The following is a 72,089-nucleotide window of genomic DNA, read 5'->3' on the forward strand; positions in this document are numbered from 1 at the left end:
TTGATGAGCGTTCAGTATGCTTTATGGTTGATTTTACAGCTACTATAGTGCCATTACAGCAAGTAGTTTGTGCTGAAAATGAGACACTTATTGGCCTAGATGACATAGCTGTGCATAGCAATTAGGGTCACGATGTTGGTGATCAGTTGCTAGACCCCTTGCAAGCTCATGAGAGCCATTTTCTTGTAGTTTTGTAGGCTACATAGCTAGCCATATGTCGGCCTTCCACTTCACTGAGGCCACATGTAGTCTTGAGACCCCATTGGACGAATGTCCGGGATGTTGGCTCTCTTTCAGTGATTGACTCTGGAGAGTTTCCACTGTCTTGTTGTTACCATGTTTTCGCAATGTTACCGTGTTTCCACAGCACAGAGGAGCAAAAAATGAAAAAATAGAAATAGCAAAAAAGACGCAGGATAAAAGCAGAAAAAGGCGCCTTGACTGGTAACCAATCCCTGAAAAATTCAAATGTTCGGGCACGACCCTCAAAAAGCTTCGGTGTCGGCCCGAGACAACAAAAGAGAAAAAGGGCGCACCATTAAAATGCGGGAGCGCCCCCGAATCTTTGTAAAAGAGTGCCAGGCTCGCTCCTGTGCAAAGTGTATGCATTAGTTGGGAATAGGATAAATTAGAATGGTGGAAAATGGGAAAAAGGGCCTAGGCTACGGCCGGCCATGTAAAAGAGGGAAAAGGGGATGACTACCCAAAAAGGATTTAGGGCTTTGTATATAAAGTTGAAAAGTGAATGAGAAGCTCATTCTTGTGTGTGGCAAAAAGAGTCTTCTTCTTCCTCTCTTCTTCTCTCCCTCTTGCTTGTGTGTGCTCTTGAGAGAGGGAGTGTGAGAGTGTGAGGGAGTGAGTGTGTGTGAGAGTGAGGGACCAAGAGGATGAAGCTCTTCACCATCTCCTTCTCTTCTCTTCTCTTCTCTTCTCTTCTCTCGCACGCGTGGCTATGGAGGATGGAGCTTGGAGATGGAGGAGGCTTGAGGATGCTTGAGCTAGCATCAAGGATCGTGGAGCTACCAGAGTGCAAGAGAGAGGAGGGTACTCGATCAAGCATCAAGGTAAGCTCACTGCACTCGTAGGATCGACGGCGCGTCGACTAGGTGAGAGATAGCCATTAGAGCTCGCTTGGAACGCTTGAAACAATAAGCAGTCCCTGGGTCTTGGCGATTGAGTGAAAGCTCCCACATTTTGGTTCCGTTTGCCGGGACCAACAGATTCAAGCTTGAGCACTTGCGCGCCTCATATCGAGCACCGAAGTAGGGTACTCATCCCCGAACGGAGCTTGAGATAGGTAGGAAGTTGTGTGTTTTTAATCTTCAAAACAAGTAAGTATTTTGGGATATTTTGGTTGTTTGATGATCGGAAAGCATGGAGGATCTATTTCAGTTTTTTGCCTTCGATCTTCGTTGCATTTAGCGCAGGTTAGAGTTAGGAAATCGAACCGAAAAAGGGTAGGTTTTACTGTTTCAAAACAGGACAAAACAGGGAAAAAATCGAGCAAAATGTGCAAAATGCTCGCTAATGAGGCCTAAGATCAGCAAGAGAGTGATTGGAAGCGTCAGTGCTACATTTGGGAAGGCATATAAGAGCCAGGAGGCCAAAAGAGAGCTCATTTGTGCCATTTTAGTGAGAGAGAGAGAGAAAGAGAGAGAGCTAGAGAGCCCCAGCCCGTGTGATTGACGCATTTACTGGCCCGTTCAGGTATACAAACCTCTCCCTCTACTTCCCTAGATAGGATCTGGAAGTGCATGACCATGGCGCCGGCCTACATTGGGTGAAACGATTGAAATCGCATTCGTGCGGGTTACGTGCACCGCGTTCGGCCCGTCCGAGTGGCCTCTCCTGGGCCGAGTCCGAGAATCGGCCCTCGGCCCACTTGGCCTAGTCGACCCTCGGATGACCGTCCGAGGTAACTGTCCAAGTCAACCCACTCGGTCGTCCGAGTCAACGCTCCTTACCACGTGGCACATCCGGCCTCCCGTCCGAGCAACCCGTCCGAGTCTCAAATTTGGCACTCGGCCACACCTGGGATTCGGCCCTCGGCCAAGCGCCATTCGGCCCGTCCGAATTACCCTATTCGAACCCGCCATTCGGCCTGTCCGAATAAAAATCGTCCGAGTCAAATCTGAAAAATTCGGCCCTCGACCCCGTGCCTCGGCCCGTCTGAGTGACCTATTCGGACCCTGCAATTCGGCCCAGTTGGTCCGAGTGTAACTTTTGTCAGATCTGTCAAAAATTTGACCCGACCTGGCAAATACACATTAGTGCAACTTGTCGAAACTCTTTGGGTGCTCAGAACTTGATTCTAGCACACGTGATAAGAGAAATTGTAGTACACAGCCGCTTAGCGGCTAGCAGTGGACAATTGAGGGACCCAAGGACTTGGACGCAAGCTGCTGAACCGTAAAACCTGATCGACCTGAAGTGAACAAGGCAACACACAAGGAAACCCTAAACCCTGACTAAATGGCCGAAAAATGGACCTACAAGCCTATCAGGCCCGAAACGAGCGAGAGTGAGTAAGACGTTGAGGAATTGCTTGCGGCACTCACATTGAATTTCACACTTGAAGTACACTTAAGAAAGCTGAAAGCCTGGTTGGGCACAAGTGCACGAGAAACGACACACTCACCAAGTGACCATAAATTGAGGTTTGTATTCAATAATCAAAGGAACTCACTCAAATAAATCGCTCAAGGAACCCACCAATAGGAGAGGGCCCAAGACATAGACGAACAATTGAAGCGCAAGGTAGGACCAAGCAAGGAGCACCAACAACGAGGATCTGTCAAGACTATTCAGCTTGATCGACAGCGCAGCGGGGCGCAAAGAATTCAACCATGACGGAAGAAATCTCAGACCATCGGTCTAATGAGAGCTCGATTTGAGTGTATTCCCAGATGCTATACAGCAGATGGTGAGCAGTTACGACACGCACGCCCGGTACGAGCACCGCGGCAGGACAATAGACGCAATCATTGCAGACCTAGAGGAGGAGAGAAGACTAGCCCGCAAGGCATTGCAGGGCATAGCTGATTATAATAAGGATCAACAGGTTAGGAGCCAAAGGCAAAGCATGGAATTGCATGAGGTGTAGCGAGTGCTGAACTTAGCCGGCCGAAACCGAGCAGACCATGAAAGAGCACTAGAAGGAGACCTGACATTGAGTGAGCTCCTCATGAAATGGCTGCTCGATAACACCGTAGTGGAGCAGAGTGCCAATGTACTAGCGACGTCTCTGCTCGCATGATTAGGGGCAAACCAAGGCTCAAAGAGCCAGACCAAAATACCCATTGTTGCCAAGCAGCTCGATAAGTACCAAACGCATGACGATCCATACAGCTTTGTTGAGCAGTTTGAGCAAGTCTACGAAGCCAACAGCCTCAATGACTAGACTCAACGTTCGCAAGCATTCGGGCTTTGCTTAGGCGACAAGGGTAAGACGTGGTATACAAGCCTGGATGTCATGGAACGAGCCAACTTCAATAATCTCAAGGATCTCTTCGTCAAGAGGTTCGCTGAGCCCGAATACTCCAATAACCTGCTAGTACGCTTGATGAACGTCAAGTAGAAAGAGAATGAGGACATCCGCGACTACGTAACCCATGTGGGGAATCTCTTTAAGAGAATCCCTCTAGGCGAGCGACCGACTGACAGAGCAATTTCGACTGTATTCATCAGCGGAATTAGAGACGAGGAGTTATATAAGGCATTGGCAGGCAATTCAAGCTTGCAGCAGGACGTGGTGGCTAGAGTTTTTGAGGAGGCCATCAGAGTCGATGATGACCAACTGAAAGAGCGGAGCTCTAGGAGCTCAAATCTAGAAGAGACCAACCTACAAAACTCAGAGAGAATGTCAGCCTCTGGTGTGAGCGGTCAATCCCATCATCTCAAGATAAGGGGAAGGCTGCCGAGACAGGCTGAGGTCAAGATGGAATTAGCCAAGATACAAGACATGTTGAGATGACCAACGTGCCCGCACATCCAATGTGTGTACTGTGGCGGAAACCACTTGCCGGTCGAGTGTCAAGACCCTAAGTCAAGACCTTGCGCTAACTGCGGTAAGTTCGGCCATGATATCGCACATTGCAAACTACCAAGAAGACTTCCATACTCGCAACCCTACGGCCAGCCTTATCTAGCTAACAGGCCGCAGCCATTCTTCGGAAGGGGAACCCCATTGGCTCTACCCACGCCTAACGATATGAAACCAACCGTCCTTAGAATGGATATAAATCCTACAGGCATTCCTAGACCGCCTGGTCCTTATGTGACCCACCCACCGAGCGATGCTCCAGTACACTACGTGGAGGAGCCGAATGACGAGGAAACCTACATATACCCTTACGTCTCACACGACGATGAGGGCAACGCGGTCCTCATGGATTATTGACCTGTGCCGATGATGGCGTTAGGACAAGGACGGGGTAGAGGCCTAGGAGGGCAACCACAGGATCCAGTCACTTCTTAGACTTGCGGACACCCCGGTCATGTCTCATCATGCTGCCCTGAAAGAGAGCAGCAAAACAGGGACAAGGCTGACCAAAGGTGTGCAGAGTGCGGAATCACCCATCTTTTCATAGACTGCCCAAAGCGGAAGTCGTCCTCTAGCTCAGCTAATTTACCATCCGTCCCATTGGGGCTATTTGGTGTCGAAAACTTCGATGGGGAGGCCACACCTATTCCCTTGCGAGTTATGACCCGAGCCCAAACGAAGCAGGCCGGCATCTCTCTGCCAGGACCTAGCAAACTTGACGCAACCTCAATAGGAAAGAAAAGCCGTAGGCGGAAAAAGAAGAGATCGGAAGCTAAGGTTGCATTAAAGACTGAGAGTGCTACGACTCTACCTACTACTGAGAAGAAAGTCTCAGATGCGGAGGCAGAGACTTCAGCCCCTAAGACAACCGAAAAGGGAAGCGCTAAGATAGGGGAATACCTGCATCCAAAGCAACAATTAGAGGCCATAGAAAAGGTGAAGGAATGGGTGAGGGAGGCTCAACAGCATCTCAAAGACGCTGAGCCCATCATCAAGGATGAGATCGATGATCTCTCCAGCATAAGCACGCCAATGTCACCGCCTCAATCTAAGTCAGCCGAAGCAATGGTATCACAAGCACTGCCGCTGAGACCAAGCCTAGATGCGACAGAGCCGCAACCACGGCCATTGGCCCGGACAATCTAGGCCGAGGGAAGGGCGAGTATCTCATGATCTCCTGACTACGCTAGTGACTACCCCTGTAACACTTAGCCTGGGAGATCTGCTTAAGCAGCACCCTACCCTATGGCAAGACCTTAAGCAGTGGGTTGAGGGATCACAAGAGCAGGTCACGGCAGACCCTCAAGACCAAGTTGCAGAAACGCAATTGCCCAGTTTGACGCTACACTCCGTGCCTAAGTCCTTACACGTCAATGCCTTTTGGGAAGGCTCTGATATGCACGCGGTCCTGCCAGTCCTAGCCATGGGTAACACAACAAGGAAGGGCATTGTAGACACAGGAGTTGGGGTTAGTGTGCTTAGCCACGCAGTGCTACAGACTTGGGGAAACCTGCCTGTCGAAGCTGCTAGGTTTAATGTCACGCTAGCAAACGGTATGAGAGTGGAGCCATTCGGGGTACTGAAGAATTGGCGAGTGAAGATCGCAGGTGTCTAGTTCTCTGTCGACTTTATAATAATGAAGGGAGTGGACTATGATGTCCTATTAGGCCAACCCTGGATGCGCAACGCTAGAGTCATCGAAGATTGGGGTAACGGCTTGATCTTCCTTGGCAATAGAACTGGCACCATAAGAATAGATATGGACACTTGGAAGACCTCACCAGTCGACCTAGGCGCCATCTCTGCTATGCTCAAAGGGAACACTCAGGTCAAGAAGCCCTGTGGGTCCTTGACCAAGTATATCCCGTGCCTAGAGGATGAGCAGGTTTGGATGCACGTCCTCACTGCAATTGACTTGCCGTTCTCAGACCATGAGGCATATGAGCAGGCCATCAAAACGATCGGCAAGACCAACAAAGCACTCTCTACACCAGTCTACATGATGGCAGCAAGCCTCCATGGAAAGCCTAAGCCTATTACCTTCCAAGTGCCATCCAGCAAAAGGGAACTCCAGGGGGTAATGGAATACCTAACGGACTAGCTAGCTGGCAACCCAGCTGCCAACTTCAAACCACTCCAGGACCTCTTAGAGGATTCCAAGTGGCAATGGACCAGGGTGCACGAGTTGAACCTCATGTATAATTGGGCCCTGGTTCCTGACCAGCGACACGAGGCATACCAAGCCCTAGGAGACGACGAGCAGTCGAATGACAAGGATTCCTGCGATGAATACGAAGACAACCAATCCTTCAGTAATGAGAGCGAGCGTGAAGTGGATACCATAGAATACAACACTGAAGGACGAGAAATTGAGCAGATACGAGCAGACGCCAAGCCGCAGAAAAGACAGGCCCTTAGACTGGAGCAAGGAGTCATGCGCAAGAAATGTGATCGTGCGTGGTTGGAATGTATAGGAGCCATAGACCTTGAGCAAGCAGGCCTAGCCCAATCAGGAACGACATCAATACTTAGAACCAAATCGCCATCCGAACTGCGGCCACCAAGGGAGACACCTCTTCTAGCGAAGATGGAGGGTTTGATTCTGAATCGGAAGTTACTTCGGATAGCGACCCAGAGATCCCTAGGCCGACGCACCAAAGGGGACTTACCCGTCCACCTGAGGCGCAAACGGTTAAGGCAGGATAAGGCAAAGCACCCCAGGGATGCACGATCAGAAGAACAACAAAAGCCGCAGGACCTCCCTAAACGCTTCACTAAATTCAAAAAAGGGGATAGGATAGTGGTTCTGCTAGGTGCCAAGCGTCAAGGGCAGACGAGCGAACCAATCGAAGGACCAGCCAAGGTCAAGGAGGTAAACCTAGCCCTGGAAGGGGAGATACCCCAACAAGTGTTCATTGCCGATGACTTGACTGGTAAAGAAGAGTTGAGTCTTGTCGCTCTCTTGCAGGAGTACATAGACGTATTTGCCTGGTCCTTAGAAGAGCTACGGGGGGTAGATCCAAGTGTTGTGACTCACAACATACCCATGACGTCGGATACAACGCCGGTCAAGCAGCGATCGTACCCATGAATCCAAAACACGCTCATGCTGTCAAAGAGGAAATTGACAAGCTTATGAGAGCTGGATTCATTTATGAAATTGAGCACACATACTGGGTATCACCCATAGTCATTGTGATGAAGAAGAACAGCAAAATTCGAGTGTGCGTCAATTACAAGAAGGTGAATGTTGCTACGAAAAGAGATAACTATCCCCTGTCGTACACCGAGCACATGCTTGAGAGGGTGGCAGGCAAGGAAGCCTACAATTTTCTGGATGGCTTCTCAGGGTACAACCAGGTGCAAGTGCATCCTGCAGACAAGCACAAGACCGCCTTCACCACTGAGTGGGGCGTCTTTGCATACATAGTCATGCCCTTCGGGTTGACCAATGCCCCTGCCACTTTCCAACGCCTCATGTGCACCATCTTTAAAGACATGCTTCGCAAGGAGTTAGAGGTCTTTGTCGACGATCTATGTGTCCATTCGACCTGGATCAAACACTTAGACAAACTCCGCGCAGTCTTTGAACGGTGCTGCTTATATCGTCTCTCCTTGAACCCCTTGAAGTGTCAGTTTTGGGTGAAGCACGGATGCATCTTAGGACACGTGGTGTCGAAGAACAGCATTGCCACTAACTTCTCGAAGGTCAGGGTTATTGTGGACCTGCCACCCCCAATTAATTACAAGGGAGTTCAATGCTTCTTAGGTCACACAGGATACTATCGGCAGTTTGTGCTGAACTACGCGGTGTTGATCGCCAGGCCATTGTACAAGTTGTTGATTGTCTTTGAGTGGACCGAGACATGCCAACGGGCATACAAAGAATTGAAAAGGGCTCTAACAACAGCGCCAATTCTACGAGCCCCAGATTGGACCATTACCTTCCACATGCACATCGATACTTCTAAGTTTGCCATGGGGGCAGTGTTGTGCCAACCTGGTGAGCATAACTTAGATTACCCAATGAGCTTTGCTAGCAGATAACTCACTGAGACAGAGATGAATTATTCGACAACAGAAAGGGAGGGACTAGCCATGGTGTTCGCCGTGAAGAAATTCTAGGATTATCTATTGGGCACACCTTTCATCTTCTTCGTGGACCATCAAGCCCTGCTCTATTTAGTGAACAAACCTTGTGCTATAGGACACATAGCTCGATGGCTCCTCCTGCTCCTGGAGTTCGATTTCTCCGTGGTGGTACAAAAGGTAAAACAGCATTACATGGCTGATCACATGTCCCGTATACCCATAAGAGAAGCTGTTGGACAAGGCATCATTAACGAGTTACCTGACACCCACTTATTCCACCTGTCCAACGAAAGAGATCTATTTAAGGCTGATCCAATGCCATACTGGGCAGACGACATAGTCCAAGTGCTCGAGCACGGACTACCTGAGCGACCAATAGAAAAGGCACGACTTAGGCGCTTGATCCTGAAGATCCAGCCCTACCAGCTAATCGCAGGCCAACTCTATAGGCTGGGGCAAGACGGATTGTTGCATAGGTGTGTGAGTGAGCATGAGATGCATGATGTGCTCTCAGAAGCGCACAGCGGCATTGCAGGAGGACACTTTAGCGGAGACACGACAACATGAAAGGTGCTGCAGTCCCAACTATGGTGGCCTGCACTTTTTCGCGACGCCAAGCGATTTGTCAAGCATTGCGACGAGTGCCAGAGGACAAAAGTCCCGACTCGTAAGGATCAAATGGAGTTAACCCCAATTATTGCTCACCAACCCTTCGAAAAATGGGGAATTGACTTCATAGGACTAATCAGCCCCGCGGCGCAGTACTCACAAGCCAAGTACATCGTGGTGGCCACGGATTACCTCATGAAATGGGCAGAGGCAAGAGCCACACGAAAAAATGATGCTAGGACGACTGCCAAGTTCTTATGGGAGCAAGTGATCTTGCGCTTCGGTTGCCCCATCGAACTAGTTAGCGACCAAGGCACACACTTCATCAACAAAGTGATAGCACATCTCCTATCCACCTTTCTTATCATCCATCGCAAATCCTCACCATACTACCCTCAGGCTAATGGCCAAGCAGAATCAACTAACAAAATTCTTATCAACGTCCTAACTAAAGTAGTCTTAGCCTCACGAAGCAACTGGGACAACAAGTTGATGGCAATGCACAGCTTATAAGACGGCCGTTGGCCAAACCCCCTTTAGGCTGACCTATGGGACTGAAGCAATTCTACCATTAGAATTCTTCGTTCCTAGCCTGAGAAGGCACTCCAAGAATGATGGGAAGGGAAGGAAGCATGGACGCAATGCCTGGTCGAGCTAGAACGCCTATCAGAGACTCGTCTTCTAGCCACCCACGCGCTTATCTGCGAGAAAGCCCGACGCAAGAGCTGGTTTGACAAGCATGTCAAGCAACGCGAGTTTGAACAGGGTGACTTAGTGCTCCTCTACTCAGTTAAAGGACATAAGCAAAAGATGAAATTCAGAGGTCTCGGACCCTTCAAGGTTTTAGCAATCAGCCGAACCGGTAATGTCGGGCTTGAGACCCTGGACAGTGAAGGAATAGGCTTCTTCAATGGCAGCCGTGTCAAGAAGTACTACCCTCCCGCTCATCCTTTGCATGAGCCACCAATGTTAGAACCGCCGGTCAAAATACGAGCAACCACAATCATTGAAATCAATGAGGATGATGAGGAACCTGTAGAACCCACCTACCTCCATGTCACAGTCACTGCTAAGCAAACATGCGCCTTCAACGCCTTGATTGATGAGGGAGTAGATTTCAATGTCTTAATGCACAAGCATTGGATCCAACTTGGCAAACCACTACTTCAACCCATAACTGCCAAATTAAGCCCATATGGGACTCAATCTTACGCACTTCTCGGCAAGTGCAGAGTCGCCGTTTCTATCGAGTCTGAGACTGTTCCAATGCTGTTTTATGTGTTGTCGAGTGCTACAGACACAGGCATGGAGTCATTGCTCGGGTGAACCTTCAAAAAATAGACTCACTGCAATGTAAGGCTTTGGGATTGGTACCAAGGACAGAAAGGAGACAAAAAAGGGATGTTTATGCCTTGCTGAAAATGAAGTAGGAAGAGGTGCTCACGAATGACGGCATAAGCATCCAGGACATCCCTGATACAGAAGCCAAGCTGCAGGCCAAGTTGGTGCATGTGCTCTTCTCCAGCCAGCGTTACAATTCCTTAATGCATCGAATTAGCGTGCCAGTGCTGAAGAATGTAGCAGCCCACACCCTAGACGAAGTAGATTGGAATGGGTACGTGCGGAAAACGATTGATCAAGCGGCCAAAGTGCTAGCCCTAGGAAGTGCACCAACAGGAGGAGAATCTTCGACTTCTAAAGTTATGGAAAGGAAGAAAGCCTCCTCCAAGGCCTCCTTCATCGAGTACGGAGGAGTCTTGACTGCACTCATCCAGGAGGGAGAAGGAGAAACGCCGAAGAGGTCGCCTCCTCGCCAGGACAAAGATAGGTCCACTGACAGAATGGAAACAAAAGAAGAAGGGGAGGGACAGACTAGTAAAAAGACAATCAGGACAACGAAGAAGAAGGCAACGCAAAGGAAGAAGAAGAATGACAAAGGTAGGAAGAAGGAAAGGGAAGACTTGGAAATCGCAAAGAAGGAATCCCTGAAAGAAGTAAAGGAGAGAGAGAGAGAACAAAGAGACAGGAGGAGGAGAGGGAAAAAGAGGAGTTACAGAAAGCAAAGGAGGCGTCAAAACAAGAAGCAGAAGAGGAGAAAAGGAGGGAAAAAGAAGAAAGAGCAGAAAAAAGCAGAGGAGGAAAGGAAGAGAAAAGCGGATGAGGAAGAGGAGGAGCTACGAAGAAAGGAGGAAGAGGACCTGGCGGAGGCCACCCCGCCGGTCCATTGAACAACAGTGCCGAGCAGATGAATTGAGGAACCTGAGCCCGCGCAGAGAAAAAGGGCCAGGGTCTAGCACACAGGTGCCAGAGTTTGTGCCACCTCCGGTCCCTGAAGGCAAGGGCAAGGCCCCGCTCCATCCAATCCCTACCCTCCTGGTGCCTTCCACAGAACTCCCCACCATCACCCCCAGCATCCCGACTAGTGCAGATGTGTCAAACTTCGTGGTGTGGATGCAGTATTTCATCAACAAGGAGATGGGCCAAGGACAGAACACAAAGACTACGGTCACAGGATAGAAGAGGCCAGCCATAGATGCGGAGTCCAGGCAAGAGCCCAAAAAGCAAAAATTCGAAGCCTCAACCTCACCCATTCACACAACGATGACGCCATCGGCTAATTACGACAAATACGTTGCCGAGCTACTCTCCCAATTGGAGAAAGCGAAGGAGGAATGCAAGATAGCCAAGGCTGAGTTGGCAGCCGAGAAGGAATCAGTGGCCGCCTTCCAACTGGATAAAACAAGAATGATAGCCTTGCAGTAGCGGGAGATTGCAGATCTCAGACAAGAACTAAAGGCTAGGGATGAGAGGGAGGAACACTGGATGCAGCTGCTCAAAAACGAGACACAGGAGTTAGTAAAAATGCAAAGAGAGCACAAGCTCCTAATAGTGCAATACTAGGAGCTTGCTGCGAAATCTGCTCAGATTGATGCACTCGTGGTGGAGCTGAATGCCAGGGATGAAGAAATAAAACGAGGCATGGAGGAGCAACATGAGGAACTCAAGCGCCTGACAGACTAGTTGACCTCTGAAAGAGGAGAACAAGAGAGGCTAATCAGGGAATTGGAAGATTATGAGCAGAAACTCATGATGCTAACCCTAAGATAGGGAGAGAGCTTGGAAGTAATGAACAAAAGGGTAGAGGAGTGGGCTGCGCACAACGAAAAGAGGGTGAAGACACTGGCGCGGCGCCTTGCTCTGACAGAAAATGAGAAAATCATCACAGAGAGCAAGGCGGAGGCAGCCCAAGTGGCCTTTAGCACTCAACAGAAGGCCTTCCTCGACACCATCCTGGACACCACCCACGCAGCGCAAGGAGAGCCACTGGAGGCAATGCAAAGAAAGCTCGGCATGGCAAGAAGAGCCCTACACGCTGGACTACAGATGCCACCATTACATGTGGAGGTTAGGCTGAGCTTGGATGAATAGCGAAAATATCTAATGCTGGCCGGCCTAAACCCCCCAGGAGATAGACGCCCTCGGATTCGAGGAAGAAGCAGCACACATGCAGAACGGCAGGGGGAAGAAGTAGAGCTAGAAATTGATGTGAATCGATTCAGGGAGGGTGTAGTCCCACAACCCCCCTCCGCGCAGTCTCAAGAGCCACCACAAGAGGACCCAACTGCGGAAAGAAAAGCCGTCTCTAAAGAAAGACGCAAAAAGCTGGTGGAGGAAGCTAGAAAAAAACTGAGAGCCAAGCCAGTCGTGCTACCATCCGCACCTCTCCCTCCGTGCCCTAATGATCTTCCCGCAGGATTCCACACGGAACTGGTGGTGTGGGAGGTACAGGAACTAGGAAAGGATCCATTCCCCTTCAGTTTCCTCCTATCCAACAGTCTGCGGAGGGTCCTGCCGCTCAAAGTGATGGACGAGGTAATCGCGGTCAGTGGCCGGTTAGGGCAAAAATGGCTGGAAGAGTGGGAAAAGACCCAAACCTCTTGGGTCACAGAAGTGGCCAACTACTGGCAAGATAAGGTTTTTGAAATCCCCCACACTGTACAAAACTACAAGAGCCAACCCTTGTGGAGGAGGCGAGTATGCGACATCAGCATGCTCGCCTGGATGGCGTTTTGTAATACCATGCCATTCGGCGGAACGACCCTACCTACATGGCGTACCCTCGAAGGGTAGGGATAGATTTTGATGCCACCCTCCACAGGCAGTATGACTTTCCCATTATTTATAACTCCACTGTAGTATCCTTTGAGCACGCCCTTCTTTTTACCGCAGAAAGCCTAGACGAGTCTATGATGCGCTTTCTTGCGGACTTCTCCTCATGTCCTGACCCCGCTTTTATAACAACTTGTAATTATCTTAGGTTACTTAGGCTACTTCTTAAGCAGGACCCGACTCCACAAGAGCGCGACCTGCCTCCCCTATTCTTTGACCCTAGCACTATAGACAACTGCGCCATGGCTCGTCTCATGATGAGGGCTAGTCTCCTTCCCTCTTTTTGCCTAGCCCTCCTAGAAGACATGAACGACAGCCAATTCACTAGATGCAACCACCCCTTCCTCTCCACCACTTCCCTTCATGTCCGTATGAATCTGAAAGATTACATGCAAAGTCGCCAGTTTTTGAGCAAGTCTATCCGACCCCCTTCTCCTCCTCATTCCGATCAAGACAATTAGGCCTATCTATCATTTTCCAAAATTAAAAATTTAAAAAAAAAAGAGAAAAACCAACAAAAGAAGCACCACAGTCCTACACCTAGGGTTCTCCCTAGCCCCCTCCCCCACTTCACACTTAGGGCACATCAAGGGCATGACTTTCAGACCCGTCACCCTAAGACTCGCACTGCACCTCCAACGAAGCACGAACTGGGTCCTCAAGTGTGGGATGTTACCAAGGGCTTACCCAAGGTTAGACCCATCTCCCAATTCCACTGCCACGAGCACCACACACTACACGGCCAGCCTGCTGATGGCCACCATGATTGAACCAAGTCAAGGTAGAACTGCCATTGGCATAGATCTTGGAACCTCATCATCCAAAGATCCATGCCCAACGCCGCAAGATCCACGGATCACTTATTGATTCCACAAGCATGAAGACCTTCAACTCAAAATTGAAGACCTTCAACTCAAAGACAAGGATCTTCAATCAAAGCCACGGGTTTTCAAGGCAAACAACGTTCGGGGGGTTTCTCCAAAATAAATCCCTCCAATACCATCCTCTTAAGGGATTGCTTATTGCTTCAAGCGTTTCTGATACTCAAATGACAATCGGCTACATAAGGAGCGCCACAACAGTGTGAAAGATGTCGAGTGTCTTCATGGAGCCTAAAGCACGCCAGAATCTTTCCTGGTCATCGTCCCCAACCTGCATCACCTATCATTCACCCAACTACCCACCTACCTGTTCCGCCTAGCAGCTGACCTAACTAGCCACTACGTCCCACCGCAGTGCCATGGGACTGGCACTTGGCTAGGAGGGGGTAATGTTACCATGTTTCCGCAATGTTACCGTGTTTCCGCACCACAGAGGAGCGGAAAATGGAAAAAATGAATATAGCAAAAAAGGCACAGGATAAAAGCAAAAAAAGGCGCCTTGACCGGTAACCAGTTCCTGAAAAATTCAAATGTTCAGGCACGACCCTCAGAAAGCTTCCCGAGACAACAAAAGAGAAAAAGGGCGCACCATTAAAATGCGGGAGCGCCCCCGAATCTTTGTAAAAGAGTACCAGGCTCTCTCCTGTGCAAAGTGTACGCATTAGTTGGGAATAGGATAAATTAGAATGGTGAGAAATGGGAAAAATGGCCTAGGCTACGGCCGGCCATGTAAAAGAGGGAAAAGGGGATGACTGCCCAAAAAGGATTTAGGGCTTTGTATATAAAGTTGAAAAGTGAATGAGAAGCTCATTCTTGTGTGTGGCAAAAAGAGTCTTCTTCTTCCTCTCTTCTTCTCTCCCTCTTGCTTGTGTGTCCTCTTGAGAGAGGGAGTGTGAGAGTGTAAGGGACCAAGAGGGTGAAGCTCTTCACCATCTCCTCTTCTCTCCTTCTCTTCTCTTCTCTTCTCTTCTCTTCTCTTCTCTCGCACGCACGGCTATGGAGGATGGGGCTTGAAGATGGAGGAGGCTTGAGGATGCTTGAGCTAGCATCAAGGATCGTGGAGCTACTGGAGTGCAAGAGAGAGGAGGGTACTCGATCGAGCATCAAGGTAAGCTCACTACACTCGTAGGATCGACGATGCGTTGGCTAGGTGAGAGATAGCCATTAGAGCTCGCTTGGAATGCTTGAAACAGTAAGCGGTCCGTGGGTCTTGGCAGTTGAGCGAAAGCTCCCACACTTGTATGCTCCATGGTGATGCTATGCACGACTCTAATGCTTTATAGCCTTGCATTGATGAGTTGTGCTTGCTTCATGAGAAGCATTCTTGGATTGCTCCATTGTATGGACCTGCGGGATCACTTATCTCCTGGATGTCATGGACTCAGGGATGCTTGACTCTTCTTCTGCAGAGGCTCTCAACACTTCTTGCACAACTCGCTTTTCAATTGGGCATTGGGTGAGATGTCATGATTCCTCACCTTGTCTTTTTCTTTTCTTTTCTTTGTTTTCACTCCCCAGCTACATTAGCCTTTTAGTGGGAGGTTGTTGGGGTAAAAGGCCTCTGGGCTTGCCCACGTACACTGTGACTGCCCATTCTTTATTCATATATAATATGATAGTGCAATAAAGCTATTAGTTTAGTTGGATAGCACCTACATTGTGTGTGCTCTTCTCTCCCACATCTTTCTCTTCTCCTTCTCCACTGCCATTGCATCCCCTTCACTCGTGTAGGTCCCTACATTAAAAAATCATATTAACATATGTATGATAAAGATCCAAATCCCACACTAAGCACCCAAGGCCAATAACAAGCATAGGGTAATCATCTTGACTACAAGGGAGAATATCTCATCAAAGTCAGCTCTCTTTTCCTTCTGAAAACCCTTAGCAACCAATTTGGCCTTATATTCTGGCTTAAGGCAATTAAGGATACTCTTCAACTTGTACATCCACTTGCATAGTAATGCATGTCTTCCATCGAGTAAGGAAAGTAAGTCCCATGTATGATTTTTCTACAATGAAGCAAACTCAAATTACATGGCTCTCTTTCAAGAATGAGAATCACCTCTAGGCATAGTCCCCTTATAGATAAGAGGATTTTAGCAAAGTTTGTCACCATGACATAGTCCATAGAGAGCTCATAACGATCAAGAGAACTTAGAGATCAGGGAGAATGAATGAAGTGATGAATGATGCACAATGATGATACAATGGGGGCCTCAAGCTTCTGCGTTTTTGAGTCTAGGGCTAAGCTGTGAATGATGCACAATGATGATACAATGGGGGCCTCAAACTTCTGTGTTTTTGAGACTGGGGCTAAGATGTGAACTTCAGAGTCTGGAGTTGATGGAGTGGCTTAGGATGGCTGCTTGCTGATCAAGCCAAGACATGGAAACCCTAAGATGCTTTCGAAGTAGAGAGTGTAAAGAATGCATTGGAAAACCTTAAGACCACTTTGAGAGAACATGAGGAAGCAATAAGATTTGTAGTAGAGAAGCAAAATCTATGGCATAGTTGTACAAAGAAAAACTTTAAAGTTGTAGATTTGGTTAACTTAACATCCTTACAAATTTGTATACATACACACTCAATAAAAGATGTAGACCCTATATCACTTCCCCCAAAGAACGACCATAGAACCTAATTAAGGGAGCACATGAAATGAGGAGTTCTAATGCTTGTGGATGCAATATGAACATCATCAAAGAATCTTGAGGAGCTAAACCACATAGATATGAAAGATCAATGTAGACAAAATGATCATAAAGAAGAATTAAATGAGATGAACCCTCAAAGAGATGAATGCCATAAAAATGAAAATGTCTCATATATTTTGAAGGTCATGTGCAAGAAAGTCAAAAGACCCTAAAGTGTGCATCTAAAGAATAGTAAACTACTATAATCATCATAGCACAATACTTCAATATAACTTAAACATTGAACATATTCTTTTGCATGCAATATGTCGAGAGGATGTAGATCCTAAAGTATTATTTGACTACAAACTATAAAATAATACTCACTGTAGCATAAGACATTTTACTTTTGAATCTAAGAACCATGAACTAGTAATTGTCATAGCACAATACCTTAAATGGATATAAACTCAAGAAGAAAAAGTTAATAATCACACGAGAGAATTAAGGTAGAGTTAATAATTGCATAAGACATATAAGATAGAATAGAACAATGCATAAGACATTATACAACACATGTAGAAACCTCCAAGGAGGATTCTATAAAACTAATATTCCCAAAACATAACACAAACAAAGGAATGACTCTTTAAGGAGTATAAATCAATGGTAAATAGCTGAACCTTATTACAAAGCTTTAATATCAATGAAGGTATAACTATTCATACAAAAAATGATGAACCATATAACAACACTTTAGAAGAATGAATGAAGGCAAAGTCAATGATAATGTAAAGAAACCCAAAAAAGATGAACCATCTAAGAAGGTAATATTAATGAAGACAAGGTTGCAATCAGGTCTTATGTACTTGCAATCAGGTCTTATGTACTTGAATGTAAAGTACATCCACTTTGAAAATGTCTAAACATAAACCATGTAGCAACGAAGATTAATCATGTTTTACAATAGGGACTTCTAATGTTTTGGATGAACAATTACTCGTATATCCTCTCGACTTTTTAAATCACTAAAAACTATTATGAATGCCGTTAAGGAAGGCCATGTCTCATGGCTTAATTAGAACCCCACATTGCATGCATGCACCAAAACAATAGATCATAAATTATTATTCTTTGCATGCTTATTTTGAAAGGATTACTCATTACATGCATATTTTGGTATGATTAAGCATTACATGGAAATTTCGAAGGGACTAATAATTGAACACACAGTTTGAAATGATCGATTGTGGCATGCATGCGTAAAATAATAGATCGTAAATGGTTAATCATTGCGTGCTATTTTGAAACTATAAAACTTTGCATGCATATTTAGATATGATTTATTATTGCATGAATGATTCAAAGTCACTAACAACTAAATGCATATTTTTAAATGATTGATTGTGGTCTTTCATGAAAAATCAAATTTGTAAGTTTGAGATGGGCATGCACCTAAGGTGAAGGGTGTGGAACAATGAGGCCACCTATGCAATGCCCCATTCACTATCCAAGAAAATCCTACCATTATAGGGCATCAACCAATGAAGCAGAGATATGAAACTACGAAACAAAAGCATCAATTCATGCATGCAAAACCATGACATAGAAAAATTAAGTCCTTCATGTATGTTAATTTGATACAACAAGAACTTCAGTTAACTTTGTGATAAATTCAAGACCATGATCGAGACATGGCCAAGCAACAACAATGGTATGCATCATGGAATCACAGAGGAAATTATAGAGCCAGAAAATTTGAGACATGACCAAGTGGTAGCAAAGGCATGCATCATACATTGAAATCGATAATTCTTTATAATTTATATCATAAATCAAAATTAAAAAGGCAACATGGTATCAAAATATGAATGAGAGAGAGAGAGAGAGAGAGAGAGAGAGAGAGAGAGAGAGAGAGAGAGAGAGAGAGAGAGAGAGAGAGAGAGAGAGAGAGCAATCACAAGCAATTTCAAAATTTGGACATCAATAGAGAGGACATATACCTTGAAGATTGCGGCAGGTGTAGCTACGACAATAGCTTGCAAGGACAAAAATAAGAGGTGGTGACAATATTTCAATCAGTTGGACGTCGGAGGAGATTACAGAAAAGCTACTAGTAGTAGGTGGTGAGCGACATTAGGGTGAACGAAATCAAACCCATTTTGTGGGTCTAGTTTAAAAGGATGGCATTGTTAGTGGATTCCACAGCTTGACATAACTGGGCAATGTGTGAACGTGTGCCGTATTGCCACTAAGCGAAGCCTTGTGCAAAGTAGCTCTTATTCCTTGGAGGCTGGAGGAGGCTGTGGAGCCCTAATGTGTTGCAAGGGAAAGTTCTCCCCACAAGCAAGTGGACCTTGCTCTTCTTACAAGTTATGAAGGCTTATGGATGGTCCAAGAACCCGGGCCACGTGCATTGTGTTGACAAGGTTGTGCTGACGAAGGGGTTCTGCAACGGAGACACGCCCTTGTGACTCCTTTCTATCTTCTTTTGCACTGTGCTGTCAAAGATAGTCAGTCACTGTGACGCTGTTCCTTCACTTCATGTGTGTTTCTGTGCGACGTGCGTGGAGAGCCGAGACGGTGGTGTAGACAGCAATACGTCTGCATACAGACATCCATATAAAGTGCGTGTGTTTTCGAGAGAGTATCTTGAGAAAGAGAGAGAGGCGTGCTTCGAACCGCGTAGCCGTACCAGTCGCCTTCATAGAAGCTCAATCCCCTAAACACACCTCCATTCGCCCCCGCCCAAATGATCACCATAGATGGGTAGGCTTGTGAGCTGATCTCATTTCTACTGCACTAGGTTCCTGCTGCTCTTCTGGGTTGTGAGGCGAAACACTAGCTTTATTTTCTCTCTCTCTCTCGATCTCTCGATGGCGCTCAGCAATATCATCACAGGGGTCGTTAACCTGATCACCTTCCTGCTGTCCATCCCTCTCATCGGAGCCGGCATCTGGCTGGCCACAAAGCTCAACACACAGTGTGTCAAGTTCCTAGAATGGCCTATCATCCTCATTGGAGTCATTATGTTGGTCGTCTCTTTGGCTGGCTTCATAGGGGCATGCTGGCGGATCTCATGGTTGCTCTATGTCTACCTCGTGGTCATGTTCCTCGTCATCTTGGTGCTGCTCGTGTTCATCATCTTTGCCTTTGTGGTCACAAAGGACGGCCCCCCTGCAGACTCTCAAAGACGTGACTACAAGCTACAGGATTACTCTGCCTGGTTGCAGAACCAAGTGAAGAGCTCCAGTAATTGGGGGAAAATTAAGAGCTGCATTGAAGATGCCAAAGTTTGCAGCTCCCTGTCCACTGACTATCAGACATACGCAGCTTTTGTGAATGCCGCTTTGTCACCCTTGCAGGTAAGCCTTACAGCAGTAGATTTTCTTTTTAGCTCACACAGTAGGTTGGACTAACTGTTACAAGACTTTGGTAGATGGTATGTCCTTTTGCAATAGACAGTAATCTTCTGTTTTACCGTTGATTTTGTTTGTTTTATAAGTAGCCATAAGCCAGACGTTTAAGTAAGTAATATAAAAGGTGAAACAGTTTCTGCTCAATAGTTATAAGGTCACTTACTCTCTCTCATCATATGCGTTTAAGCTGTAAATTTTTTATGAACATGTCCTATTGAGAACTGAGAGCTTCCTAGAGACAAAGCCCTGACCATTTAAGCCTTAATTATTTTTATTGTACTGCTGTCCAGTTTGAGCACATGAAGGTTTTTAAATACAAACATGTGCTATCTAGTTAACATCCCTGAAGGGAGTAAGATATACCTTCTCCTAATGTGTTTCTAGTCATCTATGGTTTAACCGACTCCTGGCTCTTTCTTGTTGAAATACTGTTCCCTTGGAGACAATTTCTCTCAAGTTTGTGCAGAGAGTTTGATTCTTGGCTGATTTTGGGGTTTGTTAGCTTGGTATTTCTTCCTCTTGGATCAAGACTGTTTGCTTGGCCGATTCTGCATTCTGGGATCTTGTGGCTGCCAGATATCTTGTTTGAAAAAGACTTCAGGGCAAGTTTCTTTCCATGATGAGGGTGGGCCATGCATACACCCCTGTGTCTACACGAATTAAGATATTTTCCTTTCAGTTTTTTCCTGGTTGAAATTGATAGTCTGAGCAAAGAATAAAATACCTATCATGCAACCAAGTCCAGGTGCATGGCACCAAAGCCTAGGCATTTGTCATTTCTGAGAAAACGATTACAGGGGTAATTAACGATCTGAATGTGAAGTTTCATTTCATAAAACCAGGGGAACATTTCTAGTCTATAGAGATTCCCTTCCAGCTTGTGAGAAGACGACTGTTGATCCTGAAATCAGTCAAAGAAAACCAAGCTTCTAATGGAGTGTATTGCATAGCTCCCTCTCAAGAGTAAGGAGACTATTAAAACGGAAAACGATCCAACCAAGATTTGTTTGTCGTTTGCAGCATAATAATGAGTCACTGACTTGGTCAGGTTAAGAGGGATATCTCTTTCCCGTATGACTAGGATTCAACCTTCTGATGTTTCTATATAGGTAGAGGTTGAGGATGACAAGAAATGTGTAATAATTTTTAAATTCTCATACTGAACTTTCATTTTGGGAATTGTTTTCTTGTTTGATCTAATGAACTCCATTAAACTAGATGGATTAAGGAGATATTGGTAACTCTTGAGCAATGAAAGCCCCTCATTCATCTATTTCCATGAAGCAAAAGTTTAGGATGAATTTGCCACTCTTCTACCGCAATGCTTTGATATAATGAATGGGTGAGTTATATGTGGATATTGCAAATGTATATGTATAAAAAGCAAGTACATGCGGAAGGAGGGTTAGGATTCAACTGAAAGAGAAGCATGGGGTGTGAGATGAAATGCCCCCTACAATTAGACTTGGTTCATCAAATAAGGGGTCTCCTTATGCAGAAATAAACTAGGAGTAAACACCTCTCATGACCTTAAGAGAGGTGTTTGCTTTGGTCACAAACCAAAGGCATCTCCTTACGTGGAAATAAACTAGGAGTAAACACCTCTCTTAACAATCAAAGTGCCATAAATTATTTAGGGATTGTCCATCCATAATTTATTCCATTTGTTACATATGGATGAGAGATTATTTTCTTTTTGTGAAAATTATATTAGAGCTAGGCTCATTGTCATGCAAGTTGTAATATCTCATGGAGTTGAATTAGAAGACTCGTGACAGATGTGAGGGTTGTGGATAATCTCTATTTTCTTTTTATCTAGACTAGGTTTAATTAAGCTAAGTTGCATGCTTAAATTAAGAAGAGGACTTACCAAAAGCCACAAAATAGTGTAGGGTATGCAACTTAAAGGGGGGAAATTTTAACGTGAACTCTAATATTAAAGATGAAAAATTAAATAGAGAGCTCATCCTTATGTGTACAACTTTGTAAGTTCAAGCTTTCTTATCCATTCTCACTAGATTCACTATATATATATATATATATATATATATATATATATATATATATAGAGAGAGAGAGAGAGAGAGAGAGAGAGAGAGAGAGAGAGAGAGAGAGAGAGAGAGAGAGAGAATGGGATAAGAGAGTATGAGAGACTTGGAGAGTGAAACTTTTTTTGTATTTCAATCTTCTTATTTTCTCATTCTTATTCTCTATGTATTGTGTGTATCTTGAGGCATCTATATTTGTTTCAGAGAGTGAGATAATGAGAGAGGGAAAAAGTAAGGGACTGTGAATGAGAAGCTTTTACTTTTCTTTTACTTTTTAATGTTTTCTTGAAGGCTTATAGGAAAGTACGACGATGATGAATCAAAGGCCTAGCTTGTGAGAAGTGCTTACTTGGATCCTGTTGTCATCTATTTCTCTTTCTTGTTGGCAGACTATGAGGAGACAAGGCGAGCTACTAAAACTTTGATTCTTCATTTTTAAAAATTTTCTTTCAGGGATTGGATATATATATATATATATATATATATATGAAAAATATTGGGTTGGAGCTAGAGTATGATTCTACTAGATGAGAGATAGTTGAGCCATGGCAAAGTTGAGTTCTTGAAAGAATAAGAGTGCCATCTAATGTTGTATAGTTGAGCACTTGCTAATGAGGCTAATATTTTGGTTTCATTGTCGAGACCAAGGATGGAGTCAACTCACCAAGATGCTTGTATTCCTACTGTGTAGCAGAATCGGAGACTTGTGTGCTTGCTCACTCTTGGTTTTCTGCTAGCATGGTTGTGCTTAAAAATTCATTGGTTACTCACATCAAAGTCGTTGTGCCTCATGAAGCATCTATCAAAGAAACTTTTGTATGTAACTGAGAAGAGGATTGATAAAAAGTTTGTCTTTGTTACTTGTGACTAAAATTGCTTGCTTTTATCAAGGCAACCCTAGTTATCCTTCTCAAGAAATGTAACTCGTATCTACTGGCTCGAGTATCCTAAAGGTATAAGCATATGGAATACCTTGAGACTTATGGAGTATATCAATGTTATATAGTAGTAATTTCGAATGGTGATATAACTATGAGAGTGCGCAATCGAAAGAGGAAAGTGAACACGGAGAGAAAAAGAAGACAAAGAGAGAATGCAAGAGAGAGAAGGAACAATGTGAGACTGGAAAGACAAGCTGCTTATATATAGGCAAAAAGTGGCAAAAAACCCTAAAAATGGTAAAATACCTAAAAATAGCCAAAAGCGCAAAAAAAAGCACTAATGTGCCCTCCATCTAAAGTGCCTAAAACACAAAATGATAGACAAATACAATGTTAGAGCTCCTAATGTCCTCGTTTGACTTAGATTGAGGCTCATAAGGAGGAGATGACCACACAAGACACACGACTGCTAACACTCCCTCTTAGATCTTGGATGTGGTGGAAGGCCAAAGGAGATGCAGATCTGAGGGTGGTAGGAAGAGTGCCAATGTCAATGAAGTCCTTTTATGAAGTAAGCCATCCAAGGAGCAAGACTCTAGTCGAGGATGGGTGAGCCAAACCTCTAACCCAACTATGAGACAGTAGTGAGGAACTATTGAAGGTGCCTTAACTTGCACAAAAACAATAGGGACCAAGGGCCAAGTAGCAGGGAATGGTGGCTCAATGATGAAGAAAAGAGGTTGCCACATAAGGGAAAGGCCCAAAGTAGAGTGAAAACCTTGAAGAAACTCCTCATGATCTTGGGAACCCCCTTTGAAACACAAAGGGCTAGGAAATTCACAACGCATTACCAATATCATCCCCCTTTGAAAGGGATGGAAGGTATAAGGGGACCACCAGAGGAGATGTTTGGGGATGGGATGGAATTTGTGAGATAAATGGTGCACAATTGGAAACGGGTGCGACAATAGAAAGTTGTCTCGGAGGGCCCGGCACAATGGAAGGGGAATGGAGCATAGATAGCTTCCTCTTGCCAACTTGTTTCAAAAGTGGCTCCTGTAGAAGAATCCTCAATAAAGATACACGGCTCGATGAAGACAACGTGGGTCCCGAGTCTAGGAAGGCCATAAATTAATAGGCGAGGGAATCCTAGGTCAAGAATATATAAAGTCTAAAAAATGGAGCTCAATGGATGGTTAGACAATAGAGGCAAGGTGCCACTACTAATAGGCACCGAAGAAATGTCACGAGCAATGACAATACCCTCTGATGGATAGAGATCCTACAACAAGTCACCTCGGGGAGTCGTAGGACTTGATGCACCATTATCAATGAGCCAAGGTTGCTCAGAAGATGAGACAATTGAAGAAGGCTCCTCCACTTGATAAATGTGTAGAAACATGGACTTGGCGGTAATAGCGGATGATGAAGAAGAGGTAGACAAAGGCTCTGATGTAGATCCACTCTTCGCTCTTGGACGAAGGTGAGGGAGGGTACTTCCTCCAACACTTCTCCTTGGGGTGTGAGGTTTGCCCACATTGAGAACATACGAGCTATCTTGTATGCTTCCTCACAAAAGCTGTATCAGAGTCGGAAGATGACTCTAACTTTTTCCTCTTCCCTTTCTTCTACTTGGCATGTCTTGTACTTGAAGATGTAGCCGCATAAGCATGGCCTTGTGCACGGGCTCCACAAGAATTTGGCTCAGTGTGACACACATCTCGCTCAAGCACCAATGGGACTAGCTCCTCCCAAGTTAGAGTCTCTCAACTATGAGAAGTAAGAAGATTGGTATAGAACACAACATAGGTCCGTGACGAAAGATGTGAGAGAAGTGTCATAGCTAGGGCCTGTTGAGCTAAAATATGCATTACTTGCTGATTAGCCTCTTAAACAGCCCCAAAACACACTAAAAATGCTTTTTTAGAGTAAAACCCTAAAACAGGGAGCCGTTCGAGAGAGTTCAATGGAAACCCTAAAACGGGGAGCGGTTCGAGAAAGTTTAGTGAAAATCCTAATTTTTGGGGCACCCTTCCACGTCTATAAATGGACAGGCTGCCCCCATTCAACGATCATCCTTGTTTGCAGGTTACACCAGCCCACACACCCTTTGCTGCTGTTGGCGCCCAGTTTCCAGCCTGCAGCCTGCCTCCATCTGTTGTCCAGCCATCATCAAGTGCAGCCACATTATCTTCAGCCTGTCCATTGCTGTAGGTGACAACTCTCAGCTGTTGGCGGTTGCTCCAGACTGTCCCAGACTGCTGTTCAACCTGCTGTCCATTATCTCCAGGGTCAGCCAGCCTGCGTTTTCAGCATTGCAGGCCCTGACACTCTCAGACATTGTTTCAGCCTGCTGTTTACAGCAGACTGTGCAGAGTTTCCAGCCTTCGATCGGTGGTACACTGTTGCATTTTGGTGACCAGCCTGCTGCCATTCACTATTCAGCACTCCTACACTCCGATTGGTGGTCACAGACTCGGGATTCGTCTTCGATGGATGTCACACTTCGACATTGCTCTGCCCTTGAGCACACTGTACACTCTTACATTCATTTATAGCATTCATTCACTTCAGAGTTGTGTTCTCTCTCTCCCTTCTTCTGTTTGTGTTTGAGTTTTTGTGTTTAAGTTTTGAGTTTTGCGTGTAGGGTTTGAGTTTTTGTCTTTGTGTTTCTGTCGTGGTCGTACACTCTGTGTGTCCTCAGTGCAAATCCTAGCAGTCTTCTTAACATGGTATCAGAGCCGGTGCTCTTGTAAAGAGTATCCTGCGGATATTGTTGAGAACTAGTCTTTGTGCAAGGCACACAATACGACTTGTAACCGAATCACAATGTCCTAGACACCTTCTTCTCCAGTTCCTATGATGTCTTATCAGGCTTCTCCATCATTGGAGGCCTTGAGATGGCATTATGGACTCGGTGAGGAGGACGACACTCCACCTTCACCAGATTTCACTGACATGACAGAGGAGGACTTTGAGGAGTACTATCGCAACAAGTATGGTGATGTTTATATCCCTTCTACCAGTTTGCTACCACATTCTGACCGGTTGGTGAGGCTGGCCACCTCTCCGATCATGGAGGACATACAACATTCGGAACGTCTGGCGATCCATCTTCATCATCTCCGCCAAACATCACGGAATAGGTACCTTTCATCATCTCCACCACCTGCAATCTCATATAAATACTTATATATATATATATATATATTGCCAGGCCGGCGTCGCGGCGGCGGCGGCGGCGGCGGCGGCGGCGCGGTAGACAAAATTCAGGTACATCTACAGCTTCTGTTTTATTTGAGCATATTACACACACTTCTCACTTCCCTCCCATCCCACCCTCTTTTATATCACACCTTGATCATCTCTCATCATCTTTCCAAAATCTTGGATTATACTCCATATCTGCATTACACACCCTAGGGGTTGAATCTACCATGTCTTCTCCTAGCACCTTTTCCTTCTCCACCTCATTCTCTACCTCTTTGCACCATGGTACTTCGTTAGGGGGAATGCCACCCTTTAACACAGTGCCTCACCTTTCAACAAATGAGCACACCCATAACTCCTGGGTCGACTGTGATGGGCATCCCCCTCACTATCCCCAGTTTCACATCTCCCATGACCACTCATACGCAGGGGTTTCCATCCTTAGCTTATGATGCGTCTTCACACTCTCCTTGGGTTACACCTACGCAGGGATTCCCATCTTTTGCTCCCAGTGTTCCCATCCCACCTCCTTGGGTTCCTCATGTGGCTACCATGTCCATGCTTAGTCAGCCCATCCCTACCTATGGATCCACCTTGCACACTACAAAGGGTGACTCCTCTTCCTCAGATGGAACCAAAGAATCAAGACCTCTCTGGTAGCAACTCCCTAAGAAAAACTGGTTTTGCACACATTGCCAGAGAACAGGCCATGTGGACGAGGAGTGTCGCTCCAAGGCCCAAGGTCTTCCACCTAAAAAGCCTTAGCAGACCGTTGCGACTTCACAGTCCAGTGAGGCTATGCCTTTCGCTCCTGCTTCATTTGCTCCTTCAGCACCTGTTGTTGTTGCTGGACATGTGGCTCGAGTACAGCTTCAGCAGCCCATCTCTTTCACTACCCTTGAGGCACTAGTTGATTGGTCTGCAGGTTCCGATCCCGTTGCACTTCATGCATCTATCTCACCTTCCTCTCCACCTCGTCAGGCGTTCCCTTGGTAGAGCCTTGCTACTGGGCATACGCGATGGTGGCCATCTTCTTAGACTAGCATGTCTCTAGGTCCTTTCGGATACCCTAGGTCAGTCTAGCATTCATTTTTCACTCTCTCAGAGTCGGGCCCATAGGATTTTTGTCTCTACATTTCAAGTCTTCCGCTGCAGTTACTCACACACACATACCCATTTGCATCTTTGTACTTGTTTCTTTAGTTAGCCTTTCATTTTAGTTTTGTTTTGTTTTTGGAGCATCTCACTATTGACCTCTGTGATTGCAGACTTTGATCTCCTTTGCAGGTTTTGTTTTCAGTGTAGGGCTAATATGCAGGTTTGCCCAGTCCTACCTGGGCTGGAGACTTGGGATGTGCGCCGTTCCTTCATGGTTTTATCATCCTTGGAGTTTTGCTATTCTATCAGCATGGAGGCTTCCCCTCCTGAGGCGGATCGTGCAACATCTCTCTTGATGCTATCATGGCGGTGACTTCTATCTAGCTTTTCCAGCTGGGATGCTTCCTCCTCCTCTTCATTCCTTATGGTTCTCGGCACCACATGAGGATCGACATCAGGCTTCTCTTCCTTCTTCGGCATCTACATCCAGGTTGAGAGGGGGTTCCTACCCTTCTTGGTATTCTACAGGCTTTAGCACTTTGTCTTCGACATCGGTTTCTTTTCCCTGTTGTACCTTACCCTTTGCATTGCATGATTTCATCATCTTTGTACTAGGGCGCTTGGGCAAGTGAACAATTTTTCCATGAGGGACACTGTCCAAGTGGCACCTGCTGCATGAGCATTCTTCAGTATGTAGCATACTTTGCATCTCATTGTGCAGAGCACCACTTGAGTGGATCCTAAGCTGTTTCCACCAACGGCTGTTGTTACCACACCGCCATCCTTCTTCATCACATGGATATCTCATTATCTACTTTTCCTCGTCATCGACACCCTGAGTGGATGGGTTAGCTTGTATTGTTTTGTGATGTGTTGCGTGTACCCTCCCTACTCTCGTCTTCTGGGTCACTTTTACTCAATCGGCCGCATCCCATAAAATTTACTACCCTCTCTATCTTCTCTTCCATCTCCTATCTCTACTTTCTTCTACTTCTGATCCCCGATGGATTCAACCTTTCGACAAAAACCCCTCCGACATTGGTGAACCCGACGTGAAAGTCGACGGAAGGCGGGTAGACATGGGTGACTTATCACGAGGCATAGTTCTAGCTGTGAGTTCTATGGCGGATTTGAAGCAGTTTATCGACAGGTGTTTTTGGATAATTGAATTTGGAGATGCAGATATTGGTTTCAAAAAGTTTTTATTGGACACATGTAGACAGTTGTATGAGCAACAGAAGCAGATAGAAGAGGAAGGACAAAGCATGCTGGAAGAGGTGAAGACTGAAAAAGAGGATTTGATTAGGGATTATTTTTAGTGGATGACACAAGAATTGGGTTTCTTTGATGGGTCATATGCAGCAACATATCTCAATTATTTTGACATAGCGATGCAAAGGCGCGATGTGCCGAGGTACAAAGAGTTGTCTATTTTCTCCAGCTGGTGCAGTAAAATCTTAAGGACTGAATTGAGGGTATACAACGAAGGCATGGTGCAACTTGGAAAGGGTTCAAGGATGCCTTGAAAGAAGAATTCCCTGAGTCTGACAATGTTGATACACATGTGCATGATAGCAGTGATGGAGATGTCTTGCCTACTGCAGTTTCTGTTGATGTAGATGATACTGGGAGTTTATCCAGTGATATTTCTTTACAGGTGAATGACCATGTGCATGAGACACATTTCTTACTTGAGGCTCTGGTTGATGAGTGTTTGCAAGAAGATGTTACCCTGTGGAAGGCTTCTGATGAAGGTATAGTCGAGGTTGTCTATTCAAAGTTGGTGGTTGAATTGTTTGCTCTAGAAGTGAAAGTGAATGCAGCTTGTGATTCTATGACAGGTTTACAAGAGACTACTGAAGATATAGAGATTCACAAGGAAGAGACAGAAGTGTTAGACCAAAGGACTATGCAATAAACATCAGACTCTCTGGCTACTTGTTTGCATGCAGATGACAAAGAGCATGTTGGCAACATTGAGGTATTTTATGAAGAGGCAAAGGGATCCCTGTGTGGTTCATGTGAGACTCACTTGATTTCTAATGCAGGTGATGACTTTGATACTGTTGCTATAGATGAGGCTTGTGCTCAAGAGGTTCCACAATATTTGGAGCAGGATAGTCAACAAGATGAGAAGGATGCACTAGATGATTGGACAAATGCATTGGAGGATGCCGTGGTAAGGGATGATGAGGACGCACAAGAAATTATGAATACTTTTCTTGATGTGCAAGAGGCAGAATCATTGTTTGCTATTGAGCAGTTAGTTCTTGATGCTTTATGTGTTATAGGTAACATAGGAAAAGATACTTTGGAAAAGGAAGTATCAAAGCCAGGGGATGGCGAGGAGAGGTCGCTTCAAGGAACCATGCCTATGGCTCTTACGCGGTCAGAAGACCTTGCTAATGAATGCAGGATGCCTTTGATGCTTTGCTAGGAACTACAGTGGATACCTTATTTCTGGATACTCATGATTGTAATAAATTTAACCTAGGCTTAGGAGCTAGACACATTAATTAGGGTTAGCTATAAATAGTGGAGTATGGCCAAATGTGGGAACCTTTTTGATCATTTTGAAATACAACTCCTTGTGGAGCTCTTGAGGTCACATCCTCCCACCATTCATGGAGGTGCATATCCATGTCCACCCTACTTGGAGGTGAGTATCCTTGTCCACCATTGTAGAAGGTGCGTATTCTACAACAGCTTATCATCACTTGATTCTCAGCATACCATCTATTTTTCCATTTGTACATCTCATATGGAACATGGATCTTGGCTATGGCAGTAGCATTTCTTGTTATTGTCAGCATTAGATGTTAGATCTTGTGTATTTTCTTGTATGAGATGTCGGCTTTATTACATTGGTATCAGAGCTTTGCTTTGATCCAAGGCAAGCTTTAAATTCATCATTTTCATGATTATGATCTGGTTGGGGAGGTCGTTTTCATGGAAGATTTGGTTACAAACATCATTTCTGTGTAACTGGAGTTGAAGACACAGTTACATGGTTTGGTTTCTACTTGGAGTGACTAGTCAGGTTGCTGTACTACTTCAAACCATGTTGAAGATGGTGGATCTTGGTAATATCCAGTGGGCAATGGCGGGCTCCATCCAATTTTAACAGGTCGTGGCTCAATTTTAGCTCAAGAAATGAAGAGAGATGGACAAAATGCAGGTAACTTGAGTTGAGGTTGAGTTTGGTGGGGGTTACTTTTGAGAGGGAAGGGTTTGCTTTTCAGACGCAGTCTTTCTCTCTCCCGTTTCAAGCTTCCTTTATACTCCATAGCCAATATCTTGCTTAAAATCTTCCAACCATGGCTCTTCTAACGACAATGGACTCCATAACTTGGTTCTTGACCTCTTGAGCAACCTATAGAATAGAGATTTGGCTCTATTAGCCTTCCTATTACTCTCTTCATCACGTTCAGGACAGCAGCATGAAATGTGCCTGTTCTGAGATGTGCCATATCCTTGTTCATAGATGAGCTCTATTGTTCAAATGGACCATGTTTGGCGAAGTAAGAGAGGTCAAGGGAGCAAATCCGACCATGAAGAAGCCACGCATTTCTTGCGCGCGCTTCGAAGGCGCCCCACAGACACGTATCAATCAGTCATATCAACTGAAACTGAGAACCATTGCTTCATTGGTGGGCTTTCTTGGAGTACAACTGACAGGGACTTGGAAGATGCATTTTGACAGTTTGGCGACATTTTAGAAGCCAAGGTAGTACTCAACAGGGATACCGGACGCTCCAAAGGATTTGGTTTTGTAACTTTTCGTGAGGCGCGTGAAATGCAGGAAGCCATAGATCAGATGCATGGCATGAAACTGGATGGCAGTCACAGTTCTCAGTCTCGAGAATGGCAAACCTCGAAACCGTGAAGGCAGTCACAGTTCTCAGCCTCCTTGTGCACAACATCAAGAACGGAGTCGATGAGCTCCACTCCTTCCGTGTAATGACCCTTGGCCCAGTTGTTACCGGCGCCGGACTGGCTGAAGACGAAGTTATCAGGGCGGAAGCTATAGCAGAGGCTTGTGAAAGAGCAGCAGAAGCCAGGGAAAGATCCGTTGGCTGCTGTTGAGAGAACTATCATCAACAATTGGAGATCCTTCCCTTCCTAATTCCTCTGGTTTAAAATTATTGGAATTGACCTTCAATAAAACCGAGTGCACAGTAACATCGATGAGAACCATATGCCATGTATCGAAGTGCAATGGACAGTAGGAGTGCAGCCCCAACATTGCCCTTGGTGGAATGCGGAAATCATGTTTTGAGCATGCAGAGTACTCCAGAGAACTGATGCTAGATGGCTTTGTTAAATCTGGTGGAGCAAAAAGAAGTTCAAACTGGATCATGACAGCATTCAATAGAAGGCGCTCAACTGCTCGTAAAGACAGGTTGAATGACACCATGACCACCAAGAACACATCTTGTCGTGCATATTTGATTTGAAAAGGGCGTGTGCAGAAGCTGTGGTCAGCATCATTCAACTGCCATATAGATGCAGCATCATCTACACCATCTGGTGCCTCATATTGCACCATGCGAGATGGAACTCCCAGCAAGGAAAGATCCGCTGGCTGCTGTTGAGAGAATCACAGCCGAAGCACAAGAATGAGTAGCTGCAGAGGCACGAGAGAGAGCTGTTGAAGGTTTCAATGAAAGACATCTTCACAACTTTTTGATCTGACCGTCAGGTGAAACTCGCCTTGTAGGTGTTCTCATTGTTACAAACTCTTCTGCAGCAGAGGGATGAATACCAACAGTAGTAGAATCTAGCTGTGCCTTGGTTGCACCACATTTGATGCATATGGCTATACCCTGCATAATCTCAGGGGCATCTGGACCACACATTGGTGCTCCAAGAACTTTATAAGATTCCGCATCAACAATAAGCTTCATGAATGTTTTCTCTTGCTGCCCTGATATTGTGTTCTTCATTGGTGTGAAACTCGAGGTGAAAACTAGGATGTCATTTTTGTCTTGAGCTATGGCTTCTTGCTCTGTCAAACCAACTGATGATAGAGGAGGTATACAGAATACTGCACATGGCACATCCTTGTGATCAGGCTTTGCATTCTGTCCTCCAAATAATGTTTTCGCCAGACATGTTCCCTCCATCAGTGCAACAGGTGCAAATTTATTCTGTTTGTTACATCCCCAACAGCCCAGATGTTAGGGATATTTGTTTGGGAATACTCATTCACCTTGATGGAACCATCATGCCCAAGCTCTACACCAACTGCCTCTAAGTTCAGCCTCTTCGTGTATGGTTTTCTACTGACTGCTAATAGCACAACATCTGTTTTAAAGACTTCACCCTTATCAGTGAATTTCAAGCAAAACAGCCTTGCTACTGTGGAGAACTTTCTGGAACACACTCGCATATGAAGATGATAGCACCTGCTATCTGTTGTGCATCCAATAACCTTTGAAGAACACTCCATAAGCTAAAGCCTCTTGACAAAGGCTTGGGGAGATTGTCAAATGAGGAAACAACTACTCTTTTGAGATTGCAGTAGGAGCACGGTAGCAAATGGAGAAAACTGTCAGACATCTTAAAAAGAGGTCGATTTAGTATCAAGGTGCAATCAAGGCGGTTGAAGATTCAAAATGCAAAAGGACCTTGGACTGATGATGAAATAAAAAAAAACTGTTTGAACCGGTGCACAACTGTCTATGGCAAAAAGGCATTGGAAGGAACTGTTTCAAAGCAAAAGGATCACCGCCGGCATCTTCGTGACAATATCAATTGGGACCTGATTTTTGAGAAGCTCGGTACTCGATGTTTTAGTAGTTGCTAGAAAAAGTGGTATGGGTTTCTATCCTCATCTTTGGCTGCCTCTGGGCAGTGGTTAGATGGAGATGACATTTTACTGCTGAAAAGGCTGTTGGAGTGTGGAGCTTGTTCAAAAGACGAGGTAGAGTGGAATCTTTTGCTTGAGCACATGTCACTATGGACAGCATGTATAACAGGGGGTAGAGACATGTAAGTGTGAGACCTATGCTCAGTCAAAGGCAACAACCTAATCATCAGCATTCCTATAGACATCAAATGCATGAAGGGCATTGTTCTTATGATGGTAGATCTCATAGGTATTCTCCTTATGGTCAGCAAGAGTATGCAGGGAATTACCATATGGGGCAGCATTCATATGATCATAATCATGGTTATTTTCATGAGACTGATGGGCAGCATCAACCTTATGCAAATGAGAAAAATATGGGAGCAAATGATGCCTATGGAATACACTATGCAGAGTACCAAGGTCAGCCAGCATACGTTATGGGTAATCATTTTGAAGAAGAAGAACCCATCCATCCTTTCTCATTCAACAATGTACATGGTACCTATGTGTCAAGTCGCATGTTTGAGGATATCACTTCAAAAGGGTTTTGTTATAAATGCGGTGAGAAGGATATTTGTGGTCACATAAAGGTATGCAGGGCAAAGCATGTTAAAGTATCGGCTGTCCTAGAATTTCCTACTCCCTATGGCATTCAACGAAGGCTTGTACCTCACCAAGAGTTGAAGGAAATGTCTCAGCAATTCATATGCTATAAATGTAAAGAACGATGGACTCCTAGTCATGACAACTACTGCATAAACAAACATTTTGCTACAGCCATTGTTTTGGAGGATTCAAGTGAGTATGAAGAAGGGGATTACCAAGTTCAACAACAAGAGTTTTTTGGAGTTGAAGTTGAAGACAAAATTGAAAACAAAGCTGAAGATGAAGATAAAGATGAAGATGAAGAGCAAGAGGATACACATGACAAAGTTGATCAAGAGTACATTAGTGTACAACAAGAAGAGCAAACTCAAGGTTTACATATATTTCATGATGATGTTGAAGAGGATTATGTTGATCATATATGTCATGAAGATATTGAGGCATCACATGAAGATATTGAGGAAACACATGACGGGTTCTATCAGCCCATTGACAACTTTGGTATGCTACAACCGATAGAAGAAGATGTTGATTGGAATGCATATGGAGATGAACATGAGAAAAATGTTTGGGATGCATATACTTTTGATGAGAGTATCAATGGAGACATGCCTTATGATGATGATGAGATATCTTTTCCCTATGATCCGGGTAGTCATGATGGAGATGATTCTCTCTTCCTTTTTGACCCGGGTGGTTTGACATTTATGGTTCATGACAATCCTACTTTTCTTGATGGTTATTATCTCGGTATTCCATATGACCCGGGTGGTCTTATACTAAGAGAAAGTCATTTGCAACAAGGCATCCTGCATACAAAACTTAATGATACTTTGTTCTCATGGTTTCTTCATGGTTTATATGGGAGAAAGGCTGAAGAAGATGGATTTTCTTGCAGAATACAGCTTGTTGTATTAAATTCCTGTCATGGAATTAAATGATTTATCTTTGTCAAAATCATGGATTTTTGCTTGGAGAGGGTAGCCTACATCATATACTTCGATATGACATATCATTTGTCCAATTTGGATGTGTCTACCGAAAGTTATGCCTATTTTACTATGGCAGCCCAGTTATGCCAGTATGCAGGAAATTCACTATAGATTTCTTGTGGAGCTTCATCGATCATGGGATCTTTTCAGCCACATATGCTTTGATCTACTATTTCATCCATTGTATTCTTACCCATTTTCTCAAGCTTTGAAGACAAAGCTTCTTTGGGCCGGGATGGCTTGTAATAAAGCAAATTTAACCTAGGCTTAGGAGCTAGACAAGGGTTAGCTATAAATAGTGGAGTATGGCCAAATGTGGGAACCTTTTTGATCATTTTGAAATACAACTCCTTGTGGAGCTCTTGAGGTCACATCCTCCCACCATTCATGGAGGTGCATATCCATGTCCACCCTACTTGGAGGTGAGTATCCTTGTCCACCATTGTAGAATGTGAGTATTCTACAACAGCTTATCATCACTTGATTCTCAGCATACCATCTATTTCCCCATTTGTACATCTCATATGGAACATGGATCTTGGCTATGGCAGTAGCATTTCTTGTTATTGTCAACATTAGATGTTAGATCTTGTGTATTTTCTTGTATGAGATTTCAGCTTTATTACAATGATGCTATGGATGGCTTGGATATGGATGATGTTCTGAAGATCTTGGATGTGAAAAATCAAGTAAAGTATCAACATGGGTTTTTTTCAAAGCAATGGATTCAGAAGGAGCAAGGGTGTTGTTATGTCTATGAAGATGGACACATTGTGAGTATGTTTATGGTATCTAGAGGGTCTTCAAAAGTAAAGCTATGTGGCTTGAATACGTTGATAAAACCTTATGATCGAGGAGGGGCGAGTTTGGATGGTGAGATGTTTCTATGTTGGATGGAAGAGCATTGGGTTTTTTATCCTGGAGGTGCTTTGTCTATGCGGCAGTTACTTTGGAAGATAATGTTGTGGCCCTTCGATCCAGGAGTACTATTTTGTGGCGCATACCGGAGGATGCGCAGGTTCAGAGGGGGTGGATGTCATGATGTTATGAGGACACAGTGTGAAAAAGTATGGAATGTATCATCATCCGACTTCTTTATTGATCTAGAGAGTTAATGTGATCTGAGCCATGAGTACTAGTGTGAGTTACATGGATTATCCGAAAATACTAGATTTTTGGATAATTTGAGTGTATTTTTGATATTATTTATTGTAAAAATCCGAAAAAGTTGTTAAAAGCTTCTAGATTAAGATGGCATGCAAAAAGCTAGTTGCTTTTTCAACCAATTAGGAGATTTTTCATAAAAAAGGAGAGATTGACGAAATCGTGTGCGTTGCGATCGCTGTAAATAGGCTGAAAACTGCAGATTCAACTGAAAGAAGGAGTGATCTGGGAGATCCATGAGTAGGTGTACTGCGGTTTTATCCCCCTTTCGGAGCTAACGGAGCCATCAGATTTGGGTTCCGGACATCAGAGAAATAGTTGATTTTTTTGATCCACGTTTTTGGTCTACGAAGGAGCTCCAGGAGAACTAATGCTTGGAGATTGCTTCTGAGTAGTGCAAAGATTCCAGGTTCTTTCAATACATATTGATTCAACTCATTGTGATTTGTTTTTGTCATGTTTACCACTTGGGTATTCTCTATCTTCTCTTCCATCTCCTATCTCTACTTCCTTCTACTTCTAATCCTCGGTGGATTCAACCTTTCGACAAAAACCCCTCCGACATCGTGTAAGTGCCTTAAGGTGCATTCACACATGAAAGTGTGTGATGCGTAATAAATGACAGAACTGTGTAACATAAATACACAAATAAAGAGTAATATGATGGGGGGGAAAAACCTCTCTTACGGAGAGTAAAAAGTGCCCAAGTGTCCTACTGCGGATCATTGACATTCCTATGTGAGCGTAGATGCGAGTGCAACCCAACACTCTTCCCTCTCCATGCCACTATTGCCCACACCCCTATCGGAGGAGATCACAGTTTGAGGCCCTCTCTCCTCTCCCCTCACCTTGGTGTGATCTTCCCTCATTAGGTGTTAGCTCTCCTTATCTAGGCGTCAGTTTCCATCATCTGGCGGCATCCTACTTCTTGTGTTTGTAGTATCTAGAGGCTCTTCACTACTAGGTGTTAGCTCTCTTTAGCTTGACATCACCTTGGCATCACCCTAGCATATGTATTTTGTAGTTTGAAGGCCTTTCCTTTGCCTTGTGTTAGTTCTCTCCAGTTGGTGTCGGCTTTCTTCACTTGGCATCAACTTTCTCACCCTTGGCGTTGTGTTTCCATAGCATGAATTAGAACACACAAACAAAAATAATTCCTTGCAATGCATCAAGTAGTCCTTCACAATATAAATTTGTACGTAGAATCTATCTAAGTGCCTTGCTCTCTAGCACAGGGGTTTCGTTCGATTATTCAAGTTCTCATGAATTGGAGGTAGTCTTAGCCTATTCCCCTTGGAAGAGAAACGATTCTTGGAATACTTGATAGTATCCTTAATTTGGTCAAGTCCTTTCTTGGACGTTATTTGTTCCTACATTTTTACCTTGCCAAGGTCTAGGGTCTTTTTCTTAACTAGGATCCATCTCAAAGATTCGTCCTTGGATTTAGAAGTCTTTCTCTTGTGATGGAGTCTTGGAAGAAAGTCTTCACTAGTCAAGGTCCAAGGAGGTAATATTCTACTAGCCCAATTCTCTAAATGAAAGGGTTTTTCCAAGTACAATAATTGAGACCATCATATCCTAGTTAGGCCTAGCCTTTTTAGGTATGAGATAATTGCATAGAGTTTATAATGTACCACTCATTATACTAGCTTTTTTTACGAAAAATTTGAGGATTAATTCTAATGCCTCTTCGATTCATAGTCCTATAGCAATGAGTTTTCTTATAAACAAACCATAACTGTTCCTTCGTTTTTACGTTTAAAAACCTAATCAATTAGATCATATTTTAAGTATGGATCAATCATGGGAGGAGGATGCTTCTTATAGGAATTTCCTTCTAGGCAACCTATCTATTGTTAATCTATTCAAATTAGATGTACTCATAAGAGTTTTGAATTGAGTAGATAATCTATACTATGCTTCGTCTAATAATGTTCACTACTTCAACTAGTTTGTAATAAAGAATGCGTAACTTAGATACTATGAGAGGCACCTAGGCTTGAGTTGTTATGGGTGGAACCTTGTTTGCTTGTGCAATTTCTTGCCTAGCTCAAGTGCTTCTTCTCTTAGGAGCCATCGCGATTCACAAGCACACAAACTTTTTTATGTGTGTTCCTTGCTTAGCTCCTTGATCCTTGTAGCGCTTTGTAACTCTTACGATATTTGAAGTATACTTGACAAGGCCAAGAGGACAATGGACTATTTGGTGGGTGCAAACGGAACTTGATGGATGGCTATGGATGGAGTAAAAGCTGGAATAATAGATTCTAGGATTAGTTTCAATGTATGATATGTAAATAAATACTTGTCTATAGATAACAAATACAAAATTTATTGATTCAGCTGTCCTATAATCACCTAGCTGCTGGTTCACTCTTGGAGGTTGCTAATTAGGCCATTGCGACTCCCATATCACTTTGGTTGTGAGCTGTTGCACTTGCGTTTTCCAATACTTTATGGCATCAACTTGATCTATGTTTTCATCCACAACATGTTGTTTTTGCATTTTCATCACTACAATTGGGATTTGTCTTTGGTAGATGACACACTCCAACACCTTCTTAGTCCACTTCCACAAGAGTTGTCGACTATTGGATTGCTTTGCCTTTGAGCATTGTGTACATATATTCATTTTCATTTAGCATTCATTTAGTTTCATCGGCTTTTGTTTTATTCTATTTTGACTTTTTGCATTTTTGTTTGAGTTATCATGTTCTAGTTGTGTTCGTATATTTTGTGTTTTGGTAGTGCAAACCCTAGTGTATCTTCACAACTATTGGCCCTTGAAGTCACTACCATAATCTTTGTTGTGCCATGGTGTTGAGAAACCACTTCTTTAATATACACACTTTATTTAGGGTTTCGCATTGACAGTTCCAAAAAGGGTTGTGTCCACATTTTGGCCACTTTTTCAGTGGACGCCCATACAACGGTGCGCCACCCTAGACAGCTTATGCCTATAAATAGGGAGTCACTTCATTCATTCTTCACCACCCCACCTCTCTCTTCAGTCATTCTTGACCACTTTCTTCTTTACCACCACCACTTTTCTTCTCTTACCTGCCTCTTCCATTGCCCTCACACCCCTTAAGGAGGATATTGTGGCTCATGGCTCGTGGGGTTGCCTTCACTCTTTCTCTTATGCTTTAGACGCCCTGTTCCTTCATCAAGCCTTGCGTTTGGAGCATCTCCCACCTGGTGTCACCATCATCTGCTTGGCATCAGCACACTTCTCCATTAGACTCCACCTTCACTTGCGTTTTTCAGTCTAGAGGCCTTCTCCTTGCATGGCGTCATAATCTCCAAGTTGACATAAGCATCCTAGCCTTTGGCGACAATCTCCACCATCGAGCGTTAATGATTTCATCACTTGTCCATCATAGGGACTGTTGGGACGTGCGTTTTTGCAGCTCGGATTCTCCATCACATGGCATCACTCGTCTGCCATAGAGGTTGTTGGGACTTGCGTTTTTGCAGCTTGGCTCATCTTCCATCATTTGGCGTCGTCATTATCCACCTGGCATCGACATCTGTCACTCCTTGGCATTAGAGGACTGCGGTTTACTCCCTCAACAGCTGGTGATCATCTTCCACATCTTTGATAGTATGAGAGGATTGCGGTTCACTCGATAAATGCCCTTCACCTTTCAGTGATTACTTCGATAACCTACTACCCGGAGGACTGTGTTTTGCTTCCTTCACTATGTAGATTTTCCACAGGTGATGCTGCTTGATGCAGACAGGACAGTGCATTCATCTTTTGAGCTTTGGCTCCGTTATACCAGCTTTCTTCTCATAGTATGATTCAGTGCATCATCACCATGCTCTTCTTGTGTCTCTGAGTTTCTTTTCTCTCTCGGTGTTTGTTGTATGCACTCTGTGTTATTCCCAGCAAACCCTACTATCTCTTTGCACCGTCGCTTATTTTGACATGGTATTAGAGCATACCTGTTATTTTTGACATGGTATCAAAGCGCAGGAGCTCAGAGAGCTAAAGACCTTGTTCATCAGAGAAGGCAAAAAGACAGGTTGTGGTTTCAGCATCATCTATTGATTTCCCCCTCGATTTTCGTTGCATCACCAGGAGATAGAGATATTCTTCTCTTCCTGTCCCACCCACCCACCCTTTTACAGGTTGATACTCTAGTGCTATGACTTCTCCACAAGTAGATAGACAGACCACTAGATGCTCCTCTTCGGGCATCACCAGAATCCCCTCTGATACTTGCCGCCATGGACCTTTGCTCCTTACACCTCTGAAGTATATGCGTCTATCCCTAGGCACTCGTTGTTGCTACCTCTCCCTTCTGGGCCACAAAGTTTATTTTGCACCGGCTTTTAGATTTTTATGCTCAAGGCAATAAGACACATTTGATATGCACTAAGCCCTTTCGAGCCATAGGAGGATTGATTGGTACCATGCCTCCTCACGACCTCGGAAATGTGTTACAGAGGTTGCTTCTACTTCTTCTAGGGTTTTAGGAATGCCACCTGAGGTTGCTGGGACCTACGTTTTTGCAGCCCTGCTCATCTTCCATCATTTGGTGTCATCATTACCCACCTGGCATCAACCTCCGGGCTACTCTCCTTGCGTTTGACAGGTCCGACACTCTAGGATTTGCGTTTTACTATCCAGGTCACTCCCCAGCATTAGAGGACTGCGGTTCGCTCCCTCAACAGTTGGTGATCATCTTCCACATCTCTGATAGCATCAGAGGACTACGGTTTGCTTCCTCGACAACTGTTCTTTGCCTTCCAGTGATTACTTCGAAAGCCCATTGGCCAAAGGACTGCGTTATGCTCCCTTCATTGTGTAGATTCCCCTCAGGTGCTGTTGCCTGATTCAAACATGACAACACAATTATTTGTTGAGCTTCGGCTCCACTATATCAGCTTTTCTTCTCGTAGTGTAGATTCCCCATTGTGTAGCTTCGGCTCCCTTCATTGTGTAGATTCCCCACAGGTGCTGCTGCCTGATTCAAACAGGACAACACAATTATCTGCTGAGCTTCGGCTCCACTATATCAGCTTTTCTTCTCATAACATGATTCAGGCTTCAGCGCATCATCACTATGGTCTTGTGTTTCTGAGTTTCTCTTCTCTCTCGGTGTTTGCCGTACACACTTTGTGGTACTCCCCGCAAACCCTACTGTCTCTTTGCATTGTCACTTATTTTGACATGGTATCAGAGCATACCTATTATTTTTGACAAAAAGACCATCCTGAGGGCTCTTCTCCACACCTCTTGAGCTCTAGGACAATCCCATATGTAGTACCTCTAAGTCTCCTCCAACTCTTCACATCTTGTACATGTCACTAGGGCATTGCCATAACCAAGCCATGTACTAATGGCCAAACTATAATGAGCTACTAGCCATAGTAAGATAGGAATCTTCCTAATCCTTAAGTTGTCATTTAGCCTTCTCCAAAAGTTAGCAAAGAAGGGATTTGAGATGCCTTGTTTGTGTTAGTGATGAATGGCTACTGGCTTTGCTTTATTCCTGCTCATCTACATCCTCCTCCCTGGCTTGGTGGTGTAGTTAAAGAAAGCTGCATTCGCGGTGTACCAATGGCAAACTACAATGAGCTACTAGCCATAGTAAGATGGGAATCTTCCTAATCCTTATGTTGTTGTCTAGCCTTCTCCAAAAGTTAGCCAAGAAGGGATTTGAGATGCACTGTTTGTGTAAGTGACGAATGGCTATTGGCTTTGCTTTGTTTCCTGCTCATCTACATCCTCCTCCCCAGCTTGGTGGTGTAGTTAAAGAAAGCTGCATTTGCGTTGTGTATGAAGGAATGGGTCTCTCCAAAATAGATCGTGACAGGAGTTTCTGTTTGATCGAGTTAATTTGTAGGAGGCAGGCCTCAACAAGAATGAACTTGTAGGTGACTATGGAATGTAGCTTGCGGCTCAAGTGTTCTGTAATGTTGCACCAGCAAAATGAACAGCCAGATAGGCTCTTAGCATGAGGAAATGCTTGTCCAAACTGATTTCTTCCCATGATCAGAAATGGTCCTTTATGGGTGACTCTGAGGATAGCTCTGTCCATTGATACCATGATGGAGAGTGAAGTTAATGAAGTGGACAGTAGAAACATAGACTGAAAAAACACTTGCATAGAAGCGAGAAACTGTGAATAAACTACGTTGAATGGTTGTACAAGTGGTTCTGCATAAATAGAGAATTCAAGACAGTAAAATGGTAGACCAGCTAGTTAGTCAGGTCAGACAGCCCATAAACTGGGCATGAAGGTCCAAAAAAGAGCTGGATAAAAAGTTTCAACATAGAGTAACATGTGTTTTACAAGGCCCTTTCAAATCTGGTATGGACAAACCTGCATTTCAGCCTAACTTCAATAAAAATAGCCCCAAAAGGAAATATATATATTAAAAAGCATTTTATTTCTGGCACCGAAGATCCCCAATTTAATGATGTGTTGTGGGCATCTGTTCTATCCCTCATTGTTCTATTCATTCCGCAGCCCACTCCTCTTGTATTTTCCCTAATCTCTCTTCTCTCAGCCACCTCATCTGGCTGTCTCCTGGACCATTGGATGTGCTGTCACCCACCTCAACAAGCTGCCACCCACCAGTGAAGCTGCTGCCACGCATCATAGCAATCTGCCGGCCACCACTAATGTTGCTGCCACCCACTGTAGCAGGCAGGCACCCCACCAGCAAAGCTGCTTGCCTCCAGGTTGCTGCGTTTCCTTCATCCCTTGCATTTGCACCTGCCGTCATCTATCTGCCGCCCATCTTCAGGTGCCTTTGCCATCAGCAAAGCTGCCATGTGGTGGCTGCCTCCTGTGTTTTCCGGACAGAAGGTGATGTTAGCTCTGGAGGCCCCTTTCTCTACCCTGTACTCTGTTATCTGAAGCTGCCGTTTGTATCAGAGGACTGTGACACACATCTGTGGTTTTGCTACATGTTGCTACCCTTCCTTAGATGTGCCCTTGGAGGACCCTGCAGAGGTTTTGCTGCCCTTCATCAGCTGGGACATGATAGCCATCTCCCCTCAGCCCTGGTCTTAGAGACATGGTGCCCTGAGGTCATTGGATCTCATTCTGCTTTGTTGTTGATGATGACAAAAATAGAAAAGCTATATTTTAACCTTGACAATGAAAGATCGTATGTGCAAAGATTGTAATTGCCTTTACTAAATTGAAGTCTGTAATGATGAAATAGAACCAAATAAACAAACGATATTAATTCTAAGTACAATAATTACTACTTTTGCATTAAAAATTAACAACTAATAATGAGTTATTTAATGATGAATATCTATGTAATTAAATAATTGTATATCCATCTCACTTACTCACACAAACAAATACAATTATTGAGTACAATTAATAACATTTATACTAGAATCATAAGTACAATAAAAAACTTCTATATTAGAATCACAAGTACAAAAATCATTAACTTTATATCCAAATTAGTTTTTAGTTTTAGTTTAAAACTAAGAACCACTTGCAGTTCCCCATTTCTTGTGCCTTCTTACCCCCATCAGAGTACAAAACTAAATTTTTAGATTGTAAAACTAACATTTAGTTTCCTAATTTAAATTAATAACCATGTCTAGGTTCTTGAGTGTGTCATAATGTGATTGTCAGACACAAATGTGCTCACAGGTTGGGAAAAACCTTCAATGAGTAGAAGGTTTAAAACATTCAAATTTCAAGTTATGTCAGTTATACAGTAGCACAAACTTACAGCAATGTTTCAACCTGCCCTGTAATAAATGAAGTAGAGAAAAATGGGCCTATTGAGCCTTCCAAGTAATGACTCCCAAACAAGTAGAGAAAAATGGGCCTATTGAGCCTTCCAAGTAATGACTCCCAAACAAGTTTCCTGTGAACATTTTGCTCACAGGCTGGGTGTTGCATGCCTCCATCAATTTGTGGCTATCAGTACATGAGCCCGACAATGTGGGTTAATCCGATCAACCAGTATGGGGCTACAGACTGCAGCAAATGGAGCAACGACCAGTCACAGCTCTGCTATGACTGTAACTCGTGCAAGGCCGGGGTGGCAGCCAGTGTCAAGGAAGAGTGGAGGAAAGTGGCAGTGCTGAGTGTGGTGGTGCTCGTTGTCCTCATCATTGTCTACATCATTGGCTGCTGTGCCTTCCGCAATGCCCAGACTGAGGAGCTGTTCAAGCACTATGAAGAGCGCTACAGATCTAGAAGCTGGAGGAGGAAGAATTGGTTCAGAAACTGATCGCATCATCTGGATCATCATGGTCATATCGTGTTCATCACCATTATTGTAATCATCATCCTTATCCCGACCACCAAATCAGCCAGGAGTATTGGTGGGCCACAGCTTTGCCATCCATTGTGTTAATATTCAGAAACTAGTCACATCATCGTCATCATCATCATCACCTTCTTTGCTTCATAACTTTGATGTTTATATTCAGAAACAGAAATAGTCATCATCATCATCATCATCATCATCATCATCAATCTCCATAACTACGCTACGATGTTTATATTCATGCATCCTGTGATTACTGTATTGATTGGAACTGATTTGCCTGAAATTATAGCAGCCTTGCGAAGGAGCTTCCTTACTATGAGAACTCTTCTCATTCTCCATAGCTTGATGTTAGCTAGGATTGACGTGGCTACAGTCATCCGACCTCACTTGCTATCTGCTCATGATACTCGTATGAGTGCAGCATCTGGTTTTCCTACATATGTACCTTCTCTCTTGGATTGATAGCATCTGTTTACTCACATACATGTACTCTTTCTCACATTAGTGTCACACCTGGCTTACTAGATTTGTACTCTTCTTTCTCAATTATTATAACCTCATACTAAGTCTCAATTTCATAGCAATTTCTCTCTTGTGCTAATTTTGATGTTTTGATGGTTGGTAAGGGAAGGAATTGTCTTCTTAAAAAGAAAAAGGCCTTATAAAGTGCTTGTTAACTGGGGGGTAAGTTCCCCCTCAAGAACATTGAAGATTTCCCTAACAATCACTATTGCATGCTCTTATGAGCTATGCCAATAAATTCACGCTTCTTGAAACACTAAATGTAAATAGAGGAAAATTTGTCATAATTCTCAAATTTCACCTCGTAAAATGAATTAAATGACTATAATTTTTTCTTTAGTATAACAATATTGTTTCAAATATGGATGTACACATTGGCCAACACTTCCTCACAACTAGGATTGGCCAATAGGTTAGAAATGGGTCCAATATTTCTAATAATCAAGTCCTTGTTTAGCCTTGACCAATAACCATATGTTTCCTTAAGTGAGAATTTGCTAGACAATTTCTTGGACTTGAGGTGCAAAAAGGCAATGGAAACGACAACAATATTTGGGTGTGGAATAAGATGTCAGCCACATGAGAGCTCGTTCATAAGTGAGTGCACCTTAAGTTTCCAACGAGGAGAGAGAATCAATGAATTGAAAACATGCGATTTTGTAAATGATCTAAGATTATAGGTACAATGCTTTGACAAGGTGTGCAAGGTAGTCACCCCCCTTAGATCATTGTACTAATATTCCACTTTTTAGAGTGGTTATTCTTATACTCTTTTGTAATAATTATTAAATATATGTAAGCTAATGAACATTAGTCTTCCAAATGAGATCCCTCACATTGAATCTCATGGTTGATGCTCACTTTAGGAGTGTTCCAAGTTTTTGAAAAAACTATCATTGCATCGAACCAGCCAATAAAACTAGCAAGCTTATGAGGCACAAATTTAGCTTATAATGAAAGATTATTGCCATAATCTAGTGTGTTTTCATTGAGGCTGGCATGACCAAAAGTAAGCATTTGGAGGAAATGAGGGAGGCATCCATTGTTTATTAGCCCATTTGCCTTATAGAGGGCTTGAGTGTTGATTAGCTCAATTGTACATGTGAGAAAAATTGTTGAATATGCAATAGTATTATTTTACTAATATACATGAACATGGTTATTCATTGAACAACATATATTTGCATTGGTAGCTTTTTGTCCTAACTCCAACTAATTAAGAAGACAATAATAGCCCCTCAACCTTGCCTTGGTTTGAGCTAGGTAATATGGCTCTTCGATGTAGATAGCTTTAGCTTTCAGATAGAGTGGCCCCAAATGGTGTCGCAGAAAAAGGAAGACACTCGATCTTCATTGCATGTTGCTAGGAAGGTACATCCATTAAAATGTTTGGTCTTAGACAAAGGCAAAGTGCTTTGCACTCATACACAGAAGAGTGATTTGAGTGGACTTGGTGGTCTACAGATCTTGAAAATGTGGGAACATTATAGGAAGAAGTTCCCTTAAACTAAGCTTTGAACATGGAAGAGGGCTAAACTTGTTTGGAAGGGCACTTCTTCTTATAAAGTGAGCTTGGTGCTTTGAAAATGCTTGGTGAACAAGAGTGCACTAGTGTTTGAGCATTGCCCTTTTAGTTTTACTCTTTTTGTTGGTTTCATTCTTCTTGTGATTGTGGCTAGACCACTTTTAAATTTCAATACTTGATAAAAGGCCACATTGTCCAACTAATGTATACTCCTTTCTCCTTGTTGTGAAGAATGAAATGATGGCTACTACTTACATAACTTTCGATTCACAATCGATCCCTTCTTTTGTGTGAGAGAATGAGGTCAAAACGCATCTCCATCTTTAAGTATGGCTATGTACGAACACTTGTCTTGTTCTATTAAGTTGGACCTTGCCAAAATGATGATCTCATAAATATCTTGTAGTCACATTGCCATGTTGAGCCAATGATGATGAAAGTTAATTCTCTAAAAAAATTACTTACAAGAATCTACTCTTCAAGGATGCAAGCTTGCTTTTCTTGTTTCTTTGTGATACTCTTTAAGCCACACAATGTGGATTAAGATTTCATGGGAAGTAACATATTTAGTTTGTATTAAGCTTTACAACAATTACTATATTAAGGATTGGTAACTAACTATTGTTGCTTTATCTCCCTTGCTATCTCTTCACACCATACCAACCAATCCAAAGTTACATCTCGCTTTTGTCAAGTAAAAGGTGCTAGGTCAAAATTTGCTTTACCTAATAATTTTGAAACCTTTGCTCGAGAGTTCCCATTAGCTTAATCTTATCATCAAAATCTTTTGGAAGACCTAAACAAGGATGAGCTTATGAGGTGAATGAGAAGTAGGCCCTTTGTAAGAAAAATAGAGAAAGCTCTTTTTCAGTAAGAAGCATAAACCAATAGAGTTAGATTTTTTGAGATGTTATGATAGTGAAATGAGTCCTTGATTCACTTTGAACCAAAGTAAGAAGAGCATTGATACCAACCCTCTTTTATATGAAACATTAGACATTTTTTTCCATATTGTGAATCCACAATTTTAAGTATATATAATAAATGTGATTAACAAAGAAAAAAAATTAGATCATGTACCGACTTGATAGCTTTTCCATGAAAAAGTGATGCGAGTCTTCCATAAAGGTCAACATTGTAATAGGTACCATTTTTTATGCACATAAGGCATTTCCCACTTGCTATAGTTTGATGACATGATTGCACATAAACACTTGTTCTCTATAATAGCTCTCTCAAAAGAGGGCATTGGCAAGATTGTAAGCCATATGAATGATCGTGCTAGCATTTGCTTGTTTTTCCACTCCCTCTATTCTAGTTATAGACTCTCTAATGCTAGATGAGTGCTAGATTCATAAGTAGCTTGTAGCCTAGTGAAGGCCAAGTTAGGTTTGTTGGCTATTTGTCAGCTGTTGGTGTTGGAGGGATGCTATCTTTTCTTATTATCACTCTACTTGCACTTGGAGTATAGCTAACTAGATTCTAGTTTCTTGTTCCTTGTGTTGCTTGTCTCAAGTCTATGCAAGTGAGCCTTCACCTCTTCTAGCTCCTTGGTTTTTTTAATTCTATTCCATATTTTTGTGTCGTAGTCCCCTAGATTGGTGTTGCCAATCAAATAGTGTTAAAAATATCTCCCGAGTCTCCTTAGTCTCATCTAGTTGTACTTGGAGTTCTTGCTTACCTTGAATGATTTGACCTTATCTTTATGGAGCTTCTCACTAGCTATTCCAAAGCACTCAAGCCATCTACTATACTTGGTACCAATTTGTGCTTGTGTGGGCTTGTACTGGATTGCATAGGGCTTTGATTGGTGGTTCCTTATGAAGTGGTTGTGGCCTCCTCAATGCCTTTTGCTTTCGTGAGCTTAGTGATCTTGGTCTACATGCTTTGGATGGTTACCACTAGCTATTGGTAGACTCCTTGATCCACAAGTGGTGAGTCTTCAACTACCTTCTCTTCGCCAATATTTCTTCCACTTGTTGTAAAAGGGTATTATCCCTTCTTTGCTTGTCCTCTTCATAAGAACATAGGAGTGCCCTTTCAAAGTTGTCATTTTTTTTCTAATTTTGGCATCTAATCTCCTCAATTCCTTGTTAGACTTCTTCTTGGCTACACGAACTATTGCCCATTCTTGCTGATCTTCTTCTCTTTGTTTCTTTGCTTTTTGCTAGCTGTCTTGCTCTCCACTTGATTAAAGGGCTTTGTTGGTCTGTGTTCTTTGCCTTTTTTTTATTTTCTTGCATTGCTCGCTCTATTGCTCGTGCTCTTGCATACCCTTTCTAAGTATCCTTCTCTCCTTTATGACTCCCTTGCATCAGTGGATTAGGATAATTTGATGCTTGAATGATTTGAATAGGTACTCTACACCTATGGCAATGATTTTAGTGAGAGCACTACCGTAGTTAATAATACACTACTTTGTGTCTTCATTTGTTAGCTTGGCATCTGAAGCCTTCCTCAAAACCTTTTGAACTTTGTTGAGCAATTCACAAATACATTATAGCCAAAAGTGGCTTAGGTCTTACTTCATAATGTTTCCTATCATGGTATCCTCCATTAGTCCCTTTGAAAGCTTTGTCGTAGTAGTGTGGGGCTCATTGAACGTGAACACGTGGTGAAGCATGTGTTGTAACTCTTAACTCCTTTGAAATAGATTTTAACAAAAGTCCATTGTTAGTATCTTTTGGTGCATCACCCTATCTTTGAGCCATATGGGGGTCATAATCTTTTGCATTTCCTTGAAGAAAGCTACTTGAACCCCCAAGGATTCCTCTATCAACTTTGGAGTGAGTGTGATCTTTTTAAATCTCTCTAGAGACTATTGTGCATTCCCCATGTTGTATAGTAACACACTAGACTTGAAGTCAGGGTTATAGTATCTTGTGAGAACTCTCGCTCAACCACCAAGACCCACGGACCACTTATAGCGTTCCAAGCGAGCTCTCATGGCTATCTCTCACCTAGCTGACGCGCCGTCAATCCTCTCGGGGTATAGTGAGCTTACCTTGATGCGAAAATGAGTTGCCTCTTCTCTCTCACAAGCGGGTAGCTCCACGATCCTAGATGCTAGCTCAAGCATCCTCAAGCCTCCTCCATCTCCAAGCTCCATCCACCATAGCCGCATGTGAGACAAGAGAAGAGAAGAGAAGAGAAGAGAGAAGAAGAGAGAAGAGGAGATGGTGAAGAGCTTCACCCTCTTGATCCCTCACTCCCACACACTCACTCACTCCCTCACACTCTCGCACTCCCTCCCTCAAGAGCACACACACAAGCAAGATGAAAAGAAGAAGAGAAGAAGAGAGGACTCTTGTTAGCCTCACACCAGAGAATGAGCTTTCATTCACTTTTTGAACTTTATATATACAAACCCTAAAACCCCCATGGGCGCCCATCCCTTTTTACATGACCGGCCATTGTGGCAAGGTCCCTTTTTCTAATTCTCTCTTCTTGCTTTATGCCCTAAGCCTATACCCGTCTATTCTTTTACAAGTGGCACAAGAGGGAGCCTGGTGCTCTTTTATAAGAGTTTTTAGAGTTTTTGAGGCGTCTTTCCTTTAAAATTGCTCTTTTTGCCTCAATTTAGCTTTAGAGGCCGCTTCTACGCCTTTGCTCTTTTTCCATTCTTTTTCTGCTTTTTCCTTCATTTTCCCGCCATTTTGATTTGAGGTTAACATTACCCCCCTCTGAGGCGGGTGCCAGTCCCATGGCACATCGAGCTGTTTGTTGGGGGAAGGGTAGGCGGTTGGCAAGTTATTGGTCAGGCGATGGTTGGGCCATATGTGGATTGGATTGCCTTGGAAGCGTGGGCAATGATGTCAAGTGGATAATGGGACCTCTGAAGTTGATGGTTTGGTACATCTTGCAGTATCTGAAAGGAGAAAGTGCAGTGCTCTACCTAAGGGGAGTGTCTGCTTTACTGTGGGGTGCCTTGTGCTCATGTTGGTGGAACGAGGAGTTGGGTCTAACCACAGGTAGACCTGGGTGATGTCCCACACTTGAGGACCCCGTTCGTGCGGTACGGAGGTGCGGTGAGTGTAGCGTAGGGTGACAGGTCTAACCATAGGCGAGTGTTACCTTCCTATGTGTGTCTTGCCCTTGAGGTGCCCTAAGTGTGAAGTGGGGGCGAAAAAGGGCTAGGGGGTTAGGAATGGGACCGGCTGACCGAGGTCACCGGATGCGCCTAACTTAAGGATCCCTAGGTGGAGGGATTGTGAGCCATATGCCGCGACCGACATGCGGATCAGCTTTTTTTTTGTTTGTTTGTTTAGTAGTAGGGAATTGTTAGTCCTCGTCCTCAGGGGGGTGGTGAAGGAGATTTAATGGAATGGCTCAAAAATCTCCAGCTCTGCATGAAATTCTTAAGGTTCAAGCGAATCTGGAGGGGAGTGGTGGAGAGGAAAGGATGGCTGCAGCGAGTAAACCGGCTATCGCTCATATCTTCAAGAATAGCGAGGTAGAAAGAAGGGAGGAGGTTGGCTCACATCATCAGGCGGGTCATTGCGCAGCTATCGATTGCGTTAGGATAAAAAAAGAGCGAGGGAAGGCCGCATTCGGCCGGGATGGGGTCTTGCCTAAGTAGGATTTTTAGGAGCCTAAGATAGTTACATGTGGTGATGAAGGCGGGATTTGGACAGGAGGAGAAATCAATGATAAAGCGTGTCATGGTAGCATCTAAGCTGTTGGAGGTGAAGGTGAGAGTCTGGGCTAAAGTGGTGGTATAGGGGTTGTATATTACAGGGAAGTCGTAACGGCCATGGGCATTTGCATCGAAGTCTATTCCTATTTGTCGAGGGTACGCCATGTAAGTAGGGTCGTTCCTCTTTGAAGGGAGAGTGTTATAGAAGGCCATCCATGCGAATACGTTGTCGTCGCAGATGCGCCTTCGCCATAGTGGTTGGCACTCGTATCTAGGCACGGATGGAGCCCCAAGAGGAACACCAAGGAAAAGGGAATTCTCTTGCAAGAAAATCTATCTTGTAACATCAACAAGCTTGTTTACCATGTTTCGTATGATCACAATGAAGAAAAGAACACCAGGCACAACAAATCTTCATACAGCATCATGTAGATCTCCCACGGTTTTGATAGAATCAACCATATTCTTCAATATCTTCACAAAATCCATCAATAGAACAAAGAAAGCAAAGAAATACACCATCTTGGAATGGAAATACATCACATAGTATTCATCTTCAATATCTTCATAGTCTTCTCTCTCAATCTCTCATATACAATCACTCTGTTTCAGTAAAATTGGCTATCTCTGACTCTCTCTCTCTCTCTCTATCAATAATACATTATATCCTCACTACAATCTCTCAAAATTACTCTCAATAATCCTTCTTAGGTCGTGGATACCCCTCCCAAGAGGTATGTCTGATATGAAGAGTCACCAGAGCCACTACAGTGTCCTTTCATAGCTCACTACTGTCACTTCACTCTAGTCTTCACTTGAGTCTTCAGCAGCTACTTCTTCCACTTCTTTCAGCTCTTTTACACTTGTATTCACCTCTTTCCAAGGCTAGAAAACTTCCCCAAGCTACACTCTCATCCATCAGAACACATACAGAAGCATACAGAATAGTCACAGAACAGTACCAGAACAGCTACAGTACAGAACAGAACAGAGACAGAACAGAAGCAGAAGCTCTACAGAAGACCTACAGAAGGTTACAGAAGGTTATCAAAACCACATAACTCATTCTCAAATCATTCCAAACTCTCAAAAACTATTCAATAAGCTTTCTTAATATCTCAATCTTCATCAATCAATACTCCATCCCTCCTTACAGAAGACAATCAGAACAAAACAGACCAAAACAGAACAAAACAGAAGGTATACAGAACCCATCAGAACCTATCAGAACATCACAGAACCACCAACAAACATCATGATCTTCCAAAACTCAATCATTACCATCCAAAACATTCTCAAACCACTTCCAAACCAATCAATCATCTCATAAAATCACCCATTCAGCTCTCAAAAACAACAAAAATCAGCCAAAAAACAAGTCATTTCAACACTCAACGTCCTGGCATTGTTAGCCACACATGCTACCATAAACTCTGCTACATGAAGATCAGGGTCTTCATTGTACTCTCCCTTAAAAACTGGCAATGGAACTACATTCGCTGGCCTGTCATCAATATTTCCAGGATGGATCTGGCTTGGAAGTGGACCTCCAGCAGGAGGAGGAAGGGCTTGATGTGCCATTGGGACTTCTGTAAAGAGTTTCGCAAGGGCGTCAAAGGCGGCTTCTGCTGCGAGCTCGTTCTCGGCCTTGATTTTTGCTTTCTCTCTTCTCACGTACCTCTGGACTCGTTCTAATGCTTGCCTCTTTATTGCGTCATTCATCAGGGGGTTGGCTCCACTATGTTGTTAGTGCTCCACAGAGGGTTAACAGAAGGCTTCAGTCTCTGGAGGACTCTCTTGCCAACATTTCTTCTACTTCTTTCTTTTCAACGTCCCTGAATTCTGCTTTCATGCCACTGGACAGAGGAAGGTATTCGGTTCTGAAGGTGTCAAAATGCATACGTCTGAGCATTGTGGTGGTGCCATCATTATAGTAATGCCAACTTCTGATGGTTTTAACAGTGTATGTTGTGAAAAACACTCTGTCTACCAACTTCCAGTGGGTTGCTAATTGAACAAACAGAAGATTATCAGTACACCAAGCATCCCATGTATCTTGCTGTTGAGCGTCCACGAACAAATTCCAACTCTTTTCCTTCTTATCTTTGTGAACCTCTACAGACCAAGACTCCTGAAGCTTCTTCACAATCTCCCACTTGATGTTGTCTGGAAACTTCTCAATGAATGCCAAATCTTCCATGGATGGTCATTCTCTCTGTTTCTGCTCTTCAGTTTGTTCCCAAACAGTTTGCCACCAAGATGCAAGTTTCTGCTGCTTCAACAGGAAGAGGAAACTGTCCACCACATAGAGCATGCATCATGATGGTGATGTGTTTCCGCCATCGTGGGATAAACTTCTTGTGGAAAGTGGCTTTGATTATGAGGAATTCCAACTCTTCAGTGGAAGAAGGAACTTTACAAACATCCATTGAATTCTTCTCTTCTTGGCAATGCCATTTCCTTCATTTTCAGCTTCTTTTGGTGCTTGTTGATGGCAAGATTCCCCGGCTGCGCACCAAAAACATGGAGCCCCAAGAGGAACATCAAGGAAAAGGGAATTCTCTTGCAAGAAAATCTATCTTGTAACATCAACAAGCTTGTTTACCATGTTTCATATGATCACAATGAAGAAAAGAACACCAGGCACAACAAATCTTTATACAGCATCATGTAGATCTCCCACGGTTTTGATAGAATCAACCATATTCTTCAATATCTTCACAAAATCCATCAATAGAACAAAGAAAGCAAAGAAATACACCATCTTGGAATGGAAATACATCACATAGTATTCATCTTCAATATCTTCATAGTCTTCTCTCTCAATCTCTCATATACAATCACTCTGTTTCAATAAAATTGGCTATCTCCGACTCTCTCTCTCTCTCTCTATCAATAATACATTATATCCTCACTACAATCTCTCAAAATTACTCTCAATAATCCTTCTTAGGTCGTGGATACCCCTCCCAAGAGGTATGTCTGATATGAAGAGTCACCAGAGCCACTACAGTGTCCTTTCATAGCTCACTACTGTCACTTCACTCTAGTCTTCACTTGAGTCTTCAGCAGCTACTTCTTCCACTTCTTTCAGCTCTTTTGCACTTGTATTCACCTCTTTCCAAGGCTAGAAAACTTCCCCAAGCTACACTCTCATCCATCAGAACACATACAGAAGCATACAGAACAGTCACAGAACAGTACCAGAACAGCTACAGTACAGAACAGAACAGAGACAGAACAGAAGCAGAAGCTCTACAGAAGACCTACAGAAGGTTACAGAAGGTTATCAAAACCACATAACTCATTCTCAAATCATTCCAAACTCTCAAAAACTATTCAATAAGCTTTCTTAATATCTCAATCTTCATCAATCAATACTCCATCCCTCCTTACAGAAGACAATCAGAACAAAACAGACCAAAACAGAACAAAACAGAAGGTATACAGAACCCATCAGAACCTATCAGAACATCACAGAACCACCAACAAACATCATGATCTTCCAAAACTCAATCATTACCATCCAAAACATTCTCAAACCACTTCCAAACCAATCAATCATCTCATAAAATCACCCATTCAGCTCTCAAAAACAACAAAAATCAGCCAAAAAACAAGTCATTTCAACACTCAACAACGGACGGAGGCACTTCAAAAACTTTATTTTGCCAGTATTCGGCATCCTCGGTGCCCCAGAGGGTGGGATTTTTCTCTCTTTCCTTCAGCCACTGTTGGCTTAGTCCGCTTCTGACGTTGATCACCTCGTCCACTATTTTAGTGGAAAGGACTGTGCGCAAGGCATTGGGGATGAGGAAGCTGAAGGTGAAGGGTTGCTTCTCTTGTTCCTGTCTCTCCCAGAGTATGAGCTCCGCATGAAAATTGGGAGGTATGTCATTCGGGCATGGCGGGAGGGGTATAGATGGCTAGGCCATAGGGTTAGCCCTTAATCTTTGTCTGGCTTCTTCCACCAGTTTCCTCCTCTTCTCATTGAGGGTGGTTTTCCTCTTTGCAGATGCGTCTGCTGGTTGCCCTTGCCCTTCAAGATGGGGTAAAGGGGGTTGTGGAACCACTTCTTCGAATCTGCCTAGGTCGATGTGCAGTTCTGGCTCACTCCCTGGGCGCTCTTGCTGTTGCATCCCTTCTATGAACCCCAGAGTATCAATTTCCTGGGGGTTTAGGCCGGCCGATAGCAGATACCTACGTTGTTCCTCCGGGCTTAGCCCCACTGTAATGGGTTGGGAGGTCATGTGTAGCCCTGCTCGCAGGGCTCTCTGCGTGCTATGCTCAGTTTCTTTTTTATTGCCTCCAAGGACTCCCCTTCCTTCTCATGAGTGGCATCCATCGAGGTGTTCAAGAAGATTCATTGTTGAGTGTGGAAGGCCACTTCGGCTGCCTCTGCTTTGCCTTCTACTAGGATTTTCTCTTTCTCCACCACAGCTAGGCGATGCGCCAAGGTCTTCACTCTTTGCTCATTCTGGCCTGCCCTTTCTTCAGCCCTCTTTTTCATTTCTTCCATGTCTTCTCCCTGTCTTTGCACCAAGGCTGTGAGCCTCCATTGTTGATCTTCCAACTCTCTGCTCATTCGCTCATGCTCTTCTCTCTCGAGGCTCAGCCTTTAGGTCATTGTTTCCATTTCTCAGTGTGGTGCTCCTCTTGTTGTTTCCTCGCTTCCTCTCCTGTGGAAAACTCCTTCATGCCCTGTTCGATCCGCCCTATTTTTGCTGCTAGATCCTTGTGTTGCATGATCAGAAGGTTATATTCTTTTTGCATCTTCTCGAGCGCTTGACTTTCATCTATGAGCTGCCGCCGCCAGCTTTGCTCCTTTTCTTCTTTGGTCTTTAGTTCCCTCTTTAGGTCGAGAATTTCCTTTTGTTGTGTAGCCATTTGCTTTGTCTTTTAGAGCTGGAAGGCCGCTACCGCTTCCCTTTTTGCCTCCAACTCGGCCACCGCGATCCTCCTTTCCTCCCTTGCTCTTTCTAATTGCAAGAGCAATTCATCAACGTATTTGTCACGATTTGCGTGTGGCATCATAGTGGTGGGGATTGGGGTGGTCGAGGCTTCTATTTTTTGGCGTTTTGGCTCTGCCTAGATTCGACATCTGTAGTTGGCCTTTTGTGCCCGGTGGCTGTGGCCTCCCTGCTCCTTCCTTGTGCTAGTTCCTTATTGATAAAGTATTGCATCCACACCACAAAACTGTTCACGTCGGTGCTGGCCAGGATGCTTGGGGTGGCAGTGGTGGCTTTGCTAGCGGGTACCAAGGGAGATGGAGTGGGGTGGATGGGGGCCTTACCCTTGCCCTCGATGACCATGGACGGCATGGCTTTAGGTACTTGTGCGCTTGAGATGGGTCTATCTTCCCTAGGCGGACTTAAGGTCCCTAGGCCATCGAGTTAGCTCAGTTATTCTATAGACCGACGAATTGCTTCGGCCATGTCTTCCTCCTGTCTTCTCAACTCTGCCTCCTCTTCCATAACTCTTCTTTCTCTCTCTTCTTCTATTTTCCTTGCTTCCTCGACTAACCTTTTAGCCTCTTCCTTCTCCTTCTTTTTCCACTCCATCGCCTCTCTCAGGGATTCCTTTTTTGCTCTTTCCAGATCTTCTTCTTCCTTTTTCCTGCTAGCCTTCTGTTTCTTCTTCTGAGTTGCCTTCCCAACGAATTCCTTTGTTTTTCTTCGTTCGGATTGAGCCTCCCGCTCCTTCTTCTCTGTCTCGGTTTCTTTCCGGTCGCTCGATTGCTCCTCCTTTTGATGGGTTAGTGACATGTTTGGGGTCTCATATGCTCCTTTGCTTCCCTGTTGGGCCTCTTTCACAAGCTCCTGGATGATGGCCGTCAGTATGCTTCCATACCCGATGAAGGAGGCTTTCGAGGAAGGTTTCTTTCTCTCCGTATTCTTAGATGCGGGGGATTCTCCACATGCCTGTTTGTTGCCCAGGGCTAGTGCTTTGGCCGCTTAGTCTATTGTTTTGCGCACATAGCCATTCCAATCCATCTCGTCCAGGGTGCAGACTGCCACATTCTCTAGCATAGGTACACTGATTAGGTGCATGAGGGAATTGTAGTGTTGACTGGAGAAAAGGGCATGCACCAACTTTGCTTGTATGCGAATCTCAGCATCGGGGATGTCTTGTAAGCTGATGCCGTGGTTTGTCAAGACTTCTTTCCTATTCATCTTCAGCAGGGCATACACATCCCTCTTACGTTTTTTTCTCCACCCTAGGTTCCAGCCCCAGTGCTTTCTCCCCCAAGGCCTGGTTTAGTGGTACCTGCACTTGTCGGGCATTGTTTCCTCTTCCCACCGTCACCATTCCGCATTCATGGTTGGGATTGTACGTTCTCAAGAATTCTACACACTTCATGTGGTCAGGTTTCTGTGTAAACTTCTCTAGATACTTGTGGAGGTTGCACTATTCCACTATTCTCCTTGCAACATGCTCCTTGGCCACCATCTTCTCAAGGTTGTGAATGATGTAGAATTTTAGCTGACTATAAGCTCGATTTTCCAGGCTAATGCCGTAATGCGCTCTCTCTTCCTCCGTGAAGGGGAGTCGGTGGGCACGGTCTTGTTGCAACATCTCTCATTCCTGTCATGAGCCATACTTCCCATTAGTGCTATAATTAATATATATATATATAATAATTTGTTGAAAAGAAAGATTTATGTTTGTTGAATGAAAGCATTAAGATCCAATACAGATTCTTCCCATCAGACTTTCTATTTTTTTATTTCAAAGTTTTTGTGACATTCCTCCTACGTCACCAGTTTCTTATGTGTTTATTGCATTTACTTGATCTTGATTGGTTTTAATTTGATTCACCTTCACCCTATCCTCGTACCCTCCCCCATTCCAGATTGAGAAGAACCCTTCCTAGGATTGAAGGTTAGGAAATCAAGGGCATTCAACGTTCAGATATAAGGGTTACTTGCACATGAGCCAAGTATATAATTCTAGGTTATATTCCAACTGAGTCTTGGGGTCCAGAGCGAAGGGTCGTGTACTTATGTGTGTGATGTAAGTGAGGATATCTGTTACGAAATCGTCGGAATTGACACGGCTAGCGATGTGAAGCTCTTTCTCGGTCAAGAGATGATCAAGATATGGGTGTCCCTTGACGTGCTCGGCCACAAAGAGTGGTTAACACTCTATATGAGGTGGGTGTGACATAGGTTGGGTCGTACTCCAATGTCTTGATTGCGCGGTGTTGCTCGTGTTGGTTATGATTTGACATCCTTCGAGTTCCCATTGCAATCGCAGAGTGTACCAGCTTCGTAAAAATGGGGAGTTTGTGTCAGCTAACACTTTCAACTCCTTGAATTATTTGTCAGTGATGGAAGAAGTCACACGCTTATCGTAACACGTAATGAGGCGTTGTTTGATGGCTTGTTCTCTTGATATCTCAGTGTATAGAAACTCGGCACAGCTGAGTGGGGTGTTTTGACAAATGCGAATTCGAATGTTTCCTAGGAACAAGGCATTGTGCGAACTTCTGTCGCTAAAGGCTCTTGCAGCAGGCTTAAGTCCAATCGGTCATAACTTAGAGCCAGTGACATGAATGTGTCATCTAAGCATCTAAGACAAGAAATAACGTCATCCCCTGTGTCTTCGGCTAGGTCTGCGGCTAGCGTTAAGAATGATTTCCGCTCGTAAGATGGTTTAAGGCCTGCAGGTGGCTGGGGTTTGATGGGGCTAGTAAGCTCGGCGGCAGATGGTGGTAGTTACCCATGAAGCGGTGATTGAGTCTTGTGGATAAGTGTCAAAGTAGTGCATGCTACACTCGAATTGGGTTTGGCAAGTCTTATCGGCATTAGCATGGGTTGAACGGGGTAACATTGTTTGGGATTTGGGTCGATAGTCTTGCTCAATTCTTTTGAGCTTATGCATGGGTGAGCTGGTAGGAGGCAGGTTCAGAAAACGCTACGGCTTCTGGTTCCAAGGTTCTACGGGACTCGGGGTAATTAATCGCGAGGGTGGCGTTTGAGTGATGCCGTGGGCCGTTCTGGCCTTAGGGATCCATAGCCAGGCATTTTCCTCATAGTGGCCTTGCACATGCAAGAGGGCTTTAGGAACACATCTTGGCTTCATCATGCTTTGATTTCTATAGCTACGTCTCGGTCTCTTGGGTTTAGAGTTTCTTGTGTTACGAAGACGTGGGCGTCTACTCCTAGGCGGCGGTTGCGGTTGTTTAGGCCTCCATTGAAACTTGGGTTGTTGGGCCTTAGCTTTTGCCGCTGTGAGCGGCGGCCCGTAAGACTTGGTGGATGGTAGTTGAGCATTACCCCCCTCTGTAGACTTGGCTGCAAGTATTTCTACCCGTAGCCTTGTGGAATTTAATGGGGTTGCGTAGCCTTTGCTGAAGGCTGTATCAATACGGATGTTGACTATGGCGAGGTAGATGCACTGCGACTCATAATCGACATTGTAGTGAGTTTGCTTCTTGAAGGTTCGCCCTAGAAACGACTCTGTGCCTACGTCTTTAGTGTTTGGCAACACGTAAAAGATCATTGGTACAGTCTTAGACTCGATAGCAACAACGGTCCTGCACTTACCGAGAAGTGCATATGAGCAGCCCCCATATGGGTTTAATTGGGCGTTAGTGGGCTGTAGTGGTGGTTTACCAAGTTGGTTCCAATCAATTACAAGGGATTTCAGTGCTTCCTAGGCCGCCAACATATAGGGTACTATCGATGGTTTGTGCGAAACTATGCATTGATTGCTATACCCTTGTACAACTAATGATAATATTTGAATTGACTGAGGAATGCTAGCACATATACAAGGAATTGAAGAAGGCTCTAACCACCGCATCAATCTTAAGAGCCCCAGAATGGAACATAACCTTTCATGTTCATATTGATGCTTCGAAATTCGCAATAAGAGTTGTGTTGTGCCAGCATGGTGACGACAATCTAGACTATCCAGTGAGCTTTGCTAGTAGACAACTCACGAATATAGAAATGAGTTACTCCACAACTGAATGAGAGGGGTTAGCCATGGTGTTTGCCGTAAGGAAATTTCAATATTATCTTTTGGCTATGCCCTTTATTTTCTTCGTTGACCATCAAACACAATATCAGTGAGTTTGGGAAGCTTCCAATGCCCATAAGTTTCTCAAAACCATATGATGTGACCTATCATTGGAAAGTGCTTGAAAAATAGAATCTATTCAGCTATAGAGTGCTTGATTTGGAGTTATAGTATTCAAGTTATGACAAATCCAAAGATTTGACCATGTGTCCCAAACTTATGGGAAATTTCCATATTTTCCAATATGGTGTTATCAAGCCTTGCTATATCTAGTAAACAAATGTTGCGCTACAAGACGCATAGCTCGATGGTTATTTTTGCTTCTCAAATTTAACTTCTCTGTCGTTGTATACAAGGGAAAGCAACACTATATAGCTGATCATATGTCTCGCATACACACAGGAGAAGCTGCTAGACATGGCATTGGAGATGAATTGCTAGATGCACATCTATTCACCCTATTTAGCAAAAGAGATCTGTTTAGAGCTGACTTGACACCATACTAGGCAAACGACATAGTCCAAGTGCTTGAGCACAGACTACCTGACCAATCCATAGAAGAGACCCAATGGAGGTGACTCATTCTTAAAATCCAACCCTACCAGTTAATAGTAGGCCAACTCTATTGGCTAGGGAAGATGAATTACTGCAGAGATACGTGTGTGAGCATGAAATGCACGTTGTACTAGTCGAGGTTCACGGAGGAATTACAGGAGGATACTTCAGTGGAGTTATGACAGCACACAAGATGATGTATCAATTGTGGTGACCCACACTTTTTCGAGATAAGGTACAATTTGTGAACCACTGTGATGAGTGCAAACGGACCAAGGTGCTAGCTCATAAGTATAAAATGGAGCTAAGTCCCATCATTGCAAGACAACCATTCGAGAAATGAGGGATTGACTTCATTGGGTCTATCCATCCCGTGACACAATATTCATAAGCCAAGTACATCATTGTTGCCATCGATTATCTCACAAAGTGGAGATAAGCTCAATCCACTAGGAAGAATGACACACGAACCACTGCTAAGTTCTAATGGGAGCATGTAATCTCTCAATTTGGCTACCCCATCAAATTTGTCAGTGATTAAGGCATGCAATTCATCAATGAGGTGATTGCTCATCTCTTGTCCACCTTCTTGATCATCCATCGAAAATCCTCACCCTACTACCCTCAGGTGAATGGCCAGGCAGAATCAATAAATAAGATTTTGGTAAACATTCTAACCAAGGTAGTCTCTGCTTCGCGCAACGACTGGGATAACAAGCTAATGGCAACCTTATGGGCTTATCAAACAGCCTATAAAATAGCCGTGAGACTCCCTTTAAGTTGACCTACGGAACTGACGCAATTCTACTTGTAGAATTCTTCATTCCTAGCTTAGAGTCGCTATTCAGGAGAGATGGGAGAGAAAGGAAGCATGGATAGAATGTCTAGTTGAGCTAGAACGCTTATCAGAAACTTGACTTTTAACCACCCATGTGCTCACGCATGATCTGGTTTGACAAGCATATCAAGCAAAGAGATTTTAAACAAGGTGACTTAGTATTGTTGTACTTGGTCAAGGGACATAAGCAGAAAATGAAGTTTAGGGGGTTAGGACCTTTCAAAGTTCGCATCATAAGTCAAATTGGTAATGTAGAACTTGAAACCCTAGAAGGTGAGGGCATAGGCTTCTTTAATGGCAGCTGCGTAAAGAAGTACTATCCTCCTACACATCCACTACATGAACCCTCGATACTAGAAGCCTTTGTCAATGTATGAGCAGCCACCATTACAGAGATTGAAGATGAGGATGAGGAAGCCATAGCTTTGACTTACTTGCACATGACCATTACATCCCAATAGAGACACACCATTAATGCATTGATCAATGAGGGCACTGACTTTAATATCTTGACTGACAATCATTGGACTCAAATTGACAAACCATAGTTACAATCCGCTAACGCCAAACTCAACCCATTTGGGAGCCGATCATATGCACTTCTGGGAAAGTGCAAAGTTGCAGTCTCTATCGAGTCTGAAAGCTTGCCCATGATGATCTTTTATATGTTGCCAAAGATAAAAGATGCAGGCTTGGATTTGGGTATCTGAAGCCAAGACGACCAAGGACATTACTCAAACGCCACCCTGAAGCTTGACCATAGGAAGCATCAAGATGCCCTTCCAAAACCTAAATCCGTTGAGACTCAACAAGTCTATCAACCCAAACCGCAACTCGCTACTCCTAAACTGCCTCAACCTTGCCCTGATAGTACCCCAACTACCCCCCAAGTATCTAGTAGCGCCCCACCCACTACACCGGCAACGCCTAGTGTACCAAGGCCGCAACCCTAGCCAAAACAGCAACCGGAGCTACACCCGAACTATCAAGCCCAACCAAACCTCAGCCACCTGCCAACCTTAGACCCTCTTACCAGTGGAGATCCATTCTAACCTTGGCCCCCGCAGACTTAGTTGAGAATACGGGTGGCGACGACTTGGTTGTTTGCCTCATATGCTTGGATGCCACATTTACCATGCTTGCTAAAAGTTATGGTTAACTAGACTTAGGCCTTTTGGATGAGTCTTTAGTAATGGAAGTGTGAACGCTACCTTGTGCATGGGAGGAATCTGAATTTGTGTTTGTCAAAGCTTCCCGGGCAGTCCAGGAACTCATTGGCACTGAGCTTTCCATTGAACAAGCATGCAAATAACACCTTATCACATCTTATGACAAGAGCAAAGTCCTTGCCACAGACTAGAAAATTGAGAAGTTGAAGCAGCTCGCTAACAATGACGACTCCTCTTTCTTACACAAATGGTATGCTCTTCGACTTCAATGGGAACTAGAAGGATGCCAAGTCATGACAAATGTTGAATAGAGATGCACGATCAAAACCTCGGAGTATGACCCGACATATGTAGCTCCAACTTCCTATAGGGTGTTGACTACCGTTTCGTAATCGACCCTTTGAGGATCAATGTAGAGGGCATCCCTATTTAGATCGAATCCTCACAGAAGAGGAGCTCCATATTGATAGCAAAGTCGACTCCAGTGATTTCTTGCTTGATGTTCTCACTTAAATCACACATGTAGGCATCCAACCTTGCGACATGGACCATTATACTCAAATGGAATACAACCCCAATTTTTATTCTTGGCTCATGCAAAAGTAAACACAGTAACCATACGTGGATGCCCTTAACCCCTTAACGTATAATCCTAAGAAGGATTCTTCTTATTTCCACAAAAGGAGGGGGTAAGGTGGAAATAAGAATAAAACTCAAAAGCAAAGGAAAAAAAATCAAAACCAATTCATGGTTAAGAAAAAGGGTCATAAAATTTGGAATCTATGGACAACTTGAGGGAGAAGTTTAATCCTATAATTAAGCATTTCAATTCCACAAGCATGTGATCTTTTTCCTTTGTAAGTAATTGTTTAGAAAAGCACTAATGGTGAACATGGCTTCATGACATGCATCTAGCATGGCATGCCAAGAGAAAGCTAGCAAGTTGCCGTGTTCAGAAGAAGAGGCATGCAAAATATAGCCTTTCTGTGGAAATAAGGGCATTTAACCAGTTCAAGTTTAGGCATGTCTTGAACTTGGAGGATGTTGCCATGGAGGAACAAGAAGTGAAGTAGATTGTCAAACAATGCCATTTGCAAAAGTACATGGAGGGAGCTGGTCAAGGAGTGGACTCCAGCCCCGGTGTGTGGAGTTCCTTTGGATCTTTGGTAGGAAACGCATCACCATGGTAGTGTGGGAAAGAGAAGAAACCCACCAAGTTCAGATCAAGTTGACTCCAAAGTTGGTGGAGAAAGCATTGGACCTAGCCAATAAGGTGGAAAGGCAACTGAAGAGAGATGTGTATGCCATGTTAGGAATGGGCAAGGTGATGGTCCACACAAATGATGGCATCAGCTTAGCAGACATCCCCGACTCCGAAATCTAGCTCCAGGCCAAAATGATGCACACATAATTCTCCAGCCAAAGGTACAACTCAATAATGAGCCAAATCAACATGCCTATTCTAGAGAGCATTGCAGCAAGATCTATTGACAAAGTGAACCTAAATAGCTTTGTGTAGAAGACCATTGAGTCTTCAACAAAAGCACTGGCAATAGAAGGAAGATCCATAAGAGGAGAGTCCCATGTTATCAGGGAAAAAAGAAAAACGTCATCCTCAAATGTCTCTACCATCAGATTCGGTGGGGTTTCGACAACTATAATAAGGGAAGCATTGGGGGAAGGATAGGGTGAAGGAGAAGGAGTTGGAGAAACACCAGAGAGGTGTCCTCCTCACTATGAACAACAACTACACTCCAGTGAAAGGATGGTGAGTGATGATGAGGAAGGAGAACAAGAAATGCCGAGTAGCCAACGAAAGCCCAAAAAGTCAAAGAAGAATAATTCGCGAGAGAAGGTTGAGGAGAAAAGTAGGAAAAAAGAAAAAATAGACTTACAAAAAGCTAAAAGAGAGTCTAAGAAGGAAGAGGAAGAGAGGAAGAAGAAAAAGGAGGAGTCAAAGAGGTTGAAAGAAGAATCAAGAAAATCGAAGGAGGAGAGAAAAAGGAAAGTAGTTGAAGAAGAGGAAGAGTTGAAAAGGAAGGAAGATGAAGACATGGCTTTGGCAACACATCTATTTATAGAGCAACAGTGCAGATAGGACGAGCTGGGTGCCATAAGCCCGGCTACCTAGAGATGAAGGCCTAGGCTCAAGTGCACAAGCACTAGAGATCACACCACCCGCAGTGAAATAAGGCAAGGGTAAGGCCCCAATTGATTCCATCCCTACTCTCCTAGTGCCCACTACCTCCACAACCATATCCATACCAAGCTCCACGACCAAAGTGGATGCTAGCAACCTCATGGCCTGGGTACAAATCTTGTTAGTAAGGAAATGGCCCAAGGAACGGGAGAATGTACCCCCATAATAGGAACTAAAAGGCTGGTAGCAGCAGACGCCGAGTCTAGGCAGCATCCCAAGAGGCAGAAGGTGGAAACCCCCATAACCTCTATTCCCACGATAGAGCTGCCACTTGCAGACTATGGCGAATATGTCAAAGAGCTTCTCTCGCAGCTAGAGAAGGAAAAAGAGTATAATAACATAGCACTAGCTGAGCTAGAGGCGGAAAAGGAGGCCATGATTGCATTCCAATTAGAGAAAACTCATCAAGTAGCCATGTGCCAAAGGGAGATAAGTGAGTTGAAGGAGCAGTTGCAAGCCAAGGACGAAGTAGAAACCGATTGGTAGGCAACACTGGATGAAGGTAATCAAGTCCTAGTGAGCCTGCGCTGCCATAATGACGAGCTCGTAGGTCTCTATGAAGACCTGCAAGGGGAGATGTAAAAGGTCCATAAAGCCATAGAAGAGTTAGAGGTGGTAAGAGAGGAAAGGGCACGTAGGTATCGAGAAGAGATAGGGAATTTGAAAAAAGAGGCAACCTTAGAGTACGAGGATCAATAGCGGTTGAAAAGAGAGATTGAAGATCAAGAGTAGAGGTTGATGATACTGGCTCAAAGGAAAGGAGAAAGCCTTGAGGAAATGAAGAAGAGAGCAAATGACTAGGCGACAAACCATAATGAGAGAAGAGTCAAAGCTTTGGTGTGCCGTCTAGCTCAAGTGAAAAGTGACAAAGTGCTAGCTGAGAGTAGGGCATAAGACACCCAGGTGAGTTTCGAAGCCTAACAATGCGACTTCTTGAACACATTGATGGATGTCACTCAAACAGAGGAAGGGGAGGCTATTGAATCTATAAAGAAGAAGCTAGGGATTGCACGCATGGCCCTGAGAGCACACCTGTAGATGCCAGGGTGTCAACCTTGGCCTTGAGGAGCAACGAAACTATCTAGTGCAAGCAAGCTTGACCCACAAGAAGTCGACGCACTAGGGTTTGCTAAGGGGATACAATAGGAAGTCCAGTAAGGAGAAGAGGCTAGCACAAGCTTTGACATGGGACCTCATGAAGAACTTGTCCCACAGCCTCCTTCCCCATGCTAAGAAGATAAGAAACAACATGTATACATCTCTGCTAAAAGAAAAGTAGAGCCTAAGAGGAAGAGACAATAGATGGTGGAGTAAGCAAAGAGAAGATTGAATGCCTAGCCAACAGTGGTGCCAACCGCACCTATCCCACCAAGCCAAGATGACTTCCCAACAAGCTTTAATGATGAACTTGTGATCTGGGAGCAACATGAGATTGCTAGGAAGCCCTTCGACTTTAATTTTCAATTCCCTGCCAACTTGCGTAGAGTACTGTTAGTCAAGGTGGTGGAAGAGGTGATTAATGTTGAAAGTAGGCTAGGAGACAAATGGACCTTGGAGAGAGAGTAGAATCCCACCTTATGGGGGATTGAGGACACAAATTTTTGGTAGGATAAAGTTTTTGGGTAGGAGTGGATTTTAACCCAAGCATCCATGGTTGATATGACTTTCTATGAATCTAGAACACCAATGCTACTAAACCCGAAGAGGCCCTTGTTTTCACGTCAGGGGACCTATATGATTTAATAGTCTGCTTCATCGATGAATTCTTTTCCTGTCCTGATGCTGCCTTTATCACGACTTGTAATTATCTTAGACTACTTAGGATACTACTTAGATAGTACCATGCACCACAAGAGCATCACCTTTCACCCCTCTTTTTTGATCCCAATGGAATAGATAGCTGTGCCATGGCTAGATTCATGATGAGAGCTTCTCTACTTCCTTACATTTTTCTTAGCTCTCCTGGAAGATATGAATGATAGCCGCTTCACCAATTGCAATTATCCATTTCTTTCCACCACCACAAGTACGCCTGAACCTCAGAGGGTACATGCAGAGATGGCAATTTCTTAGTAAATCTCGTAAGCCCCCAACTCCACCCTCTTCCACACGCGGATGATGAAGATTAGCTCTCGTCATGACTATGTAATTCAAAGAGAAAGAAAAGAAAAGAAAAACAAGGAAAAGAAGAAGAAAAAAAAAGAAAACAAAAATCAAAAGAAAAATGAAACAAAAAGAAGAGAATAAAAATAAAAAGAGAAGGAAATCATAAGCAAAAGCAGTTAGCTCCACATTGGCCACAATCACTGCACCTAGGGATTCTCAAGTTAGGCACGTCCAATGGCCTTAGTTGGTTGTTAACCCCCTAGCCTCTCTTTTGATTCCCCACATCACGCTTAGGGCATATCACAAGGGCGAGATATACCTAGGGAGGCCACACTCGCCTATGGTTAGACCTGTCACCCTAAGATACATCCACTACCTCCCTTATGTACAAACTAGGTCCTTAAGTGTGGGATAACACCTAGCTTGGTTTGACCTAACTCCCAATTCCACTAGCACGAGCACAATTCACCACATGGTAAGGTAGTCACTTCCCATAGGTAGCGTACTTCTTCTCTTTTCAGGTAAAGACGAATGCTGTAAACCACCCACATCAGAGGCCTTGGCATCCACTCTACATATCCTTGGCCTCCAACAATGTAACCATTTGCAAAATCTTCTCACCTAGTGCCAATCCACACAAGGCCCCATTATCAACTCGGAAAACACCCTTCAAAGAACCAAGCCCTCATCAACAAAGACCCGCAAGTGCCATGGGACCGATACTCATCTAGGAGGGAGGTAATGTTAACCCCAGTTCAAGACAGAGAAAAAAGAAGTCAAGAATGCATATGCAACGGAAGAAGTATGATGGAGAATAGCCAAAAGCACAAGGATAGCCTTGAAAATCAAGTCAAAGGTAAAGGTGCATTTTTAATTGCAAGGTGCCCCAAAAACTTTTGTAAAAGAGCGCTAGGCTCCCTCTTGTGTAGATTGTAAAAGATAGATGGGCATAGGTAAAGAGATAGAGCAAATAGAAGGGAATGGGAAAAGAGGACCTTGCCACAATGGCCGGTCATGTAAAAAAAGGGAATGGGTACCCAAGGGATTTAGGGCATGTATAAAAGCCAAAAAGCGAATAGAGAAACTCATTCTTTGGTGTGTGGCAAAGTGGACTCATCCTCTTCTCTTCTTGTCTTCTCCTTCTTGCTTGCTTGTGTGTGCTTGAGAGAAGGAGTGTGAGAGTGTGAGGGAGCGAGTGTGTGACGGTGAGGAATCTTGGAGGTGAAGCTCTCCATCATCTCCTCTCTTCTTCTCTTCTCTTCTCTTCTCTTCTCTTGTCTTGTGCGTGGTTATGGAGGATGGAGCTTGGAGGTCGAGGCTTCAGGATGCTTGAGCTCGCATCTTGAATCGTGGAGCTACCAGTGTGCTTGAGGAAGGAGGCAACTTATTCGAGCATCGAGGTAAGCTCACTACACCCCAGTAGGATTGAAGGTGCATCGGCTAGGTGAGAGATAGCCATAGGAGTTCGCTTGAAATGCTTGAAATAATAAGTGGTCCATGGGTCTTGGTGATTGAGTGTGAGCACGTATCTATAGTAATTATACCTAGGTGCATGGTTTTTAGTGTCTTAGTAGTGGATACCATGCTATATCTTAAGATGCAAGGTACTAAGTAGAGTATGTGTGGTAATGCAATCATGACTGTGGTTCCTAAGATTGACTTAAGACACTAATGCTCCTAAAATGAAATAGAAAGTCATGCCTAAGTTGTCTTGCTATCAGCTACACCTAATGTGTAGTTGATGGTGTTGACCTAGGAGGGTAGATGTACACATGTGAAGGTGACATGGGTAGAGGAGAGCCTAACTGTGATTGACTATAGGGGTTCTTAAGGGTCTATCACCAAGAATAAGTTCAAGGGAGGTACACACCTAAGGGATTACCCTTGATTTTCTAAGGTAGAGATTGAATCTCCTACAAGATTGTTATGTGTTGTTCAAAATTTTAAGAGTCACGATGTGACTTAAGTGCTTCTATGAGAGCAAGACCAACTAGGATGGCCTTAGTTTCCTTACACTAGTGAACTGATCGCCCTTGTGGTGTAGCATGGTCTAAGGTGGCCATCACAAATGTTTTTTTTTGTTTGGAAGGGGGGGGGGGGTCACTAAGGTGATTTTTAGAGGGGCCTATGATGATTCCATTTCTCCATCTTCCATTGTTTTTGAAGCCAAGGATTCCTATTCATGAAAGTAATACCTATTTGATCCAAAATATAAATGCTCAGATTGAAGAAGATTGAGAGTTGATGTGAGCAAGAAAGTTTAAGTGAGATATCAAAATGGTCAAGTACATAGTATAGACTGTAGACCTTTGTATAATGATACTAGAATTGTGATCTATAGAAAAGATGTCAAAATGGTCAAATACATAGTATAGACTCTAGACCTTTATATAATGATACTAAAATTGTAATCTATAGGAAATCGAATGACTTGCATTAGTGGATTCTCACTCCCACTATTGTGCAAATCACTTTTAGAGCTAATCTCACTCTCTCAACATCATCACATCATCCTTGACATGCACGGTTGTGTCATCTAAGTTCTTTGAGTCCAATAACTTTTTTCCATGCTCATAGGAAAGACTTAAGGGCCATCAAGCCGATGGCTCTTGAACAAAGAAAGTAGGGTATCACCTCTACAAAGATCAAAATGAGATATAAGGGCAGAGTGCATCCTTGCCTAACCACCCTCTCAAAGTAGAAGTGCTCTCCCTTTTGTCCTCCTAGGGTCATTGATAGTAAAGTGATCATAGTTTGCCAATCTACTATTGAGGAGAGCCTAAGAGGCCATGGTACCTTCCTAAGAAGTCCTAATATACCATATCATAGTCTTTCTCTAAGTATAAACTAAGCATTTCTATCCCCTTCCCATTGAAAAGGGCCCACTCCAAGTCCTTGAAGAAGGTGAATATATTGTCATAGGCACTTGGATCTTGATAAAGTTGTATGATTGTTGTGGGTGATACTTGGTAGGATGGGGCAAAGTCTGTTTGCTAATCATCTTTGTGAGCGACATGTAGGCCACTAACAATAGAGTCATGAGACACTAGTCAAGTTCATATTGATCTTCCTCCCCTCCTATTTGGGGAGGAGACAAACTAAGCTAGATGAGAGACTAGTAGAGGCATTCACCTTGAGCTTTTTTGGAAGGTTGCAGATATGGAATGCATCAATCTATGATGAAGGAACTAGAGAGGCCATTCTCATTAGCAAATTTCGACACCTCCTCAGTTTGAATGTGTGAAGAATCTCCTACTTCATGAGGGTGCCAATAGGGAGTGACTCCTCTTCCTAGTGGCTCTAGAGGTGGGATGCACTCTCAAATCCCCTCTTGGCATAAAAGCACATTTTCCTAGACTTGGTATTGTTGGAACAATCTACTATAGACATTCGTGGCTAGCCCCATCACCTCCCTTGATGTAATGCCCCCACATGTGAATCCTCCAAGGGATTTCAAAAAATAGGGCCAAGAGCTAAGTGGTGAGAAATGCCAACACATTCTTGCTTCACGATGTTATGTAGAGGAGCTTAGAGGCGCTTTGAGTAAGTAAATCCCTCGTCAACCTATTATAGGGACATGAAAACTTCATGATCTCCATCGCTTGGATTCACATGGAAAACCTTGAATTTGGACAAGAGGTAAAATAACTTTGTGGGAACTAGGAATCCCATACGAATTGTAGTAAAGTAATTGAACCTTGATTAAAAGGAACTATTTTTCAATGTTAATGTGTTTGTAATACAGATGGTGGAACAAACCTTGTGCACCATGAAACCAAATTGTATATATTTCATAATATGGTGGTATAAACTACTTAGGTAAATGAAAATTATTGCATTCATATGGTCGAGAGTGGATGGATGGAGATTTCAACAATCCCATCCTAAGGAGAGGTGGACCCAATTAGTTAGATTAATTTCTATATTACTACTAGATTAGAGCAGATCCATGATGACCATCTAAGTAGTAAGATAGAACCCAAACCAAATGTCGTTTAGGGAAGGTTAGTGTGACTATGCTATGGTAGAGGAGTTGACTATTAGCTCATTGTCTCATACAATCCTTGAACCAAGTGTGATGTTGATTACTCTCACCCTCTTTATCAATTATAGTGCGGTGAGGGGACTTGCTTGAGCTGCTTCACCAAACACACACCATACTTACACACAATAGGAGCTCACTCAAGAACACAAGAAGAGAGATGGAAACCAAAACATTTTCTTGCTAGTTTCTTCTTCTTTCACACACAATACAATGTACACAAAGTATAGATAAGGTACAACATAGAGGAAAGTACCCTACTAAGTTAAACAGTGCATAACTGATTATCCTAATTGATTGGTGCTATAACTATGCTAGCTATATGTAGGTGCAACAAACCAAATATAATAAGTCAGTAGCCATGTGAGAATGGTAATGACCACCGACGTGCTAAGTGTAGACGTGTGGATCCATCTAACTATGTGGTCCATCATTAATGTTTGCATGTGTTGAGCTTGCCATCTCAACACTCTCCCTTAAGCTCATCTGTATCTCTAGAACTCCAAGTAAGCTTTGAAATTTTCAAAGTGTCTTTGCACCCAATACCTTTGTGAAAATGTTAGCTATTTGATCCTATGTATTGACATATGCCAAGTCAACCTCTTGCAAGTATATTCTCTCTCACAAAGTGATAATGCATCTTAATGTGTTTTGTCCTAGCATGGAACATTGGGTTAGTAGCTAATTGTATGTTGCTCATGTTTTCATAGTGAATGACAGCTAGACCATCTCTCCCTATACATCCAAATTACCCAATAACTTTTGCATCAATACCACCTCACATGCTACCATAGCAATACCTATATAATCAACCTTTGTACTCGACAAGGGAATTGTATGTTTCTTTTTGCTACTCTACGTAATTGCTGCACTACCAAGGGAAAACATGAATCCATTTTGGTAGATCTTCTATTAGACATGCTACTAGCTCAATCTACATCTATGTATCCAAACACACATATATCCTTATTTTCCTTACAAAAAAGTCCATAATACAAAGTGGACTTCACATACCTCAATATGCATCTAATTGCATCCAAATGAGACTTTCTAGGCATCTACATTAAACTTTTAACTATCCTCCTGAATATAGTAGGGTATTCTATCTCATTTCCAATATTAACACAATTTCACATTTTGCTCCAATGGCACTGAAAGAGGCTTACACACTATCATATCATACTTGGACAATATATCTAAGCCATACTACCTTTGGGATAGCCATATATGATCATCTCAATACTAAGAAAGTACCTTAGCTCACCCAAATCTTTCATCTCAAACTTATTGTTCAAAGGGTTCTTGACTTCAGTAATCCCATTGTCACTGTCACCTGTAATAATCAAGTCATCCACATAGATGACTATGATGACCAAGCCTGCATCTCCTTTTCTTACATAAAGTGAGTAATCAATATCAGAACCATAAAAGCCAATGTCGACAAGATACTCTCCGACCTTGTCAGACCATACTTTAGGTATATGCTTTAGCCCATATAGAGC

General features: G+C 43.6%; 1 protein-coding gene and 1 pseudogene across 1 annotated transcript; one reads left to right on the top strand and one right to left on the bottom strand.

The window, feature by feature from the left end:
* The first annotated feature begins 18,833 nt into the window (after nt 1–18,833).
* On the top strand, nt 18,834–44,540 carry LOC148011950 (protein TORNADO 2-like). The gene is made up of 2 exons (XM_087670939.1): nt 18,834–19,795; nt 43,578–44,540. Exons 1-2 carry the CDS (start codon nt 19,307–19,309, stop codon nt 43,923–43,925), a joined length of 837 nt encoding a protein of 278 aa, XP_087527065.1. The 5' UTR covers nt 18,834–19,306; the 3' UTR covers nt 43,926–44,540.
* Nucleotides 31,735–32,478, bottom strand: LOC148011951 (glutathione reductase, chloroplastic pseudogene; annotated as a pseudogene).
* Nucleotides 44,541–72,089: the final 27,549 nt, after the last annotated feature.

This window comes from Lygodium microphyllum, chromosome 28 (genome assembly GCF_053477565.2).
Source record: "Lygodium microphyllum isolate KBCC chromosome 28, Lygodium_microphyllum_v1.1.10, whole genome shotgun sequence".
NCBI classification, from domain to species: Eukaryota; Viridiplantae; Streptophyta; class Polypodiopsida; order Schizaeales; family Lygodiaceae; genus Lygodium; species Lygodium microphyllum.

Excerpts from the sequence above, each read along its gene's own strand:
- LOC148011950 (XM_087670939.1), top strand. The coding sequence starts at position 19,307 with ATGGCGCTCAGCAATATCATCACAGGGGTCGTTAACCTGATCACCTTC. Across the intron at positions 19,796-43,577 it reads CCGCTTTGTCACCCTTGCAG|GCTGGGTGTTGCATGCCTCC; the intron begins GTAAGCCTTACA and ends TTTTGCTCACAG.